A 67,364-nucleotide genomic window follows, 5' to 3' on the forward strand; every position below is an offset into this window, starting at 1 on the left:
AAATGAGAATAAAATCTATTGTAGGTATTGAAAGGAAAAAGATTGTGTCATCATGGATTGTCCTAAACTAGCTACAAACAAGGCTAAGAAGAAAGAGGCTAGTATCCTCGTTGCAAGTGCTTAACTTCTTAAGTGAGAATTTACAAATAGTGTACATGATATAGAGTGTGCATCTAGTGTGCAATGGAATTATGACCCTTTGTTACATGATTCTTGTATGTATGTTGTAGATTCATATGTATGGTACTTTGATAATGGTGCCACTAAGCATTTTACTTCTCTACATTGTCTATTCACTTCTCTTGATTCGTCCCCTGAGGGCAATATTATCATGTGCCAATAACTTCTCTTAATTGTTAAAGGAGTTGGAAAATTTGTGTTGATTTCTATTAGTGGGAGTACTTTCTCATTTACAGATTCTTTGCATGTACCAAAGATCAAGAAGAAATTGTTATCAATTTCTACACTTGCTAAGATTTGCTTGATTGTAAAGTTATTGATAGGACAGATGTATAGTTTGTGATCTCTCTTGTGGTTATATAACTTTTAAAATAGTACACGATGTCACGGATTTTACAAGCTGAATAACTATAATAAATGTATGAAAGATGGCATATGCACTTTCATATGCAAAGCTTTGACATACACATTTTGGTCATATGAATTTTGCTAGTTTGCTATGCCTATAGAAATATGATATAGTATCTTCATTGTCTACTCTTGAGGCACCTAGAAAAGAAATTTGTGAAGGCTACATATATGGTTTAAATGGAATGTACTTCATTTCCCAAAGATATTCAATGAGAGCTATTCACAAACTCTAACTTATATATAGTCATGTTTGTGGTCCAATGTAAACAATATCTATTGGTAAGTACTTATACTTTAAGACTTTTTTAATAGTAGTTTTGATTACTCCAAGCATGCATGGGTATATGGTTTGAAAGCTGTCCAAAGTGTTTTTACGCTTCAAGCAATTTGTCACTGCTAAAAATTTGTCAAGATGTAAAGTGGGAACCACTCTCTATTCTTATTCGAGAGGAGTATAGATCTAAGGAATATTTGGTTTAATTTGAGATAAAATTTGAATGTACAATGCCATATACACCACAATAGTATGATGTTGCTAAGAGAAAGAACAAATCTCTCATGGAGATAGCATAATGCATAATTAAGAGTCAAGCTTTATCACATAGTTTCTAGCTTAAGGCTATTTTATGTGCAACCTATGTGCTTAACAAGTGTCCCACTAAGGCACCTATCACTCCATATAAGGTTTGGCATGGAAAAAAGTCATCTATTTCTTAATTGCATGTTTTTGGTTGCTTGGCTTATGCTTTACTACTAGTGCAACAATGCAAGAAATTGGACAATAAGATTATGTAGTGCATTTTTGTTGGATACAATAATGAAACCAAAGGTTCTAAGTCATACCATCCATAGAATAAGTATATCTTGGTTAGCATGTCATTATATTGTATTTTTGGAAGATGTTGTTTAGCCTTTACTTTCATGTACAAAAGAGACATGCATGCTCATAACTTATCTATGACACTTGTTGCCTCGTTTCACTAATTTAGAGCTGCATCTAACACCAAACAAGGTAGTTTTTAAGCCTATGCAAGTTTCTCATGATAGCACAAACCATCCTATTACTCATGTGGATATGTATGATACACTTCTTGATGAGAGACTAGAGATTTATTAGTCTAAGACTATGAGTATGAGATTCAACGGTCTAGGACTATGAGTATGAGATGATTGCTAAAAATGATACTTGATTCTTATGTGATTTGCCTCCTGGCAAGAAGGCCATTGGTACCAAGGTGGGTTTACAAAGTTAAAAGTGCAAGCCAAATAGTAGTATCGATCACTACAAATCTAGAGTTATGTGAAAAATGGTTATGCTTAGCAAGCAAGATAGTAGTATTGATCACTACAAATCTAGACTTATGTGAAAAATGGTTATGCTTAGCAAAAGGGCATTGACTTTGATAAGACCTTTACTTTCACTTATTGTATAAGAGTTTTATATTAACAACTCATTATGCTTGGAATGTACATCAATTAGACCTTAAAAATACATTTCTTAATGATGATTCATAGGAGGAAATGCATGTTTTTCAACCTCATGATTTTGTGCAAGATGGGCCAAAAAAAAAGTATGCAAATAAAAAAAGGCATTGTATGGTCTAAAGCATGTACTCAAGCTTGGTAAGAGAATATACATGCAAACTTGGCTACATATGGTTTTTATAAATAGTCTAATTGAGAGTTCTTTATATATCAAACATGAGGGTAATCTACCTCTATTCATCATGGTTTATGTAGATGACAAGCTCCTCCTTCTTACGAGACACATTTTACTAGTTTTAATACTTAGTTGTATTCAACTTTAGGCATGTCAAATTTGGGCCTATTTGATCATTATTTAGGCATTTAGCTCAAGCAGTGTGATGGAGGTATTACTTTGTGTCAAACAAAGTATATTATGACATTTATGGTAGAGATTTGGTCTTGAGGATTACTAGCCTATTGCTACTCCTATGGAGGGAGGTTTGAAAATAAGCCTTCATGATGCTAGAGACTGCTTTGATGTATTTCTCTATCAACAAGTTGTTGGATGCTTGATTCATGTATACATTACAAGAATCGGCATTCAATTTGCAGTCTCATAGATGAACAGGTTTATGCATTGCCAATGCACTAAAGCATGGATAGATAGTGAACATATCTTTCACCACTTGAGCCTTTTTCAACACCCTAGGCTATTTTATTCCAAGGAAGGTGATCACCAAATTTACATGCTTTCCTAGTTTTCTAATTGGATTGGTTATTATGACACTCATGCATCCACAAGTGGTTTTTGCTTCATACTTGGTAGCTCATGCATATCGTAGTTGAGTAAGAAAGCATTCCACAGTGGCCACTTCTAATTATGAAGCTAAGTACATGGCAACTTTTGGTCAAGTGTATTTGGCTTAGGTGCCTTTTAGCCAATTTGGAGTTAGATAATCATCTACCACCACTATCTTCACTAACAGCCAAAGCACATTGGTAGTTGCAGAATATCAAGCATTCCACATGCAAACTAAGCACATCGAGATGCATAATCATCGTAGGAAGACACTCTCTATAGGAGAGATCAAGTTGGCATGTGTACCAACATAAGATAACCTTACAAATACTTTCACAAAGGCTTTGCCTCATGAGAAAGTCGAAGTTTTTTGCAAAAATTTGGGTTTATTTTCCCTTGTGGATTAATCTAGCCTACCTGTATTGGGATTTCCCTATACATGAGTACTTGCTCTTGTCCATTGCATCACTTCCATGGTAGATTTGTTTCCATATTTCAATAATGATATGTGCAAACATACTTAGGACCCTTAGGGCACTTTTTTCTCTCTTTAGGTGGTACTTTCCCTCAACCTTATATATCTACCTAATATAGGGCATACTAAGTCTTGTATATAATCTTTATTGAGATATCTCAATACACTTTCAACTCTGCTCTCTCAAGCTTTTTCTTCTCCAAGATGTATACTTGCATTCTTGTAATCCTAAATCCAAAAATGGAGTGTAATCACATAACTAATTTATTTGTGATACCCTTCCATTAACTCTAACAATCCATCATCCACCGTATAAGGTTGCCATTATTGCACTTTGTAAACAAGAAGGCCATCTAGGTTTGTAAACAAGAAGTGAAAATAGATATACATGTCCAAAGTAGTATCTTACTCACAAAATGGACACATTTCTCAAATGGTTAAGCCTAGATGATTTCGTTATACTCCACGATTAGACGAAAATAGGTCCCTCACACATTTGCACACCATTGAGAAAAGTGCTTCAACTTCAAATGCAAGAGTGCAATTACAGAGCTTATTGGTTTGTGAGGTTCACTCAAAAGTTGACTCTAAGAAGCATGTGGTTTCCTATAAGGATGATAGTGCATGTATACTTCTCAATGCCCATACATGAACACACCTTCAACTAACCACCAATAAATTATTATATATTTTTGCTTCAAGAAGGCAAGATGATCCTTACGGAGGTCATGACTGCCACATTATAATAAATCATATCCAATCAATAAAAGGCACATGTATCCAATCACTTGTAAAATTCAATATGTAACACCTTCAACACTTAATATTTGTGTCATCTTGAGATGGTGAACTAGATGTTTTATGTATAACTTTCTTCCTATTTACTTCCTACATATATCCTTCTTATTTGGAGAGAATCGTTTGTTTATAGCCTAATATTGGAAAACTAGTCCTTCACTTTATCGATAGTGATTCTTGTTCGTCCTTGTCTTTTGAATACATGCCAATAAAGATCTCCATCATCCATGGCAACTGGCCTTATTTTTGCTCCTACAATGTGTATTTAAATCTTGGGATGCTACTCGAATGCTTAGATGAGGCCTTATGGCACCATTTGAAGATGTGTTCATTAGTACTAACATGCTTGAACACCTAAGAGGGGGCCTTGTGGTATCACTTGAGGGTGCATTCGTTAGTATTGGAATGGTAGACCTTTTGACAAATAGTTCACTTGAATACCTAATTTGCTTTATTGAGTTCAAGGTACACGATATTCTCAAAACAAGTACCTCATTTGCTTTGGCCTCTAATCCATGCATCCAATTTTTGAACTTTCCTACTACTAATGGAAGAAGGAAAGCAATTAAAAATATTCTTAACTGCTACTTCATCCATACAAAAAGTCTCTTTGTCAAAGTACTTGGCTATATTTCCAAGCACCCTCCTCCTATCCTCTTTCTTGAGTTCACCTATAACCTATTAGAGTCTCCTCTCTTCTACCTTTTGCTAGTATTCTCTTTTTCTCTTTGCTTCATATTGTCTTATGCAAGCATGCTCTCACATTTGACGATTTCCATAGCCCTCTGTGACTATTACTATGTCACGAGTATCAAGAGATGCATGTGTACCAATAGCACCCTTTGAATCTGCTTTGTGCTCAGGTGATGTACTCCTACGAAGGCTCAAAGAAAGCTCCCTCCTTCGGTCAATTACTAGGCATTGCTGACAAAGAGGATTACAGAGAGAAGGATCCTTCTTGTTGGCTTTCCAAGTGAATGCACATATATAGAGAATTGAGCCTTGTTCATTTTACAAATGGCCATAAAACATCTTTAGCAAATTGGCATATGGCAAGTGCAAAGCATAAACAAGGTGATTTCTTGAAATTACACAAAGCCTAAGAGCTTAGTAACACATCGTTATGGAGAATTAAGCCTTGCTCGTTTTACAAATGGGAATGTAACATCTTTAATTTGCAATCCAAGTACACTCCAAAGAAATAGAATATCCTCCAAGGTACTCTAGTTAGCGTCTTAATAACAAACAAAAAAAAGGGACAATCTTGGTGAAAGCTTTAAAAGGATTACCACATTTCAAAAATTCATCTTGCTAATGTAATTTGCTTGTTTAGAGCCATGTCCAAGACCCCTATTTTCTAAGAAGAAACCCTCCAAAAAACTTCATATATTAGAACGTGCATAAAAATGTCAAATTAATGGACAATAAGTGTTACAAAGAATTGTGCCTATATGTTCACATTTTTTAGTTTCATAATTCACAAGGATATGATCATCTGTTTTTTTATTATAAAAAACTCATCTTTATATACTAGAGCCTACATAAAAATGCCAATTTTTGAACAATTAAAGACTAACCAAAATTTGCATATATATGCTTGCACATTTTTTATTTTCATGATTCACAAGTAAAGAATCTGTGTTTATCAATGAGCTCGTTTCTAATGCTACATTTACTTTTAGAAACGTTGCCACATGATGTTCAATCTCTTTCTCGAATTCCTTCTATGAAAGCAACCAAAAATATTGGCATCCTTTATGGGAAAGGTTTCTAATCGCATTGTGTTGGCCTTGACATCCTTCATGGAAAGCAACCCTATTTCATATAGTCTTACCAACTTATAATCGATTCTTTTCCATTCCTTTTTCTTAACAATGTTAAACATATGACACCATCCAAAACTAAATGCAAAAACAAAATTAATGCAACCAAGTTTATACAACAATATAGAACAACCCAATAAGACACCCAAAGCCAATCCTGAAATCGCAAAATTTACATAGATATATGGCTAGAGGATGTTGCATTCAAGGTTTGTAAAACTTATTAAGCAAACATACTTACAATTATGAAGAAAACCACTAAAGATGCCTTATTAATATTGCTAATGGAACACTATAAGTCATCCAAGCCACCAAAACATGCACAAACCAAACTTTTTGGATGCACAATTTTATTCCATTGTGCTAGCCCTATTAGGTGAGCAAACCTAGGTGGCAAATCATACTAAATAATTACAAAATGCAAGAAGAAATCTTACAAATATTTCTTGGGAATGAAAATGCAAAAGTCGAGTTCTTTATATCATTTGGTAACAACACGACATTAAAAAGAGGCCAATTTAAAACTATTTATACTCAAAACATTGACCTTAATATAATAATAACTTATGCATGCTTTGCACCTCTCAACTATGGCTCTCTTTCCTTTATAAAGCACATCAACATCATCCTTGAATGTTCTTAACGAGTACCCATAGCTTTTGCCATTGGACAAACTAATTGGTTCATTCTAAACTTTCTCAACAAGTTGCCACCACCATGAAACCTTCACCTCCACCTAGGTTGCCAATACCAACCGCAACAACAACCTACACCACCATCTAAGGCAAAGTTGCAACACATGGATTGTCCCTACACAAGGTAAAAGACATGTGACAAAAGTGACAACCTCCACACAACCTACTCTAATGCATGAGCAAAAGCTTAGACCATACAGTATTATTCCTTTACATAGGCTACACCAAACCCCTAACAAAGAACACTAGAACACTAGCTTCCATGGAGAGAGAGCACTTGTTTCAACTTGAAACACCTCCAAACACAAGTTTTTTGGAACTCGCAACAGTTTTACTTTGTTCCTTCCACCTAAACCTGAGCTTCCAAACTCATCTACATTCTTGTGATAGGGCATTAGTTACCAGAAGCACATCATTATTTACAGGCCCATTAGTGACGCTCGAACATGCACAACTTGCCCGCTTACCATAGGTCATATCCAGGAGTTCTAGCATGCAGTTCACAAAAATATCACTGAAGTGGCCAAAAGTGATAAACGACATATCATAACTCCTCATTTTGAGTATGGTTAGAAAACTGAGCCCATTGCAAGAGTTCTGTATTACACTATTTGTTGCTTGACATCATGCAGTTTTTTTAAACTCTATATGAGCCTTCTAAGCATGAAACTACTCTGCCAAAAAACACCATTTGTTACTTGACATCATGCAGTTTTTTTAAAAACTCGATATGAGATTTCTATGTATGAAACTACCCCCTGCCAAAAAACAAGTGCTGTCCAGGAATACTAGTCAGAGACCCCACTTCAACAGCAGCAAAGGCTATTCAAGTCTTCAACAGCAACTATCTCACCCTGAAAAGCCTTCCTTGTATAAAGAATCAATGTCATGTACAATTTTTTAGTCTCTCCCCTTCCTGCAGCCGTGCTATATACTTACCCTTCCCTTGGAAGATGGTTGCAGGCAAGAACATCTTACATCTGGCCATTTAATCAATCAAGGTCACTGTAATATACATCAAATATCTACACCTGTACAATAGGGCATGCCCAACTTCAAGCATACACATTTCTAAATAAATCAGCAAGAGCATTATATAGAGGAGCAGCAGCTTTCGGCTGCTTTACAGATCCAAATAGAATCTCAGTGGGATTTATGTAAGGATCCCCATAAAACTGTACATTTGCTCCCATACGTGTACTGATAAAATCTCCTTCAAGTGAACACCCAATAAATGCACCTAAAATCATGTCAATGGACAGAGTATGAGCTGGACATGTTTTGTTGAAAAACAATCATTTTTGAAAGGCAACAAGAGACGGGCATGATTCTGATGCACCTTTGCTGAGACTGTAAGAATAACAAGCAGCAGCCCCCCCATTCCCTGCACGTAAATCTGCTTCAACAGTCCTTCCTACAGGTCCAGCAGCAACACTTACACCAGCCCCTAGAGAAAGATGAGCTCTACCCCCAAAGGCCTTGATGGCACCCTGATTGCGAAGTACCACTATAAAATCTGTAACCTCTCCACCAACCTGGAATTTAGAGAAAAGAAAATGCAAATCACTTCTTATCTATGCTTGAATGCACTAAACTGCATGTAAAGATATTTGGCTTTCTACCTGAAGTCCCCATCCCATTCCACATGCCACTATTGCAGATGGAGCTGACCATGTCCCATCTTCCCGTTTCACTACAACAAGCCCTGAGCCCACCTTATATGTAACCATCATGCCTGCTCTTAGCATGGTAAAAATTGCTAGCCCTTTTGCACCCTTGAGCACCACATCAGGAATGGACCGTTCTGGCGTCAAAGTCCCCACCTGCTACCATGAAATCAGTCAATATTCGTAAGTCTCTGGCAATTGTTATTTAATTTGTAGCTTTCAGAAAACAATCTGCAATATACAACAAATATCAAGAGAACTTGGTGTAGAATCTAAATCTACAATACATTGAACTGGTCACTTTTCACCTAAATTCTTGCAGGAGATTCAGCAGACTGGCTTTGATAAAATTAAGCAAGAAATTGTATCTTGAAATGTTATTGCCATAACAACGTGGCAGAATGGGAAATGCTGTATCTGCCTTGCATTAAAAAGCAATGACATCCCCACAAGTGGTTATGGAAATCCTAAAATGAAAGAATTCAATCACAGAAAGGAGAGAAAGCACGACAACAGTAGGGTACCAAAGGAAACAATGTGCTGGTATGCAATGTGAGGTGCAAGCATGCAGAATTTGGATGGCACTACTATTCCCTCTAGGAGCTCAAGGCTGAAGTCATATTTGACACCCATGTTTTGAAAGAGTCTATTGTCATCAAGCTATTCGCAGCCCACTTATGTCTGGAGATGATGCGGATTCTTTCAGCAGCACAACAGTATGAGACCATATCAATGCTAATTTTGCTGAACTCCACATAGTTTGCAGTCCCACACCGTACATGTTAGAAGTTATGTTGGGACTTCATATGTGCTCCCATTAAAGTCTACACCACTTTTGGTCTTTCCTGTGGAGCATTCAGTCAATTTTCACTTATATACCTGTCCTAGGCTCCAACTATTGCTCAATTAGACAGTAGGATTGACTTGATCGGCTGAGATGTTCACGTTGAGGATGTCCGATGAGGTCATAGGACAGCATCTCTCAACATGCCTACAAGAGGATGGGCTATATAAGCTCATTGTTACATCTTTGGACATCCAGATGGCCAACTGCAGCATTGGTCACAGCCTTGGGTCACGAGTGTGCAAGTGCACTAAGGGCACTTTAGGGTTAGCAGTCAAGTCCTATTTATTGGATTCAAGGCCTATTGTGCACCTTCATTGTGTGATTCACTCCTCATGGATTTCTTGCTTAATGGCCATCATGTTCGTATACTAGGACAATGTGGCCAACTGCAGCATTGGTCACAGCCTTGGGTCATGAGTGTGCAAATGCACTAAGGGCACCTTAGGGTTAGCAGTTGTCCTATTTATTGGATTCAAGGCCCATTGTGCACCTTCATTGTGTGATTCACTCCTCGTGGATTTTGGGCCCAATGGCCATCATGTTCGTATACTAGAATGATGTGGACTGGTGGCATGGGGTGTTATAACCAGCCTTCCTTTTTACAAAAGGGTGGTGGAATCCTGAAATGCACTGATTTACAGCAATTTACAGTGAGCAATTTATTCATAAAATAAACAATAAATAGAAAATTTAACACTTTACCACTTTGGGTAGGATTGCCCTCAAGGAATTGAGATGAGCCGATACTACCATTGGCCCCAAAATGTTGGTGCCCCTTGTAGTATTTCTTTTCACATTAGGCAAAACACATGTTGTACAACTAGGAATTGACCAAGCCAATTCTACAACATCATCTAGAATAAGAAGCTATCCTTTGTAACCAGCAACCACCAAGTTCAATTTGCGCCTTCACCCAAAGTGCATTTTGGCACAAATTGGGTCAAGAACACTTTCATGCAAATCTCCAATTGAGTAACAGCATCAAGCCCCAATTTGCCCCTAGATTACAAGCACATGCAAACACAAATTTGGCCGTGAACACTTGCATGCAAATCCCAAATGTTCAACGGTATCAAGCCTCAAACTGTATTTTCTCTATTGCATGCAAATAAGCCCACCTTAGATCTAGAATCTCATCTACCCTACTATCCACTAACCTTTGCATCGGCAACCTTCCTCAATCACATTTGAGGCTCAAACCTTCGATTTTCTTCGTCAAACTCAGCATGCATCTGACAGTTTCATTCGAGCAACACACAGAGAGAGATCTCGAAATTGGTGCTGCAGAGAAGGTCCTGGAACAGCCACATCTTGCATGGAGATCAACCTTTCCAATCTTGGCACTCAAGTCTCTCTCCAATAAGAGAAGCTCTTGAAAGTCAAAAAAAGAGGAGGCTCTCCTTGGGTGTGGGAGAGGTGAAGGAAGTATCACTTTGCATGCATCCAATAGGAGAAGAGAAAGAGCAAGTGCTGTGGAAGCCTTGCTGAAATCAAGTTCCAAGAGGAGGAGAGAAGGTGCAAATGCTGTGGAAGACCTGCTGAAATCAAGTTCCAAGGAGATGAGAGAAGGTGCAAGTGCTGTGGAAGCTCTGTTGAAATTAAGTTCCAAGAGGAGATCCCTACATATATTGTGTAGGAGAGAAGATGCAAGTGCTGCGGAAGCTCTGCTGAAATCAAGCTCCAAGAGGAGATCCCTACATATATTGTGTAGGAGAGGAGAGACTCAAGAAGAATCAAAAGGTGCCAACTTCCAAGTTGTGCAAGTGTTAGCCGGTTGTATACCGTGCAAGGAACCATGATCTTGTTCCCAAGATCTACAAGTAAGAACTGATTTATGTGTAACGGAGGAGCTTGCTCCTTGCCAATAATATAACTCCACAAGGGGGGGATTGACCCATCTTCCAGTCCCTAGTGTGTTGTCAATCTCTCACAAAAAACTCTCTCTACATATTTCTTTTCTCTCATATGTTTTCTCTCCGTGCTGGCATAATATTTACCATATATCTTTTAAGTATATAAGAAAGTCGAGCGTGTATCTTGTCAAAGTGCAGCGGTGCGGAAGCGTGGGGCTGAGAGAGAGAGAACGCAGAGAGAGAAGAGAGAGAAAGAGACAGTGGAAGATGAAGATCTGCTGTATAAAGTGTGCTGAATACAAAGATATGCAGAGTGCACTGGACTGCGTGTCTCCACCTCGACGATGCAACCTGCTGTTCACCTCAAAGTCCGCTGCAGTCTGCACTATCTCCTGTCTGAAATCTGCGAACAGAGACGGAATCTGCGCGTGTCACCGGTCTGTAATCTGCGAGCAGAGAAGTGTAGGAGACTACTGGGGATGTCGGCTATTTATAGCCAGAATTTGACAAAAAACAGGGCGCAGAAAAATATCATGTCGGCTGCATTAAATGCAGCCGACTGATTGCACTGGTCGGACTGCCACGTGGCAGTCCGACTGTGCAGTCCGACTACCTGTCCGACTGCACACCTGCCCAGCCTGGCTATGATCTCTAACACCCCCTCTCAGAGCCGGGGCAGGGCAGAAGCCTGAGGGATCTGGAATGTCTCCGAAGTAGAGCCTGGGGAAGTGCCTTCGTAAACAAATCCGCAAGATTGTCCTCCGTCTTGCAGTACTCCACAGTGATGGTCTCATCCAGAAGCTTCTCTCTGATGAAGTGGTACTGGATCTCTATGTGCTTCGTCCGGGTATGAAAAACAGGGTTCCGTGCCAAGGCAATGCAACTCTCATTGTCACATTGCAGCAAAGTAGGACGAGTCTGGGGGCACCCAAGCTCCTCCAATAATCTCCGAAGCCACACAGCCTCACATGTGGTGGAGGACGCGGCCCGATACTTCGCCTTAGTAGACGAAAGGGCTACCGTGGGCTGCTTCTTGCTACTCCATGAGATAACACCTACACCCAAGGTAAAACAGTAACCTGTAGTAGACCGCCTGTGGTCCACATCACCGGCCCAATCCGAGTCGCTCCAACCTGCAAGTACAAGATCTGAACCATCTGTCCCTGCGGGGTAATGAATCCCTAAATCAGACGTCCCCCTCAAATACCGAAGTATCCTCTGAGCAGCCTGCCAATGCACCGTCTTAGGTTCACTCATGAACCCTGCCAAGAGCCCAACAGCAAAACAAAGATCAATCCTAGTGTTGAGAAGCCAAATCAAGGACCCAATCAACTGACGATAGCGGGAAGCATCCGCCATAGGAGAAACTAAATGGAAAGTGGCCTTCCAGTTCGGATCCATAGGAGTAGAAAGGGCCCGACAATCCTCCATCTCAAAAGACATCAAGAGCTCCTGTACATATCTCTGTTGAGAGATAAAGATCCCCCTCTGAGACTGATAAATCTCATGGCCCAAAAAGAAATGGAATAGACCCAAGTCCGTCATCTCGAACGTCCGATGTAAAGCTGACTTCGCCTCTTGGACCTGCTGTGCATCATCACCTATGACAATCAAATCATCAACATATAAGACAAAAAGCACACAACCATCCTCAGAAGTGTGAACATAAAGCTGTGGATCGGCCTTGGAACGCCGATATCCCAACTGAGACTGGAGGAACGAATCAATCTTCTCGTTCCATGCACGCGGAGCCTGCTTAAGGCCATACAAGGCCTTCTTCAACCTGTAGACTTTCCGATCTGAAGATCCAAAACCAGGAGGCTGCTCAACATAGATTTCCTCCTTCAAATCACCATTGAGGAAGGCCGACTTCACATCCAACTGGTAAACAGGCCATCTCCTATGGCCAGCCAAGGCAAGAACAGCTCTAATGGTCGCCATACGAGCTGTGGGGGCAAAAGTATCATGACAGTCAATCCCTGGGCGCTGTGCAAAACCTTTAGCAACAAGGCGAGCCTTGTGCTTATCCAAAGAACCATCGCTAAGGTATTTGGTCTTGAAGACCCACTTGACACCAATCACCTTCTTATTCAGGGGGCGGGGCACGAGTGACCAAGTGACATTCCTCTCAATAGCCTCCAACTCGGCTTCCATAGCTTTCTTCCATGGTGCGGAGTGTAAAGCCTCATTCACGGAGGTGGGCTCTCGATCCTGCATAACACGGGTCATCAAACAATAGTTAGAGCAAACAAGCTCCGTAGAATGTGCCTGGTGCCGCCGTGACCGCCGCACTCCTCAGGAACCCCCTCGATTCCTGAATCACGGAGTGTGTCACGGGCCCAGCGAGGAGGAGGCCGAACCTCCCCTCGTCTCTCTCCATCAGCAGAAGACACTGGAATATCCACCGGTGGTAACTCCTCAGGGGTGACCGGTGGAACAGTAGACTCTGTGTCAGAAACAAAACCATAATCAAAAGGCACGGGCTCCAATGGAACTGTACCAGGAGCCCAACTCTCCCCTGGATCTCCAAGAACAGGATGCTCCTCACCCGTTGATATGGCCGAAACCTCCACAAACCGCACATCACGGCTAGTGTACACATCCCGCTTGACGGGATCATACAATCGATAGCCTTGGGACTGGGAGCTGTAGCCAACAAATACCTGTCTTCGGAAAGCTGCTTCAAATTTATCACGGTGAGCCTTGGGAATGTGAACATAGGCATCACACCCAAAGACCCTAAAGTAAGAAACATCTGGCTTCGTCCCAAAGTAAGCCTCAAACGGGGTCATCCCTTCCACGGCCGAAGTAGGGGACCGATTAAGGATGTGGACTGCAGTAGCCACAACCTCGGCCCACAGAACCTGAGGGGTCTGTCGGTGCTCCATCATGGTGCGCGCCATCTCGATCACACTGCAGTTCTTCCATTCAAGAATGCCATTTTCTTGAGGAGTGTTGGTATTGGCAAACTCTGGGTGAATTCCTTTATCTGCACAAAACCGAGCAAACTCATTAGAAACAAATTCACCGCCCTTGTCGGAGCGCAAGGTCTTCAACTTCCGGCCCGATCGGTTCTCCTCAAAGAGAAGCCAATCCTTGAAGTGTGAGAAAGCTTCTGACTTTAATGCCAAAAAAGAGGCCCATGTCATCCTGCTGTAGTCATCTACGATCAGCATGAAGTACGAGCTCCCACGCAAGGACTCATTCCTCATAGGGCCACATAGATCCGTAAATACAAGCTCCATCGATGAAGTAGACCGCCGCGAAGTTGTGTGGGGAATGGCATCCCTATGCTGCTTCCCCCGAATGCAGGAGACACATGGCTGCTGGCTCACCACTATATCCGGCAACCCTCGAACAAGCTGTCCACGTGACGCCCTCCGAAGATAATCATAGTTCAGGTGACCAAACCGAGTATGCCATAACTTTGACTGTGACTGAGAGGTAAGAAGAAGAGTAGAGAGGGCGGTGGAAGACTTCAATTTATAAATGTCGTTCTCCTCATATCCGGATGATAGAACTTTCCTCCATCCACGATCAAGGACTCGCACCGTAGTACTGTCAAACTCCACCAAAAGGCCAAGGGAGCAAATCTTATGAACTGGCAGGAGATAGTACCCTAAGCCGGGTACATGCAGAACCTCTAAGGTATGGGTACCACCTCGTCCATCTGGAATAAGCTGCATCTTACTCCAACCTGCAATAGATACTGAAGAGCTGTCTCCAATGAGAATCTGCCCACGCGAGGGTCGCAACTGGGCAATACCATCTGATGAAGGAGTCATGTGCCGGGAGGCACCACTATCAACGATCCACTCTCGAGCCTGGGGAGCCATCATCGCAGCATCAGAAGCATTCGGTGAAGCATCCTCAATGACAGCTAGATGAAGAAATGCAGCTGATGAGGGTGCAGCCACCGCTCCAGAATCCTTTGTGTCCTTGTTGGTGTCCTTCTTATCTTTGTCAAGGCAATCCTTCTTCCAATGGCCAGTCTTTCCACAAATATGGCATGTGGAGTCTTTGTCCTTGTCCTTCTTGGACTTGTTATCCCCCTTCTTCTTCTTTTGGTCCTTCCCCTTCTTCTGAGAGGCTTAACCTGTCAGCGCCTCCGACTTGGAAGCATTCTGTCCCTTTAACTGTTCCACCCAAGAGTAGACTCTCGCCCCGAAGCAATAAGGGCAGAGTAAAATGTACCGAATCGTGGAGGCAACTAGGACAAAAGTGTGATCGTCATGTCTTTGGAGGAAATCGGCTTCCCCGCATTCTGAACCTGCATCTGAAGCTGCCTTAGCTTATTAATGTACTCCCGCAGCGAAGAAGACTTGTTTACCGACAAAGTCCGCATCTGTACCTCCAAAGAAACCCGCTTCATAAGGGTCATCCGATTGTCAAACAGTAGTAAACAGCAGCAAATCCTCTACCTGGACTCCTTTCCTGCGCGCCAATACTTGCTTCAGCCTTGTTTCAAGGCGCAGCCCTCCTGTCTGCCCTCAAACGCAAAAAACGCAAATTTGTGTCGCGATAGAAACTCCTCTTCAGGTTGATTCTGTCAGAGTGCAGCAGTGCGGAAGCGTAGGACTGAGAGAGAGAGAACGCAGAGAGAAAAGGAAGAGAAAGAGACAGTGTACAATGAAGATCTGCTGTATAAAGAATGCTGAATACAAAGATATACACAGGCGCAGTGCGCTGGACTGCGTGTCTCCACCTCGACGATGCGACCTGCTGTCCACCTCGAAGTCTGCTGCAGTTTGCACTGTCTGCTGTCTGAAATCTGTGAACAGAGACAGAAATCTGCACGGCACCGGTCTGTAATCTGCGACAGAGAAGAGTGGCCAGACTGCTGAAAACGTCAGCAATAAATAGGCGAAAAATCACCTAGAACGGGGCTCAAAAATGGGGCGCAGCCTGGAATAAAATGGCTGCAGGCAGTCGGACTGCCACGTGGCAGTCTGACTGCACAGTCCGACTGTGCAGCTGGTCCGACTGCTGGACCAGCTGTGCTGCTGCCTAAAAAACAGGCTATGAACTCTAACACCCCCTCTCAGAGCCTGGACAGGGCAAAAGCCTGAGGGATCTGGAATGTTGCCGAAGTAGAGCCTGAGGAAGCGCCTTCGTAAACAAATCCGCAAGATTATCCTCCGTCTTGCAATACTCCACAGTGATGGTCTCATCCAGAAGCTTTTCTCGGATGAAGTAGGACTGGATCTCAATGTGCTTCGTCCGGGCATGAAAAACAGGATTTCTTGCCAAGGCAATGCAACTCTCATTGTCACATCGTAGCAATGTAGGACGAGTCTGGGGGCACCCAAGCTCCGCCAACAATCTCCGAAGCCACACAACCTCGCATGTGGTGGAAGATGCAGCCCGATACTCCGCCTCAGTAGACGAAAGGGCTACCGTGGGCTGCTTCTTGCTACTCCATGAAATAACACCTGCACCCAAAGTAAAGCAGTAACCTGTTGTAGACCGCCTGTGGTCCACGTCACCGGCCCAATCCGAGTCGCTCCAACCTGCAAGTACAAGATCTGACCCATCTGTCCCTGCGGGGTAATGAATCCCCAAATCAGACGTCCCCCTTAGATACCGAAGTATCCTCTGAGCAGCCTGCCAATGCACCGTCTTAGGTTCACTCATGAACCCTGCCAAGAGCCCAACAGCAAAACATAGATCAACCCTCGTGTTGAGAAGCCAAATCAAGGACCCTATCAACTGTCGATAGCGGGAAGCATCCGCCAAAGGAGAAGCTGAGTGGGAAGTGGCCTTCCAGTTCGGATCCATAGGAGTAGAGAGGGCCCGACAATCTTCCATCTCAAAAGTCACCAAGAGCTCCTGTACATATCTCTGTTGGGAGAGAAAGATCCCCCTCTGAGACTGATAAATCTCATGGCCTAAAAAGAAATGGAGTAGCCCTAAATCCGTCATCTCGAACGTCCGATGTAAAGCTGACTTTGTCTCCTGGACCTGCTGTGCATCATCACCTGTGACAATCAAATCATCAACATATAATACAAACAGCACACAACCATCCTCGGAAGTGTGAACATACAGCTGCGGATCGGCCTTGGACCGCCGATATCCCAACTGAGTCTGGAGGAACGAATCAATCTTCTCGATCAAAGCTCGCGGGGCCTGCTTGAGACCATACAGGGCCTTCTTCAACCTGTAGACTTTCCCATCTGAAGAACCAAAGCCAGGAGGCTGCTCAACGTAGATCTCCTCCTTCAAATCACCATTCAGGAAGGCCGACTTCACATCCAGCTGATAAACAGGCCATCTCCTATGGCCAGCCAAAGCAAGAACAGCTCTAATGGTTGCCATACGAGCTGTAGGGGCAAAGGTGTCATGACAGTCAATCCCTGGGCGCTGGGCAAAACCCTTAGCAACAAGGAGAGCCTTGTGCTTATCCAAAGTACCATCACTGAGATATTTGGTCTTGAAGACCCACTTGACTCCAATCACCTTCTTCTTCGGGGGGCGTGGCACAAGTGACCAAGTGCCATTCCTCTCAATAGCCTCCAACTCAGCTTCCATAGCTTTCTTTCATGGGGCGGACTGTAAAGCCTCCTTCACGGAGGTGGGCTCTCGATCCTGCATAACTCGGGACATCAAACAATAATTGGAGCAAACAAGCTCCGAAGAATGCGCCTGGTGCCTCCGTGACCGCCGCGGACCATCCTGCGGTCCCCACTCCTCAGAAACCCCCTCGATCCCTGAATCACGAAGTGTGTCACGGGCCCAGCGAGGAGGAGGCCGAACCTCCCCTCGTCGTTCTCCATCAGTAGAAGACTCTGGAATGTCCACCGGTGGTAACTCCTCAGAAGGATCCGGTGGAACAGTAGACTCTGTGTCAGAAACAGAATCATAATCAAACGGCACAGGCTCCAGTGGAACTGTAGAAGGAGCCAAACTCTCCCCTGGATCTCCAAGAACGGGATGCTCCTCACCCGTTGAAGAAGCCGGAACCTCCACAAACCGCACATCACGGCTAGTATATACATCCTGCTTAACGGGATCATACAGTCGGTAGCCTTGGGACTGGGAGCTGTAGCCAACAAATACCTGTTTTCGGGAAGCCGCTTCAAATTTGTCACGGTGAGCCTTGGGAATGTGAACATAGGCATCACACCCAAAGACCCGAAAGTAAGAAACATCTGGCTTCGTCCCAAAATAAGCCTCAAATGGAGTCATCCCTTCCACGGCCGAAGTAGGGGATCGATTAAGGATGTGGACTGCAGTAGCCACAGCCTCGGCCCACAGAACCTGAGGGGTCTGTCGGTGCTCCATCATGGTGCGCGCCATCTCGATCACACTGCGGTTCTTCCGTTCTAGAATACCATTTTCTTGAGGAGTATTGGTATTGGCAAACTCCTGGTGAATTCCTCTATCTGCACAAAACCGAGCAAATTCATTAGACACAAATTCACCTCCCTTGTCGGATCGCAAGGTCTTCAACTTCCGGCCTGATCGGTTCTCCTCAAAGAGGAGCCAATCCTTGAAGTGCGAGAAAGCTTATGACTTTAGTGCCAAAAAGTAGGCCCATGTCATCCTGCTGTAGTCATCCACGATCAGCATGAAGTACGAGCTCCCACGCAGGGACTCATTCCTCATAGGGCCACATAGATCCGTAGATACTAGCTCCATCGGTGAAGTAGACCGCCGCGAAGCTGTGTGGGGAATGGCATCCCGATGCTGCTTCCCCCGTATGCAGGAGACACATGGCTGCTGGCTCACCACTATATCCGGCAACCCTCGAACAAGCTGTCCACGTGACGCCTTCCGAAGATAGTCATAGTTCAGGTGACCAAACCGAGCATGCCATAACTCAGACTGTGACTGTGAGGTAAGAAGAAGAGAAGAGAGGGCAGTGGAAGACTTCAGTTTGTAAATGCCGTTCTCCTCATATCCAGATGATAGAACCTTCCTCGATTCACGATCAAAGACTCGCACAGTAGAACTGTCAAATTCCACTAAAAGACCAAGGGAGCAAATCTTATGAACTGAAAGGAGATGGTACCCTAATCCTGGTACATGCAAAACCTCTGAGGTATGGGTGCCACCTCGTCCATCCGGAATAAGCTGCATCTTACCCCGACCTGCAATAGAAACTGAAGAGCTGTCTCCAATGAGAACCTGCCCACGCAAAGGTCGCAGCTGGGCAACACCATCTGATGAAGGAGTCATGTGCCGTGAGGCATCACTATCAATAATCCACTCTCGAGATTGGGGAGCCGCCATCGCAGCATCAGAAGCATTCGGTGAAGCGTCCTCAATGACAACTAAATATAGAAATGCAGCTAATGAGGGTGCAGCCACCACTCCAAAATCCTTGGTTTCCTTCTTCTTGGTGTCCTTCGAGTCTTTGTCAGGGCAATCCTTCTTCCAATGGCCAGTCTTTCCACAAATATGGCATGTGGAGTCTTTGTCCTTCTCCTTCTCCTTGTCCTTCTTGGACTTGTTATCCCCCTTCTTCTTCTTTTGGTCCTTCCCCTTCTTCTGAGAGGCTTGACCTGTCAACGCCTCCGTCTTGAAAGCATTCTGTCCCTTTAACTGTTCCTCTTGGTCCAAGACCATAGGAACCAACTCTTCCCACAGAAGAGTAGACTCTCACCCCGAAGCAATAAGGGCAGAGTAAAATGTACCAAATCGTGGCGGCAACTGGGACAAGAGTGCAATCGCCATGTCTTCGGAGGAAATTGGCTTCCTCGCATTCTGAACCTGCATCTGTAGCTGCCTTAGCTTGTTAATGTGTTCCCTTAGCGAAGAAGACTTATTGACGGACAAGGTCCGCATCTGTACCTCCAAAGAAACCCTCTTCATCAGGGTCATCCGATTGTACATTTGATCAAGCTCCAGCCATATCTCACGAGCCACCGTCAAGTGCTCGATGTGAGCGATCACGGCTGTAGTGCATGATAGAAAGAGAAAGGATCGAATCCTGGCATTCAGTTTGTCCCAATGAGACTGGGCCCTGGCCAACTCCGCACGAGCATCGGAAGAGAGTTTGGACTCATCTCTTACCGAAGGCCGGTCAATATCTTCCTGTACCAACTCCGCCAAATCATAGGACTCCACAATGGCCAACATCATAACGCGCCAAATGCGGTAGTTGTCGCCGTCGAGCTTCTGATCTGTAGGAAGAGCCGGTAAGACAGGCACCTTCCGGTCCATAATCACCTGGAACTCCAAGTCCATCTCTGTAGACATCTTCACCTGCAATGCCTTCTCAAACGCAAAAGCAGCCCCCTCTGACTGAGTAAACTCAGCCTGCTAAGGCTCTTCCGCGTCCCGAAGCTTCTTCACCCGCCGGAGGTGATGAAAAAGCAAAACCTGCACTTTTAGGTTGTAAACTCAAACTTTCTCCGCGTAAAACAGCAGTAAACAGCAGCAAATCCACCACCTGTACTCCTTTCCTGTGCGCCCACACTCGTTTCAGCCTTGTTCCAAGGCGCAGCCCTCCTGTCTGCCCTTAAACGCAAAAAAACGCAAATTTGTGTCGCGATGGAAACTCCTCTTCAGGTTGATTCTACGCTCAGTCAGCCCTCAAACACTGCTCTGATACCATGTCAGAGTGCAGCGGTGCGGAAGCATAGGACTGAGAGAGAGAGAACGCAGAGAGAAAAGGAAGAGAAAGAGACAGTGTACAATGAAGATCTGCTGTATAAAGAATGCTGAATACAAAGATATACACGGGCGCAGTGCGCTGGACTGCGTGTCTCCACCTCGACGATGCGACCTGCTGTCCACCTCGAAGTCTGCTGCAGTCTGCACTATCTGCTGTCTGAAATTTGTGAACAGAGACAGAAATCTGCACGGCACCGGTCTGTAATCTGCGACAAAGAAGAGTGGCCAGACTGCTGAAAACGTCAGCAATAAATAGGCGAAAAATCAACTAAAACGGGGCTCAAAAATGGGGCGCAGCCTGGAATAAAATGGCTGCAGGCAGTCGGACTGCCACGTGGCAGTCCGACTGCACAGTCCGACTGTGCAGCTGGTCCGATTGCTGGACCAGCTGTGCTGCTGCCTAAAAAACAAGCTATGAACTCTAACAGATTATGCGCTCAGTCAGCCCTCTAACACTGCTCTGACACCATGTCAGAGTGCAGCGGTGCGGAAGCGTAGGACTGAGAGAGAGAGAACGCAGAGAGAGAAGAGAGAGAGAGAGACAGTGGAAGATGAAGATCTGCTGTATAAAGTGTGCTGAATACAAAGATATGCAGATATATACACGGGCGCAGTGCGTTGGACTGCGTGTCTCCACCTCGACGATGCAACCTACTGTTCACCTCGAAGTCCGCTGCAGTTTGCACTGTCTCCTGTCTGAAATCTGCGAACAGAGACGGAATCCGCACGTGTCACCGGTCTGTAATCTGCGAGTAGAGAAGTGTAGGAGACTGCTGGGGATGTCGGCTATTTATAGCCAAAATCTGACAAAAAACAAGGCGCAGAAGAATATCATGTCGGCTGCATTTAACTGACTGCACTGGTCCGACTGCCACGTGGCAGTCCGACTGCCTGTCCGACTACACACCTGCCCAGCCTAGCTATGATCTCTTAACATATCTTGGATCTTATAACAGTGGTATCAGAGAAGGTCTCTTTTCTTTTCTCAAAGTAAAGGCAATCCTTGCAAGAAGAAGGTAAAGATGGCAACTGATGAAGCACCTTCAAGTGAGCAATTACAGGCTCAATTGGGAGAGTATCGTAGCTTGTTGGAGATTCCCGAAGTACATCAATTGATTGACAACTTAAGGGCAAGGGAAGAAGCTACTTATGAAGGACCGAATCCTCTAAAAGATGGTGATACTGGAGGAAACACAATTGCACCAATTGATATTAAAGGTGCAAAGCATCCAATTGCTGAGAAGCTTCCTAGAAGGAAGAATGAGTCTTGGGTCAAGAAGAGTAAAAATACCTCACCTCGAGTGAGGCGGATAAGGAGGGAGTCATCTCCCTTAGCAACCAGCTACTCCCCTGATTACTCAAGTTCCTCATTCTCTTCATCAACTTCTAGTTCCTACTCTCTTGGTTCTAAGTCTCGTGCAATCCGCAAACGGACAAAGAGGGACCATAAGAGAAGCAGGCTTAAGAAGGCTAAGACTTTCAAGTCTGGGGATAAGGACATAAATTTTGACTCTTACTCCGGTAAGAGAGATCCTGCTAAGGCGTTAGCCTTCGTCAGGCGATTGGAAGTTGCTTTTTCTGAAGGTAATCGAGACAAGCTAGTAATACACTAATTTCTTTTGAAATTAGATCAATAACATATTAGGGCTGAGTAAATTCTAACCTACTAAGGAAAAAGAGACGAGCAACAAATCACAAAAGATTCGCTACCATCTATTGAGAAACCATTTCTTCAGTTCATCTTCTTCAGTTAGGGTTTCGCATTGACAGCCCCAAAAAGGGCTGGCGCCCTTATTCTGGGCACTCTACTAATGGGTGCCCACATCAGTGGTGCGCCACCCTGGACTATGCATGCCTATTTATAGGCCACATCTTCACACATTCAGCACACTCACTTTTCATTCTTCACCTCTCTCCTCCTGTCATCAGACACCCCTCTCTCTCTCCAACCTCTCCACTGCCCCCACACCCCTTGCAAGTGGACATCGAGGTTCGTGGTTGGTGGCTTCTTCCTCATCATCTCCATCACCTTGCTTGCATTTTGGAGTCCATCTATTGCCGTCATCCACACATCTTGGCGACAGCTCACACCCCTTGGCAGCCATCCCTATCAGTTGGCATCAGTTTTTCTCCATCATCTCGGCACTCCTTGCTTGCATTTCAACTTTTGGAGGCCTTCTCCCAATCACACATCACTTCTCCACTGTTGGCATCTTCCCCAACAAGCCCTACAACTTGCGTTTTGGGTCTCCATCCATCTAGCGTCATCATCCACAGTTGGCGTTATGTTCTCTAAGCTCTACACATTGCATTTGATCATCCTAGTGGCTTTTGTTTCGAATGGTGACTTCTCCACGGTTGGCATCATCATCTAAAGCTGTTGGAGTCTGTGTTTGGCATCTTGGCTCCTTCTTCCATTATCTAGCATCTGCATTTTGCAGCCCGGGCTCTCCTCCTGGCATTAGAGGATTACACTCCGCTCCCTCGACAGCTGGTGATCACTCTACTCCACTTAGATAGCATCAGAGAACTCCACTCCGCTCCCTCGACAGCTATCCTTTACCTTCAGCATACGTCTTCGACATCCCTATAGCCAAAGGACTGTGTTTCGCTCCCTTCACTGTGCAAATTCTCTATAGGTGCTGCCGCCTGATTCAAATAGGACAGTGCAATATCTTCTGAGCTTTGACTCCACTATATCAGCTTTTCTCCTTATAGCATGATTAAGTGCATCATCATCGTGTTCTTTTGAGTTTCTTTTCTTTCTCAGTGTTTGCCGTACACACTCTGTGTTTCACCCCACAAACCCTACTGTCTCTCCGGTACATCGCTTTTCTCGACACCTTCTTCATGAGAGAGATGCTTACACAATAGTCACCCTGTTGTTTCAGCTCCAAAAAGTGTTGTGGATCAAGTCTCTTTGCTGTCCTTGAAGGTTCACCTACTATCTCTCTGCCCAACACTCAAATCTCCACCCTTAAACTGCCCCAAACAGCCTAGAATGGGAGACTTGGCAGACCCGCTGAATAATACCCTCAAGCTGCAATAAATGCAGTCCGACCACACAAAAAATCCGCTAAATAGTGACGTGGCATCCTAGGCAGTCCAAAGGTAGGCAAGCATTGGCAAGGACTAGAAATCGACTGGAAATGCAAGAAATGCACATAAAACTCGACTAAAAGGAGTGCAAACTCTAGAATGAGCTGCCTCCTCCATCAAAGCACATGATAGACATGTCACAACTCCTAGTGCCCCCATTTGACTCAGACTAAGACTCATAGGCAGGAGATGACCAACCATGAGTGCTAACACCCCCTCTCAAATCCTGGATGGGATTGAAGGCCAAAAAAGATATGGATCTAAGGGTGACAAGAAGAGTGTCAACACTAATAAAGTTCATCAACGTGGACTGCTGATGAAAAAACTCCTCAGGATCCTGAGAATCCCCCTCTGATACACTATGGGCTAGGAAATCCATAGTTGTATCACCAAGATCATCCCCCTCTGAAAGGGATAGGGGATACGAGGGAACCATTGGAGGAGAGAGTGGAGAATGGAAAAGAACCTATGGAATAGATGATGCACAAGTGGGAATGGGTGTAGCAATGGACAAATGCCTCAGAGGACCTTGCATAAGAGAAGGGGAATGAAGCCTGTAAAGCCCCCTCTTTTGTCAACCTATCGCTAAAACAACTCCTGAAGAAGAATCCTCATTAAACATGGCTTGCTCGATGAAGACAACTTGGGTACCGAGTCTATTCAGGCAAAAACGAAGAGAAGTGGAAAGTCTGGAACATGTAGAACTTCCAAAAGGAAGCATGAAAAACGCTCTGGTAATAATGGCAAAATGCCAATACCATGAATAGGCACCGAACAAATGTCATCAACAATAACTAAAACATCAAATGGACGAAGATCTTGTAGCGTATCTCCTCGTGGAGTCACATGACTTAAAGCACTATCAATGAGCCAAGGGTGCTCAGAAGATGAGTCAACTACTGAAGAAGGCTTCTCCAACACATGGATATGAAGGAACACGGACACATGGGTAACAATTATAGAGGTAAAGAGAGTCCCAAATGACGTAGCTCCATCCTTAGCTCTCGGACGAAGGTGAGGGTACTTTTTCCAACACTTCTCCTCAGGATGTGCCACCTTTCCATAGTGTGGACATCGAGGCTTCTTTAAAACTGTGTCAAAGCCTGAAGAATGCTCTTGTGTCTCCTTCTTGGACACGTGGCCTTTGTACTCTCCTTCTTCTTCTTTTCCCATCCCGTACCTATAGTAAAATCTTTTGTGGAGCCAAATCCACTAGCTACCTCTTCCAAATACTCATCATACTCCAAGACAAGTGAGACAAGCTCAAGTCCTTGATTTAAAAAGGCTGGTGTAGAAGACATTGCATTTCGAAGAGGACAACTAATCAAAAGAATCATGGTAACAAGCCAAGGACCATGGGGGTGCGATGGGTGTTAAAGGCAAAAGTTGTGATAAGTTATACCAACTAGGCTTGGGTGGTCAATTGGTGTCAATTTTGACCCTAGGACAATTATTTGGCCAATAAGTGTCGATGTTGACACTAGGGACTCGCATTAATTAATTGATTAATCCAAGTCTAACGGTCCACAGAGGTTCAGGACCACTCCAAGTTGCAAATGGCCTAGCTAATTCAATCATGGATGGGCACATTTAATTTTGAGCAAGGTCGGAAGTATTGAAATTGATTTTCAAAATTATTTAAATGGCTGGATAATGCTGAAAATTAGGTTTACAAGGTTGCCACTTGGTACAATTATCCATGCAAATTGAGAGAATGTTTTTTGGGCTTGGTTTCAGCCATTCAAATCAATTTACAGTTTTTTTTTTTTGGGGGGCGCGCGGGGGGGGGGGGGGGGGGGGGGGAGAGAGAGAGAGAGAGAGGAGCTGTTGATCTGTTTTCAGATCAGAAAACAGCAGAATACTGCAGGCAACAGCCCATCCAGGGGCTTCAATAGGCAGGTGACAGCAGGAGAATCATTATTTGGGGCTGCAGACTACATTAGCAGGCTAGCAACAGCATTTTTTGGCTTCCTCAGCAATGTATGACAGCTTCTAGGGCAGATTTGACAAGCTCCCGGCAGAATTCAGCCATTTCCCATGAGAAATCTCTGAATTTCTCCTCTCTCTGACATTCTCTCACCTATTCTAGACTATTCTTAAGAGATCTCAACTTATCTCGGCCATTTGGAATAGATCTCAGCCAAATTTGATGGACAACAAGAGGACTTCTACTATAATCCCTAATTTACAGCAAAAACTGAGGTTTAGCAACCACCTTGGGACCCGTGCTATCAATAGAAGGCATTGTACACTGAACTTAAAACTTGAAATTTGCGGAATTATCAGGAAATCCAAATGCCATCCCATCCATTGTGAATTTGGGGTAGCATTTGGCCGGCTGGGGTTCAATTCGAGCAGGTCCTAAGCGAAAATCAAGGGACAATTTGCCCAATTTTTATGCTAACTGTTGGAACAAGAGAGGGCTCATTGATCAACCAAGGAGATTGTGGAATCTCAACTTATAACAAATCCATTAGCAATTGAGAGAGAGAGAGAGAGAGAGAGAGAGAGAGAGAGGAGCTGTTGATCTGTTTTCAGATCAGAAAACAGCAGAATACTGCAGGCAACAACCATCTACGGGCTTCAATAGGCAGGTGACAGCAGGAGAATCATTATTTGGGGCTGCAGACTACATCAGCACGCTGGCAACATCATTTTTTGGCTTCCTCAGCAGGGTATGACAGCTTCTAGGGCAGATTTGACAAGCTCCAGGCAGAATTCAGCCGTTTCCCATGAGAAATCTCTGAATTTCTCCTCTCTGAGACATTCTCTCACCTATTCTAGACTATTCTTATGAGATCTCATCTTATCTCAGCCATTTGGAATAGATCTCAGCCAAATTTGATGGACAACAAGAGCTCTTCTACTATAATCCCTAATTTACAACAAAAACTGAGGTTTAGCAACCACCTTGGGACCCGTGCCATCAATAGAAGGCATTCTATATTGAATTTAAAACTTGAAATTTGCGGAATTATCAGGGAATCCAAATGCCATCCCATCCATTGTGAATTTGAGGTAGCATTTGGCTGGTTGGGGTTCAATTAGAGCAAGTCCTAAGCGAAAATCAAGAGACAATTTGCCCAATTTTTATGGTAACTGTTGGAACAAGAGAGGGCTCATTGATCAACCAAGGAGATTGTGGAATCTCAACTTATAACAAATCCATTAGCAATTGAGAGAGAGAGAGAGAGAGAGAGGAGCTGTTGATCTAATTTCAGATCAGAAAACAGCAGAATACTGCAGGCAACAGCCATCTACGGGCTTCAATAGGCAGGTGACAACAGGAGAATCATTATTTGGGGCTGCAGACTACATCAGCACGCTGGCAACAACATTTCTTGGCTTCCTCAACAGTGTATGACAGCTTCTAGGGCAGATTTGACAAGCTCCAGGCAGAATTCAGCCATTTCCCATGAGAAATCTCTGAATTTCTCCTCTCTCTGACATTCTCTCACCTATTCTAGACTATTCTTAAGAGATCTCAACTTATCTCAGCCATTTGGAATAGATCTCAGCCAAATTTGATGGACAACAAGAGGACTTCTACTATAATCCCTAATTTACAGCAAAAACTGAGGTTTAGCAACCACCTCGGGACCCATGCCATCAATAGAAGCCATTCTACATTGAATTTAAAACTTGAAATTTGCGGAATTATCAGGGAATCCAAATGCCATCCCATCCATTGTGAATTTGGGGTAGCATTTGGCCGGCTGGGGTTCAATTAGAGCAGGTCCTAAGCGAAAATCAAGAGACAATTTGCCCAATTTTTATGCTAACTGTTGGAACAAGAGAGGGCTCATTGATCAACCAAGGAGATTGTGGAATCTCAACTTATAACAAATCCATTAGCAATTGAGAGAGAAAGAGAGAGAGGAGCTGTTGATCTGTTTTCAGATCAGAAAACAGCAGAATACTGCAGGCAACACCCATCTAGGGGCTTCAATAGGCAGGTGACAGCAGAAGAATCATTATTTGGGGCTGCAGACTACATCAGCACGCTGGCAAGCGCATTTCTTGGTTTCCTCAGCAGTGTATGACAGCTTCTAGGGCAGATTTGACAAGCTCCAGGCAGAATTCAGCCATTTCCCATGAGAAATCTCTGAATTTCTCCTCTCTCTGACATTCTCTCACCTATTCTAGACTATTCTTATGAGATCTCAACTTATCTCAGCCATTTGGAATAGATCTCAGCCAAATTTGATGGACAACAAGAGGACTTCTACTATAATCCCTAATTTACAGCAAGAATTGAGTTTTAACAGCCACCTCGGGACCCGTGCCATCAATAGAAGGCATTGTACACTGAATTTAAAACTTGACATTTGCGGAATTATCAGGGAATCCAAATGCCATCCCATCCATTGTGAATTTGAGGTAGCATTTGGCTGGTTGGGGTTCAATTAGAGCAGGTCCTAAGCGAAAATCAAGAGACAATTTGCCCAATTTTTATGGTAACTGTTGGAACAAGAGAGGGCTCATTGATCAACCAAGGAGATTGTGGAATCTCAACTTATAACAAATCCATTAGCAATTGAGAGAGAGAGAGAGAGAGAGAGAGAGAGAGGAGCTGTTAATCTGTTTTCAGATCAGAAAACAGCAGAATACTGCAGGCAACAGCCATCTACGGGCTTCAATAGGCAGGTGACAACAGGAGAATCATTATTTGGGGCTGCAGACTACATCAGCACGCTGGCAACAGCATTTTTTGGCTTCCTCAGCAGTGTATGACAGCTTCTAGGGCAGATTTGACAAGCTCCAGGCAGAATTCAGCCATTTCGCATGAGAAATCTCTGAATTTCTCCTCTCTCTGACATTCTCTCACCTATTCTAGACTATTCTTATGAGATCTCAACTTATCTCAGCCATTTGGAATAGATCTCAGCCAAATTTGATGGACAACAAGAGGACTTCTACTATAATCCCTAATTTACAACAAGAATTGAGCTTTAGCAGCCACCTCGGGACCCGTGCCATCAATAGAAGGCATTGTACACTGAATTTAAAACTTGAAATTTGCGGAATTATCAGGGAATCCAAATGCCATCCCATCCATTGTGAATTTGAGGTAGCATTTGGCCGGTTGGGGTTCAATTAGAGCAGGTCCTAAGCGAAAATCAAGAGACAATTTGCCCAATTTTTATGCTAATTGTTGGAACAAGAGAGGGCTCATTGATCAACCAAGGAGATTGTGGAATCTCAACTTATAACAAATCCATTAGCAATTGAAGATAAAGAAATACCAAAACAAGCGCCAATTTTGGGCCCAACAAGGTGTCCAATATCCAAGATTTTTAAGGTAAAGTGTGCATTTCAATTTATTTTTATTTATTCATTGCTGTAATCAAGTGATTTATTAAGGAATTACCGCCCTCTCGAAGAAGGAAGGCTGGTTTCGTGGTTCCATTGTCGGGATACCAATCAATCCCTTGATTCAGTGTGCCCAAGGCACCTGATTGCAAGCCAAAGCTTTGTGCTAGTGCTGATTTCTATGCTCAGCTGAGAAATTACAACAGGATGTCTTCATACAATGAGATGGAATCAAGTAGTGACAATGCCTCTCAATATTGACATTCACATAGAAATGAAGGAAATTCAATGCTTGATCCTGGACAAAGCTCAAACCATGGACAGCAAGCTGAAATTGTTGCTATTGGGTAAGAGGCAGGGCCTTCAAGGCATAGTGAGGCCGATGACCAGCAAAGTGAAGAGGAATTTTATAACCAATTCAAGAATTGGATGAGGACAGCAGCAAATCTCTTTGTTGATTTGAGAGAGGACCCTTAGTTCACTCAATTTTTGAATGCTCCAAAGAAAAACAACAAGGGCAAGAAGAAGAAGTCATTTTCCACACTTTCGGGACTGAAAGGTGCACTGAAAGCAATACCAAAGCCTCCACTAGAAGCTCCCAAAGATGCTAATGAAGCAAAACAATTGATACCTACGAGACAAGGAATGCAAATACAAGGCCAACATGAAAGTGCCAATCCAATGGATTTTGGATAGCTGCGCGCATGCATGCTACAATGGGGTAGCCATGATACTTTGGTGGTAGCACGATTTTCCATGCAATGGTTGGACAAAGACCACATACGAGAATGTATGGCACAAATCTCTGTGTTATGCAACAGCCAATGCATGGTACACAAGGCCCAATGTATTTGAGCATGGCTAGTAATATATAAAATCCTATGTATAGCAGCATTGGTTTGATACCTGGGACACAAAGTAATATGTTTGGTAATGCATCTGTACCCCCGAATGTTTATGGGGCTGAAGGAATGAATACTGGTCACGCAAATGCTCGGTTTGGTGTTGGTTTTAACGTAAATTCAGCAAACGCGCCCCTTTTGCAACAGCCTGTGTATGACTATTTATGGGGCTGAAGGACTGAATACTGGTCACGCAAATGCTCGGTTTGGTGTTGGTTTTAACGTAAATTCAGCAAATGCACCCCTTTTGCAACAACCAGTGTATGACAACTTGACACTGAAAGGGGTAACAAAAGACTATGATGAGGGTGGAAAAGCAGTGAAGTTTGAGTGCTTCAATGGTGCACAAGATAGGCTAAAAGCTTTGACTTTTATTTAACAATTTAATGCAACCTATTCAAGGGGAAACTTCGCCAAATCCTCAAATATTCGAAAGACGGATATTTTCTTGAAGGGGAATGCATTGCAAAATCAACCCACAATTTGTGGGCTATCTAAAGGAATAAATGATTTTTGCATTAAATCCACTACCTCTAGTAGGTTTCAACTCATAGAGATTGTAGCTAGAACAAATGCTAAGCTGCATGGGAAGAATTCGGGCTTCCTAGAGAGTGGGGAGAAGCCAAATAAAAAGTTACTTAAGACTGAGAAAAGGGGCAGATCTAAAAATCAGCCTGAAAAGAGGCCAAAGCAACACAAGAAGAGCTCAAGAACATTGGCACAACGTAGATAATTGATGGTGTTGGGTGTAAAGCCCCTTTGGGTGTAAACTCCCATTCATCCCGTGTGTATAAACTTACGGGTGTGAACACGCCCTTTCACTTGTACCCTAACATATAAATACTTTTTTTTTCTTTGTGTACCATGCAACACACTGGTACACTCACATTCGACTCTCTCAACTCTCAGCTCTATTCCTGCTCATTCCAATCTCGCACTCCATAGCACTTGAGCCCAACAAACTGTATTAGAGCGAGGTTATAGCATTCGTGCTTCCCAAAAGTGTGCCATGTCATGCAATAAACAGCAGTCGACATGTGTGTTAGGTCGCAGGACTAGCAACAGTTGACACAAAAGACAAGGCAAGTCAAGGTCGTGTGCAACGTGACCAAAACCAACAAGCAACCAATCTTTATGACTGATGCAGGTCAGGGTAACAGCAAGCGACCAGGTTCTGATGGACCCAACATCAAACGGGGGCTGACCAACACGACGGTCAGGTAGAACTGCCATGATGGGTCGACAGGGCCAGGCGAAGGCAGACAATAGCATGACTAGACGGACATCATGCACCAGGTCAACGGGCGACCAATAAATAGTGTGTTTTTTTTTATGAAGTGGCTTATTTTTAAGCCCTAGTTCACGTGTGCAAGCATGGTCTTTAGACTAGTGCATTCTTGTGCCCGAAAATTTGGGGGTTTTCCCAATTCTGATGTTGGTCATACATAACAAGACAATCTAACTAGGAAATTGCAGAAATTGCGCACAATTGGCTCCGAATTTTTTGGGGCTTTTCTCAGATCAGTGAAATTTTGCTTAGCTGAGTCAAATTTGTGAACATTGGTGCACATTTTGACCTAAGAATTTTGGGGCTCTTGCAAGATTTTGGTAAATTTTCTAATTTTGTCTGTTTTATGCTCTCCGGTTCATGTATTAATACAATCTGTGCATATTGGTCAGTAAAATTTTGGGGCTTTTGCTGAAATTTGAGAATTTTGGCAAAAATAACGTCTGAAATGTACATTGGCAACATTGCTGGTGCAATCTTGGTGCTGTAAGCAGTGAGATTTATCTCCACTTGTGACATTTTGAAGAAATTGCAGAGAATCTTTCTTTCTTTTGTGTATTAAAAATACCTAGTCACACATGTATGCAATAAATATGTTGGACAGCTCCTATTGAGTTAATGTATTGCTGAATAGTCATGTCGCAGCAGTCTTAGTGATCATTTGTAGATCTAGGATTGTTGCAGATGTACTTTTGGTGATATTGTTGAAGTGGGAGTCACCTAGCAGTGATGTATGCTTTGAGTATATGCTGAAATTTCAGTTATACTTGCTGAATGTTATCCGTTCTACTACTGTATATGTACCTAGATTGAAAGGCATTTTGTTTCTCAAGGATTGTGATGATGCTCTTTTGGAAGTCAAGCCTACAACTATGGCATGGGCTAGACTCAACAAGAAGGCCATTGCATACATTAAAATGGTTGTATTTGATGATGTACTTATAGACATTAAGCATCTTGATACAACGTATGCCATATGGAAAAAGTTGATGGACACTTATGAAAATAAAACTCCACTAAATCAAGTGCATCTCATACGCAAGCTTATAAACATGGAGTTGGATGATTTTAAGCCAGCATTGGAGCATTTGAGTGCTTTCACACGGATTTTCAGCCAGTTGCAGGACTCTGGTTTACAGCCCTTTAATGATAAATTGAAGGCTATTTCTTGTTGATGACTTTACCTGACAGCAGGGAGTCTTTGGTTGTTTCATTGAGCAAAAACCCTACTTTAACCTTCGATGGTATTAGGAGCTCTATTCTCAATGAGGAGATTAGAAGAAAGTCCAATGGAGAAAGCAATGGTTCAACCTATCATCTTAGAGGCATGTCTCGCAACCAAACACTTTCAAAAGAGCATATGAAGATGGCTTGCCCGACCACGCTTCTTGGGGAACTCTCTCCCCCCAAAGACCTGTTTGGTGACCGATTGATCAAGTGAACGGCTGTCATAATAGCCTCTCCCCAAAAACCATGGGGTAATGCAACATGAGACAGCATCGTACGGACCTTATCCTGGATGGTCCTATTCATACGCTCTGCAACTCCATTTTGGGGTGGATTATGAGGGGCAGTGAACTGCCTCTTTATCCCTTTGCTGTCACAAAATGCCTGAAAGGCTTTGGACACATATTCCCCACCATTGTCAAAGCGAAGACACTCAAGTGTCTTATCTATCTGATTTTCAGCCAATGCCAAGAATTTTTTAAACTTGTCAAGTACTTCATCCTTGCTATGAATAGGATAAACCCATACTTTCCGTATAGCATCATCGACAAAGGTAACAAAATATTTTTTCCCCCTAAAGATAATCCTGGCATTTGACATACATCTGAGTGTACTAACTCTAGAGGAGAAGATTTCAAAGAAAGAGACTTTTTGTGAGAAGTCTGTGCATGTTTGCCATAAATACAATGATCACAGTGCTCAAAATCAGCATAACGAAGACAAGGCAAGTAACCCAAACAAGAAAGCACTTTCATTCCTGTTTGACTCATGTGTCCCAACCGGCCATGCCACAAAGAAACACTTGGCTGCTCGGTCACGGCAACAACATGGTCACGCACACTAGATACATGGAGTGGATACAACGTATCACTCTTGCAACCTCTGGCAATAACCCTAGATCCCTTACAGATCTTCCATTTTCCATCACCAAAGGTGGTATGAAAACCATCATCATCTAGTTGCCCTGTGCTGATCTTGAGCTGAGGTACATGTCGTACATGCTGAAGTGTAAAGACAGAGCTATGCTGAAACTGTAACTGCACACTGCCAATACCTACAATCTCACATGCATAGTTGTCCCCAAGATGGACAACACCATGTCAACCCCCTGTATATGTGGAAAACCACTCACGATGAGGGGTGACATGAAAAGAAGCGTCTGAATCAAGAATCCAGGTATGCATGTCATCGTCTGTATATGCAAGTAGAGCATGTGCACCAAAATGTGAAGAGACAAAGAGTACATCACGCCCATTGTCACTGTCATGAGTGACTACATTCACCTCTTTAATTTTTACACTGCTTTTCTTAGGCTGACTGTCCTTCTTCTCTTCCCTGCAATCATCTGTCTTCTTGCCTTTTCCTTTCTCTTTCTTCCATTTGTAGCAGTCACGTTTAAAGTGGCCCTTTTTGCCACAATGATGGCATTCAATATCTTTGCCACGTGATTTACTGCGTCCCTTGCCATCATATTTGCCCTTTTGCTGTGATCTGCCCCTAGTATGAAAAGCACTAGAAGACTTGCTCGATGCATTGTTCTGCCGATTCATCTCTTCCATAAGTAGAGCACTCTCTACATCAGCATACAAAAGGATCACATTAGAATTGCTCATAGCAGTCCTGAATGTATCCCAACTCTCTAGTAGAGTGCAAAGCAAGAAAGTAGCCTTAAATTCCTCATCAATCATAAATTTCAAGGCAACCAGCTAGCTGAAAATGGAGTTAAACTCACTCAAGTGAGTAAATATTGTTGTATCTTCTTTCATACGCAAATCCATAAGTTTTTTCAGCCAATACACTTTACTTGCAACGCTTTTTTGTGCATACAATTATTCCAGTCTAGTCCATATAGCATATGCAAAATCCAAACCTTCAATGTTGAAGAGCAAGGCATCAGAAATCGATAGCTCTATGGTTGAGCATACAAGCTCATTCAACTCATCCCAATCATCCTGATCCATGTCCACAAGCTTTGCCCCTTTAGTTTTGATCGGCTTTGCCTGCTTCTTTTGTAACAGGATATTGTAGCACTGTTTTTGCCACACTGCGAAATTATGTGCGCCTTCAAGCTTCTTTACATGCATCAAATTACTGCTGTCATTGCTGCCAGCCATGGTTTTCAGCTCAAAAGTGACCAAAAAACCAGTAAATGCAGGCCCAAATTGTCACCCAAGTGACCAAGGTACAAACAAGTACCAATCAGCAATAAATGAACACGCAGAAGTACAGATTTCAGATCTGTATTTCAGTTTTCAGAAGCACCAAACCAAGTGCTACAGCATTATCCAACTGATTACAGCTGTTCCAAAAGGCATGTTCATCACTTTACATGAGAAATCCCAAAATTTCAGCTGCAATTTCTGTTGAACGTGTACCCACGGGCATAAAATTTGACACGAACGGTCAAAAGCCCCAAAATTTTGTGCTCAAAAGCGTCAAACACACATCTGCATTTCCTCTGTCATGCATAGGACCGTCCAATTTTGCCAAAATAAAGCAATTTCAGTGAAACCCCCAAATTTTACCAAGTGTTGATGTCCAATTTGCGCGGAATTCAACCTGCATGTACATAAAATGACCAAATGCTGCACAAATTTTTCCCAATTTGCAAAAGCCCCAAATTGCATGGGGTCCAATGTGCCTCAATGTCGAGAAATTGGGTCAATTTCAGCCCAGTTTGTGCATGTACATGAAAAGCCCCAAATGTCGGGGACAAAATGTCACCAATTCCTGCAATTTCTCAGACAAATTTGCTTGTCCTGCATCAAATTTCCCAAATCTAGAAAAAGCCCCAAATTTCTGGGCTAAATGTTGAAAAATTTCACTCGGATGAGCAAAATTTCAACAATTTTGGCGAAATCCCCAATTCAAATGCACACAATGTCTGCAATTCCAATGCAGATGCCTCAATTTTTCATGAACAATGCTCAATCTGGAAAAGCCCCAGCTTTCTGGGCCAAAATTACACAAAGTTGATGTTTTGTGCTTGCATGCACGAACCTCGGTTAGGGAAAGGAGTTTGAGAAAAAAAATTTAAAGAAAAAATTTCGAATGACGGGTCCGTTGACCCATCAGGCCTCCCCGTCGCGCGCTGCTCCGTCACGTGTTGCGCCGCCCCATCAAGTCTCCTTGCCCACTGCTGGTTCCGTCACGAGTTGCGCGCATTGACTGCTGTCCACTATCACCTGTCAATTGCAGTCTTTTTTGTCCACGCTGTCGCAGCCCATCACGCTACTGCCCGTGCAGTCGCCTTGGTCCACGCTAGACCCCAACTAGTCACAGCCCGTCACGCTTCTGTTGGACTGTTGCCCGCCAGCAACACGCCAGCGATTCCTGCTCGCACTGCCTCTTGCTGGCTCCTCAACAGTCCACAAGACTATTATACGAGACTCTACGTGTTGCCTGTACCTCTAAACAGCTTGAGTGAACCATTGGCTCTGATACCAGTTTGAAGGAACCGGTGAGGCACGGAGATAGAGGTAGACAAACCTTATGTGCAGTGAGAGAGACACAGAGAGTGCGAGTGAGCAGAATAGAGAGTGCACACGTTTTTGGTACAAGGACGAGTGTACCACTTTAGGTTTTAGATAGATATATGTATGAAAGTACAATGTGCTAAGGGTGTGTTCACACCCGCGCACATATAAAAGGCACGATGGCCCTTTATTCCCAACAGTTATCTCGTCGTCAACTAGTTGAGGGCCTTCCCCGCCTTAAACTAGCTCGCGATGTCTGTAAAGCTTGTCAGCTCAAAAAGCAGTACCATACCCCATTCCCTCAGCAGTCCACACATCATGCTGAGGAGCCTCTTAGATTGATTCATGTTTATCTTTATGGACCGACATCCATTGCCGCCTTGAATGGCGCACTGTACTTCTTTTTGATAGTGGGTGATCATTCTCGATACATGTGGGTGTACTTCCTCAAGCATAAGTCAGATACTTTCACATATTTTTCTGCTTGGTTGCTGTTGGTTCATAACTAGACTAGACGCCGTGTTGGTTGCATGAGGAGTGATAGCGGTGGTGAGTTTATCTCCCATGAGTTTTTCGAGTTTCTACTGAAGTATGGCATCTCTCGCCAGCTCACCTCCACTAACTCCCCCTCTCAGAATGAAGTTGTAGAGTGTAGAAACCGAATAGTCATGAAAATGGCACGCTCTATGCTGTTCGCAGCAAAGCTTCCTGAGCGCCTTTGGGTCGAGACTGTTAACACTTTGGTGTACATCCTCAACCGGTGCCCAACTGTGGCTCTTCTTCAAAAGACCCCATATGAGGCATTTTTTGGCTCTCAGCCTGTCATTTCTCACTTCAGAGTCTTCAGGTGTCGTACCTATACACACACACCCCTGATGATAAGATAGGAAAGCTCACTCCCCAAGAGGTAGTTTATTCTAGGGGATACATTTTTGTGTCAAGCAAAAGTACGCACTTTAGCTAGTGAAACAACACACTTCCGATCAAACACGGCCAGTGGCCACGCCTCTTGATCCTACTGTTCACTTGTCGAAGGATACCCCAGAACAACCCTTCGATGCACATACCTATCGTTCTGTTGTAGGAAAACTTCTTTGGTTAATTCACACTAGGCCAAATTTAGCTTACTCAGTTAGCATACTCGGTCAGTAATTCGCAGCACCTAGGATGTCACATTGGATTGCATGTCTTCGTGTGTTGCGTTATTTACGGTGTACTTTTTCTTATGGCCTAACATATGGTTTTGGTTTATGTTTGTAGGGGTACACTGATTCTAATTGGATATGAGATCTGGACACCCGACGTTCTCATGGCAGCTACCTCTTTTACCTTGGGCACAGCTCCCATTTCTTGGTCAAGCCGCAAGCAGGAGACGATGGCAACTTCCACGGTCGAGACTAAGTACCGGGCTCTCTTCGATGGCACCACCGAGGCCATCTACTTGAGGAGTTTACTAGCAGCACTTCATTTCCCATGCAACTCTCCCACCCTTGTCTAATGCGACAACCAGAGTATCATTGCCCTTGCGGGCAATCCGATCATTACACCACGGACGCAGCATGTGGGAGTCCACTTCCATTTTTCCAAAAAGCAAGTTGAGGTAGGCACTATCCGCCTAGAGTTTGTGCCTACATCCAACAATTTGCAAATATTTTAACCAAAGCAGTCAATCAACCGGTTCTTCAATACCTATTACCCAGGTTTGGTTTGGGTACACCCTCCCCTACTTCTTCAGCTTGATAGGGAGAGGGTGTTTTCCTCTTGCTTTCCCTTCCAGTTTGAGAGGGGGCAACTTCTACTCTTGCCAGTGATAGTGATGATGCTTACAATTTTTTAGACATTCATTCATTTATTCTATTGTATTGTATTATGAACATTTGTAACTTCATCCGCACTATCAAGATGATATGATTGTAAAAGGGCGCTTGGGCAAGTGAACAATTCCCCTACGAGGGCACTATCCAAGTGGCACCATTGCATTGCATCTTGCATGAGCATGAAATCTTGCATCACCCTTTGCATTACCCCATGCATTGGTATTCTATTCATGTAAACATGCATCTGTGCACATTTATCCCTTTTCGGTCCTTTGGAGTGGTCAACTCTGGATACACCATATTCGTGGCATTTCTCGTGGCAATCTCCAAGGTAGTTTTTCCTTAGCTTGCTTGCATGCTTTGCTTGCTTTATATATTTGCTATATCCACACCTTAGTCTTATTCTTCTTTATCGACACCCAATAATGGTAGGGATAGTATGCATATTTTATGAAGGTCTTGGGTCTTGACCATCCTTTATCATTCTCCCGTTTAGGACATGGATACTCAATAGGACGAAAACTGATTTGAACCCCACACTTAATGCTAAATTTATCAAATTTTAAATTTTTTAAAGCCCTTAAAAACAAAACAAAAAAAGAGCAGTCCATAGCTAATTACATCTGCCTTTGTAAGGCTTAGTAGGCCACTGGGTAGCCAACATGCGCCCTTTGTTAGATGCCCTATCCTCTCTGGAGTGATCATTTGGGCACCCTTGGTCCATTGCTGTCTACATCAATTGGCGCCTGATTTCCAGCCCTCTTCTCGCAATTTAGAGTTTATCCTAGCCAGCCAACTATTGTTGCCACACAGAGCTGCTGTCGTACTGCCTGCCATGTCATCTTCAACCTGTGTTTAGCAGTTTTCTTTCTCCTCCAATTGTCGCGCCCAGCTTTTGCAGGCTGTTGCCAAGCTGTCCTGCCTACGTTTGGCAGTTTTCGCTCTCCTACAAGCTGTCCTACCTGCGTTTTTAGTCTCTCTCTCCTACAACCTACGTTTTTAGTCTCTTTCCTCACTGCTGTCTACATCACATCCAGCTTCTCACTACTGCATTTTCTGGTGTTCGACGAAGGCTGGCTTGTTACGATTCAGGATCCGTTCAGAGTACGACACTCTCTCCAGCTCATTACCCCTGCCTTGATCCTTGAGATACAGGAGTTGGAGGTTCAGTATTTATTCACTGCATAGTGTGTTTGCTGCATGAGCATTGTATATTCAGCAGTTATATCACTTCAGTTATTTTCTATGTTCATTGTCTCTGAGTTACCCTAACTGTAACTGTGTTCTTTAATCAGTCTGTGCTTTGTCGTACCATTGTTATTTGTGTTTCTATGTCCGAGTATTTCTTTACATGAGGATATTTATGTGTCACAACCTCCAAGGTTTGTGATTAAGGGAAAAGAGCACATGGTTTGCAAGTTGCATAAGGCTCTTTATGGTCTCAAACAAGCTCCTCGAGCATGATACTCTAGAATTGATGCATATTTGGCCAGCAAAGGGTTCAAAACTAGTCCAACTACTCCCACTCTCGGCATTAGAATGAGGGGGGGGGGGGACTCACTAATTATTATTCTTTATGTGGATAACATGTTGTTCAATGGACCTAAAGAAGATAAAATTGTAGATTTTAAGGCTGAATTGAAACATGCACTTGCTATGTCAAATATGGGCTGCCTACACTACTATTTGGGGATTCAATTTACCCAAATTTAGCATGGCATCATCATGCCACAGTCACAATATGTAGACACGTTTTTACACAGGTTTAACATGCAAGATTGCAAACCTATATGCACTCCCATGGAGCCAGTCAAGCTTAAAGCTGGGTACTCAATCATATGCCTTATTAGTTCCCAAGGAGGGAAACTTGCATCTACAGACTTACAGCGATTCACATTGGGCTAGTGATTCAAACAATAGACATTGTTTCTTTTTGGGCTATTCATGCATTTCTTGGCTAAGTAAGAAACAACCTACAATGGCTACCTCGTCTTGTGAGGCTAGCAACCTTCACCGCAACAATGGAATATGTATGGATGTATAGATTACTAGCTAATCTACAGATTTCTTTGGAGGGTCCTACACCCATACTTTCTGATAGTGCCATTGTAGTGACACGGAATCCTGTGTTTCTTACTCGCACCAAACATATTGAAGTGCATTACCATTATGTCAAAGAGAGATGTTATGTTGAGCTAAAAATGCATTAGCTTTACTTAAATAGCCCCTAAACATGCTTAATTAAGGAAGAAACCTTGTTTATTTAAAAAGAAAGGCGTTCCTAGAGAGTGTAAGTATCTCATAAGCACCAACCTACTTAAGAGGACTCAAACTTTCTATAAATAGGTATGCTACCCTCCATTCAGCCCTAATCTCATTTTTGCAGGTTTCAGGTGTTTTTTGGCTTGCTGCCCACACCCCGTTTGCAGAGAACATCACAATCCAAGTTGTCCATTGCAGACTTCACTCATTTGGTGCCTGTTTCCAGCCCTCCGTCATTAGTTTGCTACTGTTTCTGGCCAGGAAACTGCTGTTGTTTGTCATCCAACTGTCATACAACTTGCCACATCAGCATACTGCTGCATTTGCAGGCCCCAACTGCCGCCTTGCAAATTTTCTCTCTCCTCCAGCTGTCACCATCATCTCCTCAGCCTGTCACTCTATTTTCTCTCTCCTGCAATCTGCGTTGGCTGTTTTCTCTCTCCTCCCTATTGTGTTTGCAAATCTTCTCTCTCCACAGTCTGTCACTGCTTTTTTCTCTCTCCTCACCTGAGTTTTTAGTTTTTCTCTCTCCTGCACTCCGTCTACATCAAATCCAACCTTCCTTGGCTGTGTTTGTTAGTGTTCGACACTCAAAGACTGCCTTGCTGCAATTCAAGATCCATTCGAAGTACAACACACTCTCTAGCTCACTATCCCTACCTTGATCCTTGAGATACAGGAGTTTGAGGTTCAATATTCATTCACTGCATAGTGTGTTTGCTGCATGAGCATTGTATATTCAATAGTCATATCATTTCATTCATTCTTTGTGTTCATTGTCTCTGAGTTACCCTAACCCTAATTGTGTTCGTCTATCAGTCTATGCTTTATCATACGGTGTTATTTGTATTTCTATGTTAGGATATTTCTTCACACGCTATACAAGAGAATCAATTTGATGCAAGTCCCTACACAGGAGAATGTTGGAGAAATTTTCATCAAAGCACTTGCTCGTGAGAAGTTTGAGGCTTTTCAAAAGCCCTTGAACTTGCTACCCTTTGGTAATTGATCTTCTTGTACTTCTACCACATTGACATTGTAGAGGGGGGTGTTAGAATTTTCCAATTCTATGGGCAATGCGCGATGTTTTAGTTAGTTGGTTTGTAGTGTGCACACAACTACATTAATAAATTGTGTCACCACTTCTAGAGTTAGTTTTAGAGCTAAAATTAACTCTAGTTGAGTTAGGGGTAGGTCTTACGTAAGACCTATTATACTTTCATTCTATCATTCTAGCACTTGCATCTTTTAAGTATGGAATTGCTGCCCACTCTTAATCACTATCTTGTGTTCACACACACACATTCTCTCTCTCTCTCTCTCTCTCTCTCTCTCTCCAACGCTCCAACCCCACCATCATACTCCACAAGAGCTCTAGGAGAGCATGTGGATTTACCAAGTCCCAAAGGACTCCAATTCAATAAATATTGGCAAGGGCTATAGGTTATCTTCACAACATCGATGTCCTTACCAAATAACCAATCAAATAAGTAGTGTATCCTATGAGCTTAACTTACCTCCACAGATCTAAGTTCACCCAATATTCCATGTGAGTCACTTGAAAGAATGATTGAGACAAGATGAACTAATAGTTCCTATTGAGAAAGTCTCACAACTCAAAGACATTGCTCATTATGTTTCCACGTGAGCTCAATTGGTTCTTGACCATAAGACTAAACGATCCCATCAAACTATTTATCCTAAGTACTTTACTACTTGGTCAAGTGGAAGAACTACTCGAGGGTAAAGGCTACCTGGGAGTCGTTCGTTGAGCAGTCATTTTCTCCACTTCGTCCTCAAGGATATTGATAAGGCAAAAAATCATTCATAAGGGCAGAAGTGTTACATCCCCAAACATCTGGATAGATGCTAGTAGCATTGGTCACATGGGTCATGGAGTGTCACAGTGTTCATGAAGTCACTCAGTGCAAGTGTACCAAGGGCACTTCAAGGTTAGAACGATTGAGTCCTATTTACATGACTCAAGGCCCTATTGTGCATGACATTGTGTGATCACTACTTTTGGACTCTTGGCCCGTAAGCCAATGTGTTTGTATACTAGGATGGTGCAGGCGAGCGGTATGGGATGTCAACCCTTGGGATGTAGTCATGACCTAGAGTGCTACTAGCTTTCAAGCTAGAGGGTGAGTCTGTTTGGCTTTATGACTAGGAGAGCTTGTATTATGTCTCACATGTAAGTTGGGTCCTAGGTGGATGTTTCACTAAGGTTGAATTAACATCATTTGAGAGTGGATCCCAACAAACTACCCTTGGATAATTTGATTCTCAACCATTTTCAACATTGTCTTTTCAAGCATCTTTGTTAGCCTTAAATCATGTAATATGGCCTTCAATCAATGCATAAGTTGTGTTTGTATTTTCAGCTAGCCCATGCTTATCACTTTTAACTTTGCACAATCGTCATAGATTTCTTTAGGTAGACCACAATAGTAGGTCTCTATTTGCTCAACCATCGTAACCTTTAAAAAAAAGCTAGCTGACAAACAAAGCTACCCAAAAGTTATTTGGTCTTCTAAATTATCAAAGTAAATTGCTATCCAATTTATGCCAAGAAGTTGTCGCATCCAATCATGCCAAGTTGTTGTCACATCCACTTCAAAAGTGTTTCTAAGCCACTGTGAAAAGAAAATATATTTAAAATGTATATTGATTGTTGGTGCTTTGCCTTGCATAAAAAGGGTTGTACACCACTTAAGTGGCTACCTTATGCACTTTTGAATGCTCAAAAAACATGCCCCTAGAAAGATTACATAACTATTGAATGAAGGTTCCATCTATCTTGCATACCATTGAAGGTTCCAAATTTGACTACTACCCCACCTCCTTTGTAGTCTTTAACTTTATCCAAAGGTGTCTCGTACACTAATGGCTACAAATATGGTAGTCTTAGTGATGCCAATGCTGCCTTAGCATTTAATATATGCCCAATAGGGCCTCCCAAATGTCCAAGTATTCAAGTTTGCATCCTAGCTACATGTAAATATTACATATACATGCCAATGCGCATTTCCAATTGCGATGTCCCATGATAATTCCCCTAACCACCTTGCATAGGTGGCTGAAAATCAGCTACAATTTTGCTTACCAACATTGGAAAGTGCAATGGCATCCATAACCAAAAACATTGATCCACCCCCAAAATAACCTAGATGCATAGATGGTTGAGGAATAATTTGTTGTCAATAAGGAACATGCTGTACATTATTCCCTAATGAATGAACATGTTGTTGAACTAGAGTTCCCTGATGTTTAGCATTGCAGGTGCGATGTATGCAATATTTTTGATCAAGAGATTGCCCATGAGCCTCACTTGGCTGTCTAGAATGTGTGTAGCAACCTTTTTCCCTTTGACATTAGGAATTGATTGCATAAATTTATCAAATGGGATTGCTGTATCAGTGCTCACAAATCATATAAAATGTTGCTTACTGTCCAAAAGCATTTTCAGAATTTAGTGACTCAAGACCATGCGTTGAGTACCTTTCATGAGGGGATTCCTATTCCTAATCCTATGGCCACTTTTCCATGACATATTTTATTATTTGACCCTTTCTGTACATTGTTTTCGGTGAGTAAAATATATGCTTAATTAACTTATAGCAAGCCAAAATGCATGTCTTTCCTCCTCAAAACAAACCACAAGCTTGCCTCCTTTAGAACGATGAGACGTCCCAGCAATGGAACCATGAAGCCACCCTTCAAGCAACCCAAAGGACACTAATCCAAGGCATGCAATCTTCTCCTCTTGATTTATTTATACTCTCCCATACAATGATTCTAACTAGAAACTTCCACTAGGTGTCCAAACACCTATTTTTCCTGACAATGTCTCCTTGATTTGAAACATTTAAAACCTCGCTTGATATTGTTGAAAACAAGTGTCATTGTGTTTTTTACAGAATGTAAGGAGAACATAAAATTTAACAAATGAGAGAGGCTTTAAGATCTATGAAATTCATTATACTCAGATGTTCATTGTCAAATTCAAGTAACAATATGTATTCTTAATCACGATAAGAACTACTAAGAACCCACTTTGAGTAGATCAGGATGGCTTACTTCTGAAAAACTCCGAAGTGTATTTGTTGCTTTGTAAATTTCATGCTCCAAGGTTAAGCCCAAGGGACTGTTTATCCAAGCTCTCATGCAACTTCGATCTGTTACATCATGAGTTGCAAGTTGAGCAGCATTGCTAACCTGCTCTAACAAAATTCCTTGAACTGGTCCCAACCTATCAAAACAACAATCACACACACGCTGTGGTCTTCTTTCTCTGAACTTTACTGGCAAAAGGCTCCTTCCAGCTGTACAACCACCACAAAAAATTCCTCCACAAAACCTGCAATGATGGCGTGAGCAAGTGATAGGATGAAATCGTGCATGACATTGCATGCATGAAGATGCTGAGCTGTCTGGCAACCATTGAGGTGGCTCAGAGGCCAGCACTGTTGCCATGCTCCTCACATGGTCCTCCATTTGATCTGTGAAAGCCTGTGCCAAAGGATCCAATGAATCATCCCAGTCTTCCGTAAAGTCGAGGGCTTCATATACCCTGCCAGTGGATGATTTAGATCTCCCTTTGGACTTACGCCCTCCACATAGAGTTGCTATTACTTCAATTAAAATGCTCCAATGAGTGAACTCTGGTGCAGAACTGCCATGACCCTGCAAAGTGGAATCGTCTGGGAAAAAGTCCCCACCATAGCTAACAATTTCAGAATACCCTCCTGTAGGAGGAACTGATACAGGGATCCATGCCCCTGTTTCTTCAGGTAAAGGAGCATCATATACAAAGAACTTTCTTTGGTCAGTTCCTTCAGCCAAAGCCAAGTGTACAGAACTATGAGCAGGAACCTGTCCATTTTCAGTTTCCAAATCCCTGGCATCTGCTTCATGGTCAAGTCCATTCCTATAACCTCTGCCCAACTCTTGAAAATCACACAAAGCTCCACATACTCGGCATCTTAGAAAACTGACATCTGTTTGTGGCTGGAAAACATACAACAATCTACATTATCATGCTGAGAATCAAACTTTGGAAACTAGATAATTGTAATGATATGCAGGCATCCGCCTGTGGGGCATGAATGAAAATTCATTGTGTGTAACAATTCGCAGACATCGGCATGATAGCTGAAAACTTATTATGCACCGAGTGATTGTGACATGTTTATTCATTGGAAATTTAACTAACTTGAATTAAAATTATGATGAAACATAATCTTCCAGGAAATGCTGACCGTGTTAAAGCAATCCAAACAGATGCTGTCAATCATATGCGCACGTCCGCATATGTGATGTAAATGAGAATCCATTATGTGTGACCATATGCAGAAACCCGCATAGGCATGATAGCCGGAAACATTTTATGCGTTGAGGAGTTGTGGCATGTTTATTCATTGGAAATTTGAATCAGAATTATGATGAGATATAATCGTGCAGGAAATGCTAACCGTGTTTAAGCAATCCACGCAGATGATGTGGCCACACCAGGGCAAAGCAGGACCTCTCCATATTTGAACGGGTTTTACACATACAGCACAGATAGCGGAACAATCTGTGGCCGAATCAGGTATGACCATAGGTAATCTGTTTCTATCACTTGCATCATAAAGGCTCTTCAATTGCACACTTTCGAACAATGCGCTGTCTGCGAGGTCCTCGGCCATGAAAGAAGCGAGGAAGGGCCGGGTTGAGTTTGCACAGGCATGCACGAGTCGTGTCCCGAAGGTATCCTTGAAAGTTTGCAAACACAGAAGACGGACAGACACAGAGAGAGAAGGGAGAAAGCGAACGCAATAATAAGATTATAAGACAGGAAACAGAAAATGAATAAAAGAATAAAATTTTACTATGCAATGAATTTTGAATAGCGAAGACATCCGACGCCCACTAAATAGACGCCTGATTGAATGAATGTGTCGATGGAACACGGCCCGCGTAGAAGGCTCAAGTGGAATGCACCAAGGGGAGGCATCTACAAGGGTCAAGAAGGACAACAAGTTGTCCGCCCAACTTAAGGCTGCTTAGACCTTATAACAAGCTCAATAGGCTGTTAAGTGAAGTCCTGAGAAATGTCAAAGAGATTATGGCAGCAATGTGTGATGAGGCCATACAACAAATCACGGAGGAGATGGCTAAGAAAGTGTAAGAATGGAAGAACGAAATATACGAGGAGATTACAACACACTTCACCTCTTGGAAGGCAGACATTGAAGCCTTTCTTTGAGAAGGAAACAGGGTGATTGAAGAACTTCGACATGAGATCACCAAATAGACCTCTTTAAGGAGAAAGGGGAAATCATCGAAGCAATGCCCAACAAAGTACAAACTAAAATAAATGAGTTGAAGACACACATGATGAAGGAGATCAATACATGAGCAACTATAGTGAAACAAGCACGAGCTGAAGTAGTTGAAAACTCTAAATGGATTCAAGTGGCAAAGAAGATGCCAACAAAGAAGAAGAGCTCGTGAATGTAGCACTTAAAGAGGAGAAGAGAAGGAAAATCATAACTCTACATGCCCGAGTGGTTGGATGAAAAGAGGCAGACATCTCTTCAGAAGATGGTAAGAGTGTGTATAAGTGGAAAAATGGGAGTGGAGGATCCCTCCATTGTGGAAAACACATGGTGTATAAGGAAGAATCTAGAAAAGGGTCGGCCCGACCTCTTATCCTCAAATTTGTTGATTTGGAGTTAGGGCGAGCTTTCATCTCCAAAAGGACAGCTCAAAGAAAGAAAGAGCGAGAGAGTATATTATTGTCTCTTGTGAGGTGCCTCCTCCAATAGACATGGAGGAGTCCTCTTAGTAGTTGATCGAAATTCATATCCATGCACATCACCATCCAGTCTGCCCATGGGAAACCTAGGACTTAGTTGAACATAGGAATCTCAGTTCTACTTCACAGGGAAAGCGTGGACAAGTCACCCCTAACAGCGATCTAACGCCCACCTAACAAAGACCACTTTGTAATCAATCAAAGGCAAGAGTGAGGTTAACACCGCACTTGGTTCAAAGAGAGTGAGAGATAGGGGAGAGTGTAACTTGATTCCCCTACACATAAGGTAAAAACTCAGCTCCTACCCCCTAAAACGGTATTAAACCTGGTAACTAATTCTACCGATATTGGGAGGATCACGATTTAATCAGCTCTATCTAGTGTTGGTGACTTATCGAGTCCACCTAGCCATAGGCATTCGATTGCTAGGATCGAAGCCTCCTACTTTCCTCGATTGGGTTTGCTTTAGTTTTCTAATTAGCAAAAGCAAACTACCACACTATTTGGACATTTAAAAAATAACTTCCTTTTATTAATCAGTCAAACTGGGTTTGTTAAACTCAATCTTTAGCACATAACAAACAATTTGGAAATCAAATACTTCATTTCATAATAACAAGCAGAACCATCACTTCCAAAGTCGTACAAAACTGTCTTTCCACAAAAAGACATTGTCTAGCCTAGGATAGGAGCTTCCAATCTCATAGGATTAGGTTGTATGTGATCGCACTCCATCCAAACTACCACGCTATTTGGACATTTAAAAAATAACTTATTTTTATTACTCAGTCAAACTGGGTTTGTTAAACTCAATCTTTAGCACATAACAAACAATTCGGAAATCAAATACTTCATTTCATAATAACAAACAAAACCATCACTTCCAAAGTCGTACAAAACTCTCTTTCCACAAAAAGACATTGTCTAGCCTAGGATAGGAGCTTCCAATCTCATAGGATTGGGTTGTATGTGATCGCACTCCATCTGCGTCAATAGGGAATTTACTAGCTCAGAGTCCCTCTAAGATTCCTTGAGCCTCAAGAGCCATTCTACATAGCAGAGACACTTATCACTCGGCCCTTTGCCCTCTTAAGTGCTCAAGTGATCAAAAATCAAAAACATCTATCTCCCTTGAGAGAATAGGACCCCCACCTGCAAGCGAGTTTTCCCACACTTTGTAGAGTGTTAGGGAGCATTGGGTTGGGGACCCCAATGTCCCAAACCACCGCAATCCACAACTCATCCAGCTGCTACAAGCACAGAATCATGAGAGACATAATTCATCATTCACAAATCCAAAAACAGACATAACCATAAAATATTTTTAACACACTTATCAATGTATGCGATGCATAGAATCTATCCCCCTCATCAATTCATGTGTTCCTTCCTAAAAAGCAATTGATAATATTAACATGTTTTTGTATGTTTAAGTGCGTTCTAACTAATCGTAATCTATGTAACAGACTTATCCTATGGGCTTTTCTAACATTACTAACTTATCCCTCCTTTTATCATAAAAAGCAAAAAAGTAATAACATAAAATAGAAAAATTAGGAAGTTGTAGATTTAATAGCTTAAAAGTAATCGTTTTCTTATGTACTAAACTTGATTGTCTCCGTTCGGCCATCCATTGTGATTATGGGGTATGACCACAACCTTGGTTTGTTGTGGAATAACCAGTCCTTTGGGTTGAATGGATTTAAGGGTGACTTTCGCTTGTGCTTTAGCTTCATGTTGAGTTCCCTCAGCAGTGACTGCTTCCTCATGTTGGGGAGCTCTCTAAGCATGACCTCCCTCAACATCTCGACATCTCTTGGGAGCCATGGAAGAAGCTTGACGTATTTGAGTAGTGCTTCTGCGTACGTGTGGAGAGAGAGAGAGAGAGACTCAGTTGATTGCAGCAAAGCTTCATCGCGTCAATAGCAAAGAGACTTCTGCATAGGTTTTTCTTTTGACGTGACATTCTAGCCATGTTTATATAGTAATCGAGAGGGGGGGAGGGGGGGGGGGGGTAAAGAGAGAACGCTTGCTATTAGCATTTCCGATGACATCATCGATGATAAAGAGGGGCTCCATTTTTGGAATGTAGCATGGTGTCGTCGAGCAGCGTCACTCCAAGGCTCATGACCAAGGCGATGACCAAGGTATAGACCTTGGCATCTTGGCCTTGGCATACTTGACAACAGGCTATGAAGGCTTCGTTGGTGCCATTGGTTGTGCATGAGAAGCTCCCACTAGCTTGTAGGAAGTGTGTTTCCCAAGCCTTCCTTCCATAAACTGGTATATAATACCTCATCAATTATCTTCATAGTTAGAGCTAGTTTAAAAAATGTGCAATCTTTACCATTTTGTTTTCAACATAGATCAATTTTTGGAATGTATACACACATTGTTTATTAAAATAAACTAAGTGATGGGGACATTACATTCTTCCCTTCTTAGAGAAATCAAGATATATTGGGGGTATTCTTTCATAAGGGTTACCTTTTAGGATAATCCTTCCATTGTACTAGGTGTTCTCATAGGATTCGACTTCTTATAGGTTTCTCCCTTGTATCTAAAATCTTCTCAAGTTGCATTTTAAGAACTCCTTGGGCAGGCACGACTATTTATTCGTCTCATAAGCACATGATCGGGGTTTCGTACATAAGGTTTCAATAGGTTTACATGAAATACATTGTGAATCTTGAGATGGGGTGGCAATTTAAGGTTGTAGGTTTCCTTCCCATTACTTTGATTACTTCATATGGTCCACAGTACCTTGGACTAAGCTTTTTGTATTTCCCTAAGGATAATGAGCTCTTTTCAAGCCTTATCCTTAGAAACACCATGTCACTTTCCTTGAATGTTCTTATGGATCTTTCAAGATCTGCATAGGACTTTTGCCGATCTTGAATAGCTTGAATGTCATGTCAAATCAATTGGATTTGTTGGTCCATCTCTTCAAGCATAGCCTTAGAAGCCTCTACCTTGAGAGTGGGATTTGAGAAGTTTAGATGTGTACGACATTCTTGCCCATACAAGGCTTGAAATGGCAACGTCTTGATTGTTTGTTGAAAGGCAGTGTTATAAGCAATGGTTTGGTTCACCCTGTCAGTTTGTCCATCAGTTTGAGGATGATAAGCAGTATTGAAGCATAGCTACATTTCAATTGCTTGGAATAGGCAAGTCCAAAACTTAGAGGTGAACCTCGAGTCTCGGTCACTAATTATGCTCTTTGGAAATTCATGTAACCTAAATACTTATTTGATAAAGACTTGAGCAATGTTATATGACTTATAGGTTGTTCTGACTGGGATCAAGTGTGCAACTTTTGTCAATCTATCAACCACTACCATGATGGAATCATATCCACCAGTAGCAGGAGGTAATCCAACAACAAAGTCCATACTTATTGACTCCCATTTCATTTGTGGAATGTCCAAGCGTTGTAACTCTCTGGGCATCTTGATCCTTTCTACCTTGACTGTTTGACAAGTCAAGCACTGAGTTACATACTTTAATACATCTCTTTTCAATCCTGGCCAGTGATAGCTCTTACGAACTATGTTGAGTGTCTTGGCATACCCCGAATGTCCTGCATCGGGGCTATCATGTGCTTCACATAAGATCTTTTCCTTCGCTTCTGGTACTTTTGGGACACAAAGATGATCATGGTAATATAGACAACCATTACTAGCACAATAATCCTTAATTTTAGACCTTTCTTTTGTCAGAGCTTCCTCCTTGAAGTACTTTAGCCATGAGTCCTTCATATTCATTATGTTGAGAAATAGCTTGATGCACAAGCTTGAGTACATGGTTATCAGGTATGGATACAGTTCTTAAGCTTTGAACTTCGACAATGTTGTTAAGAAAGGCTTTTGGGCTTAAGGCATCTGCAACAGCATTGTCTTTCCCTGGACGGTATTTGATTTCAAAATCAAACTCTTGCAGTATCTCTATCCATCATCTTTGCCTCATGTTTGGATCAGCTTGGGTGAAGTCCACTTAAGACTTTTATGATCTGTCACTAAAGTGAATTTCCTTCCCAATAGATAGTGTCTCCATAGTTTCGAGGCATGAATCACTGCGAGTAACTCAAGGTCATGAGTGGCATAGTTGGACTCATAGGGCTTCAATTTTCTGGAAGTACAAACCACTGGTCTTCCTTCTTGTACTAGCACCCCACCGATTGCAAGTCCACTTGCATCAGTGATCACCTCAAATGGTTGATTGAAATCAGGGAATTTTAGTATAGGTGCAATGGTTATAGCTTCTTTAAGCTTATCAAAGCTTTCTTGATGCTCAATAATCCAAATGATTACTATATTTTTCGTTAAAAGATTTGTCAAGGGTGCATCAATGAGGGAATAATATTTGATGAAGATTTAGTACCGATTTAGTACCATCTTGTCAGTCCCAAAAATCATCGGATTTCTTTTACTTTCTTAGGTATTGGCCATTCTAAGATATCTTTTACTTTGGTAGGGTCTAATGAGATTCCATTAGCAGAAACAATGTATCCATGATCTTCAATCCTGTTAGTGAGAAATATGCATTTACTCATCTTGGCATAGAGCTGATTTTCACAGAGTGTTAGTAGGGCGATCTTTAAGTGACCTTCATCTTCCTCTATTGATTTTGAATACACTAGTATATCGTCAAAGAATACTAACACAAAATCATCTAGATATGGTCGAAATATGTATTGCATTAGATGGTTGAATGTGGCTAGGTCATTAGTCAATTTGAATGCCATGACCAAAAATTCGTAATGACTATACCTAGAGCTGAAGGCAATCTTTGGGATATCTTGTTCCTTGATTTGGATTTAATAGTATATGGACCTTAGATCAATCTTGGAAAAAACCTCCTCTGTGTAGGCGATTTAAAAGTTCATCTATCTTGGGTATGGGGTACTTGTTCTTGACCATAACCTGGTTTAGTCCTCTGAAGTCAATGCAAAGTCTAAGTGTTCCATCCTTCTTTTTTTAGAAGAGGACAGGCGCTCCCTAAGGTGAATTACTTGGGTGGATAAATCCTTGCTCTATTAGTTGCCTCAGTTGCTCCTTAAGCTCCATAGCTTCAAGAATAGACATTTTGTATGGTCATGTGGTTCGGGTCCAGGAACCAATTCTATTTCATGATCAACCTGATGATTTGCAAGTAGTTGAGTCAGTTCTTCTGGAAAGACGTCCTTGAAGTCATGGATCCAAGAAGGTGAGTGCCTTCATTAGTCTTTTTGACCTTATTCAACTGGATCTAGTAGATTGGTTGACCTTTCTTCAATCCTTTCCTAAATCGGCTTGCCTTGGCTAGTTGGATTCTAGTTCTTCCAGCTTTTCCATAATCCTTTATGGTTTCTCCTTCCAAGTCTTGAAAGATTATTTCCTCTTCAGCATATAGAATCTGGGCTTTATTCTTCTTGAGCCAACAACCCATTCCCAGAATGCAGTTGTAGCATCAATGGTAGGATTCAGAATTCTGCTTCAGTTGTATGGCTATTTAACTTGAATTGAAGTTTCCCTACAATTTCAGTTGAGGCGATTTCCTTCCTGCCAGCCAATTCTACTATCATTTCCCTTGTTCCCCTGGATTCTAGATGCAAATTATTAACTATTTTGGGTGCAAGAAAGGAACAAGTGCTACCACAATCAATCAAGATTATAAACGATGTATCCTTGTAAGTAGCTGGAGATTGAATTATTGAACATTGGTGGTCTACTTCTTTTCTTTCCACGGCATCATGAATGGATCCTCTTTCAATTTCTTCACCTAATGTGCATTCCTCAAGCTATCCAATCATGGTATTTACCTGGGCACCAACTGCTCTTCCACATCCACGGCCTGGGTTGTTGTTGTCATTCCCTCGGCCTCTTCCACCAACCTGGTTTGGGTTACGATTTTGAGGACGGTTAGAACAACTTTCCCTTAGGTGTCTAGTCCTTCCGCACTGGTAGCATTGCCTATTGTCTATTCCATTTGGTCCTTGGGTGATTGAATTAGCTCTACCATGTTGAGATATCAAGCTCCACTCGTGATATGCCAGGGTGACCGTTGTGCATTTATGTCACCGACTTGTTAGTTGCAGATGCGGTTGGTACACCGCCCATGAATAATAGCTAGATGACAGCTATCCTTATCTACTCTAGTTCGTGGCTCAGTTAGTATGCCACCTTAGTTAGTTGAGTTTGGTTTGAGACCCATATATAGGGTTCTTCTATTTCTTTGTATAAGAGTTCTTTTTGGCTTACACAACCAAGAAGAGGAAAACTATTTTCAGCCTCCACCTCTGTGTGTATTCCCCCATTGTGCAAGCAAGAAAGCTACAAGTGAGACTCCTTCCTTCTCTCCCACAATCTTGACATGGTATCAGAGCCTTGTTCGTGGTAAGGAGCTCAAGAAAGCAAGCCAAGTTCGCGGTGTTCTGGTAAGAAGACCAGTGTTGCTTTCATTTTTCTGGTGTGGGAACAAGTCTCTACAAGTAGCACAGCCGGAAAGTGCAGGAGTGCATTGTCTCAGGTTGAGACGCCCTTCGCAGTGAAGCAAGAGGGCAGTATATGCTGCGGGTAAGGGCTTTAGCCCTTGGTGACCCTGTTTTGGAGGCAGAAGTTTTCTGCACGCACTCAAGAAAAGGCCCTGTTTTATGCTGTGCGACCACCACTGTTCTACAGGTCGGTGAAAAGTTACCACAGAAATTGCATCGTATGCTTGTGTGTAGAGACATCGAGAGTTACAAAATCATCCTTGGTTCCTGTTTATGCAAAATCGTCACTAGGAAGTGACTGTGTGGTCAAATACTACTTTCGCTAGTTTTGCAGATTTGCCCTTGTGAGGGTGAAGCTGTGTTTTTTGTAGTGACAGAATTTTTTGCAGTGTTCTGTAATGGCGTCTGATTCTCTTTCATAGATTGTCACTGAAAAGCTTGACAAGAACAAATTCCAAGCATGGAAGTTTAGAATGACGAATTTCCTTATGGGAAAAGGATATTGGGAATTTGTTGCATGAAATGAAGAAGAATCGGTTCTTCCTGATGTTCCCAATCAACAGCAAATGCAGGCATTTAAAGCATGGCATGAGAGAGCCAGGAAAGTTATGTATTGGCTGTCTATCAGCATTTCAGACTCTATGATTGTGCATATTCAGGATGCAAGTATGCCAAAGGAGGCATGGGATACTTTGTCAAAAATGTATAGCACAAATACACAAGCCAGGAAAATGCAGCTCAAGCAAGAGTTGCACAATGTGCAAAGAGAAAGTATGAGCATCAATGACTACCACATGAAGGTGAAGAAGATTGCAAATGCACTTGCTTCCATTGGGTCGCCAGTGGAAGATGATGATTTAGTCTCAGTGACCTTGAATGGTCTAGGAAAGGATTATGCACAGTTCCGAACATCCATTTCCGTCCGTGAAAGATTTCTTGATTTTGAGGAGTTGATTGCTCTTCTAATTTCTGAGGAGCAGAGAAATGGTGGTGCATCTTCTTAAGGAGGAACTTCAAAAGAAGCTGTCTTCTACTCAAATGCTGGAAGAGGTAGAGGCAGAGGTAGAGGAGGCCGATTTGGAGGTCGTGGTAGAAATCAGAATATGCAGCAAACTCAAGAAAACCAGTCCTATGGAGGAGGACGTGGTAACTCTAGAGGCAGGGGGAGCCAAAGAGGTCATGGTGGATGGCAAAGAGGCCAAAATGCAAACAGTAATGTTGAATGCTACTACTGTGGTAAAATGGGTCATATGGCTAAAGACTGCTATAAAAAGCAGAATGACATCATGAATGGAAAATTGCAACAAGGAAATTATGCATCTTCTAGTAGATAGGGTGATGATAGAAATGAGCATTTGTTTATGGTGCAACACATGAACAATTTTGTGACAAGTGCAGAAGAAAGCAACGAAGTGTGGTATGTTGACTCAGGTGCATCAAACCACATGACAGGTAATGCAGAATGGATGGAGGATGCAAGAAAAATGGAAAAACCAGGATTTGTGGAGACTGGTGATGATACTGCACATCCTATTGTGTAGATTGGAAAAATTCATTTGTCTATGCAGGATGGGAAAAAGAAATACGTGTCCGACGTATTTCATGTCCTGAATATCACTAAGAATCTGGTTTCTGTTGGTCAAATGGTTGAGCAGGGCTTGCAGGTCAGATTTAATCCTCATGGATGCTTTGTTGAGGATATGAAAAATAAAGGTCGCTTGATAGCAAAAGGAAAGAAGAAGGACAGAATGTTTACGTTGGATGCAAACATGCCTGAATTGGGACCACTGTTGTTGCAGATATTGATATCTGGCATAAACGCATTGGTCATGTTAATGTACAACGACTTAAATCAATGCAGGCCCAAAATATTGTTGCAGGATTTCCTAAATTCAAGGTTGCAGAAATTCATAAGGTATTTGAAGCCTACCAATTTGGAAAACAGGCAAGGAAACCATTTCCTAGACATGTTCAAGAGAGTAAGAAGCCATTCAAATTAATCCACTCTGATGTGTGGACTACTAAAGCTGCATCTCTTGGAGACTGTCATTATTTTGTCACTTTTATTGATGACTATAGCAGAAAAGTTTGGGTGTATTTTATGAAAAAGAAAAGTGAAGTTTTTGGGCATTTCAAAACTCTTAAAGCTATGGTTGAAAAAGAAACAGGCCTGCAAATGAAATGCCTAAGGTCAGATGGAGGGGGAGAGTACCTCTCAAATGAGTTTGCAAGGTTCCTGCAGGAGCATGGCATAAAGCAGCAATATTCATGCAGTCATACCCCACAACAAAATGGAATTGTAGAAAGGAAAAACAGGCATATTGGAGAGGTATCTTGTGCCAATGCTCAACGAAAAAGACTTGCCAGATTTTTACTGAGCTGAAGCAGTTGCTACAGCAGTCTACATAATGAACATGACTCCCACTGCAGCAATACATGGGATGACTCCAGAGGAGAGGTATACTGGTAGGAAACTAGATATTTCTCATTTGAAAATTTTTGGTTGCATTGCCTATGTTCATGTGCTAGATGAGTTGAGATCCAAGTTGGATCCAAAAGCTGAGAAGTGCATCTTTATTGGTTACTCTTTGCAGTAGAAAGGGTATAGATGCTATAACCCTTCTACTCGTAAGTTTATAGTGAGCAGAGATGTTGTTTTTGATGAGATGAGTAGCTGGTATAAACCAGTAAATGTGATTGATGATGTAGATGCACAAAATGGTAATGATGCACAGAATTCACAGCAGCAGTCACAAAATATTAGTAGACTTGGAGCGTCCTCTAGCAGTGGTTCACATTCTTCTCCATGGACAGGCATATTGAGATCAGGAGAATCTTCTCAAAGCAATGTAGATAGTGGTATGCAGGTATCATGAAAAGGAAAAGAGAATGTAGATCAGCCTATGTTTGATGTGAATGCAGGTCACTCTTATGTGGATGGTGAATCCAATGGCTCAGAACAGAGCATTGATGATGAGTTGGGTATTCCTTCTATTGTTACACCTGGAGTAAGGAAGACCAGGGAGGTTTTGAGAGCTCCTGGGAGTGAACCTACTTTGCGCAGTCTACCAGAGCTAGGTATCCTGTGGATAGGCTGAAATATGATGGATTTATAGCCATTCACTATGCCTATATGGTCAAAGTGATACATGAACCAGAACCCACTTCTTTTGAGCAAGCCATGGGAAAAGAAAAATGGGAGAAAGCCATGGATGAAGAAATGGATGCCTTGGAAGCAAATGCTACATGGGAATTGGTACCTTTGCCTAAAGGTAAAAATGTAATTGGCTGTAAGTGGGTTTATAAGGTGAAGCACAATGCAGATGGTTCTGTGAATAGATACAAGGCAAGATTAGTAGTCAAGGGGTATGCACAAACATATGGCATTGATTATGAAGAAACATTCAGTCTGGTTGCAAGGATGGCAACCGTAAGAGCAGTCATTGCTATGGCTGCATCAAAGGGATGGTCTTTACATTAGATGGATGCAAAGAATGCCTTCTTGCATGGTGATTTACAAGAAGAGGTCTATATGGAGCAGCCACCAGGTTATGTGCATGCTGTTCATCCTGAGTTTGTTTGCAGGTTGAAGAAAGCCTTGTATGGCTTGAAGCATGCACCTAGAGCATGGTCTGACAAGATAGGATAGTATCTTGTCACTATTGGCTTTCAGATTTCCAAGGCAGATTTCTCACTTTATGTGAGAAAAACAGAGAAAGGTATTATGCTACTTGTCATTTATGTTGATGATTTGATTATGACAGGTGACAGTGATGAAGATATTCTTCATGTGAAAATGCTATTGAAGCAGAAGTTTGAGATGAAGGATTTGGGAGAGCTGCATTATTTCTTGGGCATTGAGGTGATTAGATCACCAAGTGGGATACAACTCTTGCAGAGGCAGTATGGATTGGACATACTGTCCAAATATGGGATGATAGGCTGTAAGCCTATTTCAGTTCCTTTGGAGCAGAATGTGAAGCTGAGCGCAGATGCAGGTGAGCTTCTGGAAGACCTACTATGTACAGACGCATAGTAGGAAGTTTGATTTATATGACTATTACCAGGCCAGATTTGAGCTATGCTGTTGGATTGGTAAGTCAGTTTATGCAGGCTCCAAGGAAACCACATTTGGATGCGGCTAGACGCATACTCAGATATGTGAAGTCCACATTGCAGTATGGACTATTTTATGAGACTGGGGTTCAGATACAGTTGCATGGATATATTGATGCTGATTGGGCTGGTAGTATTTCTGATAGACGATCTACCAGTGGATATGTGTTCTCTTTTGGGAGTGCTGTAGTCACTTGGAGTAGCAAGAAACAGCCTATAGTTACCTTGTTGAGTACAGAGGCTGAGTACAGGGGTGCAACGATGGCTGCATATGAGGTAGCTTAGTTGCATAAGCTACTTTATGATATGCATCAGCCTATAGATGGGCCAGTTGTCATTTATTGTGACAACATGAGTAGTATACACTTGGCAAATAACCCAATCTATCATGCTAGAACAAAGCATATTGAGGTGCATTATCACTATGTGCGGGAGAGGGTTTTACTAGGTCTTGTTGATCTAGTTTAGGTAGCTGACATATTTACGAAGGCATTGGGTGCAGAGAAGTTGCGCAAGTTCAAAGACCTGCTTGGTGTGCATGAATTGGGATTGAGCTCGAGGGGGAGTGTTGAGATATCGAGCTCCACTCTTGATATGCCAGGGTGACCGTTGTGCATTTATGTCACCGACTTATTAGTTGCAGATGCGGTTGGTACACCGCCTATGAATAATAGCTAGATGATAGTTATCCTTATCTACTCTAGTTCGTGGCTCAGTTAGTATGGCACCTTAGTTAGTTGAGTTTGGTTTGAGACCCATATATAGGATTCTTCTATTTCTTTGTATAAGAGTTCTTTTTGGCTTACACAACTAAGAAGAGGAAAACTGTTTTCAGCCTCCACCTCTGTGTGTATTCCCCCATTGTGCAAGCAAGAAAGCTACAAGTGAGACTCCTTCCTTCTCTCCCACAATCTTGACATACCATTCCCTCTAGTATTGGCCATGTCAACACGATGGTTTGGGTAGCCCCTTCCATAGTTGTTTATTGGGTGGTTTCTTTGGCCATTTCGAGTGATTTCCTTGGCCATAGGCTTTGATTGTATAAGAGCATCTTCGAGAGTTGTTGATCTCATTGATTTAAGGCGAGTGTCCAAGGGTGGATTTAGTCCTTGGCAGAACCTTGTAATCTTTTGAGACGATGTCATTGGGGGTGCATATTTGCACAGACTCACAAACTTAGAATAGTATGCTTCCAAGGTTAGGTTTAATTGTTGTAAGTTGTAGAATTTATTCATATTGATTGATTCAAAAGATAGGAAAATATAATGTCCTTTCACAGCTTCTTTGATCAGCTCCCAGGTAAAATCTCAGAGCTGAACCCCTAAAACGGTGTTAAACCTGGTAACTAATTCTACCGATATTGGGAGGATCACAATTTAATCAGCTTTATCTAGTGTTAGTGACTTATCAAGTTCACCTAGCCATAGGTGTTCGATTGCTAGGATCAAAGCCTCCTACTTTCCTCGATTGGGTTTGCTTTAGTTTTCTAATTAGCAAAGCAAACTACCACATTGTTTGGACATTTAAAAAACAACTTCCTTTTATTACTCAGTCAAACTGGGTTTGTTAAATTCAATCTTTAGCACATAACAAACAATTTGAAAATCAAATACTTTATTTCATAATAACAAGCAAAACCATCACTTCGTAGAGTGGTACAAAACCATCTTTTCGCAAAAAGATATTGTCTAGCCTAGGATAGGAGCTTCCAATCTCATAGGATTGGACCGTATGTGATTGCACTCCATCTCAACAGGGAATTTATCGGCTTAGAGCTCATCTAAGCTTGAGCCTTAGGAGTCGTTCTACATAGTCGGGGCACTTATCACTAGGCCCTTTGCCCTCTCAAGTGCTTGAGTGATCAAAAACCAAAAACACCTACCTCCCTCAGGAGCATAAGACCCCCACCCATAGGTGAGTTTTTTCACACTTTGCAGAGTGTTAGGGAGTATTGGGTTGGGGACCCCAATATCCCAAACCACCACAATCCACAACTTGTCTATCTGTTACATTCACATAATTATAAGAGACATAATTCATCATTCACAAACCCAAACGTAGACATAATCATAAAACATTTTTAACACACTTGTCAATGTATGGGATGCATAGAATCTATCCCCCTCATTAATTCTCGTGTTCTTCCTAAAAAACAATTGATAATACTAATATGTTTTTGTAAGTTTAAGTATGTTTTAGCTAATCGTAATCTATGTAACAAACTTATCCTATGGGCTTTTCTAACATTACTAACTTATCCCTCCTTTTATCGTAAGATGCAAAAAAAGTAATAACATAAAATAGAAAAATCAGAAAGTTGTAGAGTTAATAGCTTAAAAGTAATCGTTTTCTTATGTATAAAACCTGATTATCTCCATTCACCCATCCATCGTGATTACGGGGTATGAGTGCAACCTTGGTTTGTTGTGGAATAACTCATCTTTCTGGTTGAATGGATTCAAGGGTGACTTCCTCTTGCGCTTTAGCTTCGTGCTGAGGTCTCTTAGAGCAGAAGCATTGACTACTTCCTTGCATTGGGGAGCTCTCTGAGTGTGACCTCCCTCAGCATCTCGGCATCTCTTGGGAGCCATGGAAGAAGCTTGATGGATTTGAGTGGTGATTCTGCATAGATGTGGAGAGAGAGAGGTTCTGTTGATTGCATCAGAGCTTCGTCGTGTCAATAGCAAAGAGACTTCTACATGGGTTGTTCTTTTGATGTGACATTCTATCCATGTTTATACAGTAATATTGGGGGGGGGGGGGGGGGGGTAAATAGAGAATGCTTGCTTTTAGCATTTTTGATGACATAATCGATGATGTCAGAGAGGGGCTCCGTTTTTGGAACGTAGCGTGACGTCATCGGGCGGCGTCACTCCAAGGCTCATGAGCAAGGCGGCGACCAATGCATAGACCTTGGCATCTTGGCCTTGGCATACTTGGCAATGGGCTACGAGGGCTTGGTTGGTGCCATTGGTTGCGTGCAAGAAGCTCCCACTAGCTTGTAAGAAAAGCTTCCCGGGAGGTCATCCATCCCGGCAGTGTCATTATCCAAGTGCACTTAACTACCAAGTGACTATCCACTAGGCTAGTTCTTTTTGTTATTTTATACTATAAACATAGTTTTAATAAGCTTGTCTTGGGAGGGTTTCCCAAGCCTTCCTTCCATGAAGTGGTATTTAATACCTCATCAATTATCTTCATGGTTAGAGATAGTTTTAAAAATGTGTAATTTTTACCATTTTGTTTTCAACATAAATCAATTTTTGGAATGCATACGCACATTGTTTATTAAAATAAACTAAGTAATGGGGACATTACATCTCTAAAAGGCTAATGTGACCTATGAGACTACACCAAAACATACAAAGAAATGTATCTATCATCTTAAAATATAAAAGATATGCCTATAAAATTGGAGAGAGAGAGAGAGAGAGAGAGAGAGAGAGAGAGAGAGAGAGAGAGAGAGAGAGAGAGAGAGAGAGAGAGAGAGAGAGAGAGAGAGAGAGAGAGAGAGATCAAGTTTGTGTAGATAGAGACTACACATGTAATCTAGTTTGGTCTTTATGTGATACTCTGTAGTTGACTTGTATAGTGGTCTAACACAATAGTCTTAGACTACACTTGAGGGACAATAGTAAATAGCTTGACATTCAAGGAAGGCATATAGTAGACATATATTGCAATTTTAACATGGGCTTAATCTAGATTACTAAAACATACCAGTGAGCATTGCATACTATAATATCGTGATCAATACCAATGGATGCATCGATCATAGACATACATGTGCAAACATGGATAAATTAGCATCATTAGGAAAATAAGGTGATATTTCAGTGGAAGAGTAGCCCTTCCAAAACCAACCAAAGCTTTATTGGAGACATCGACATGATGCACTTGTACTGTACTCTAAGATCACAAAAATACTAAAGACAACATGCAAGGGTATGGATTACGTGAGACCTCTCATAAGAGCCAATATTAAAGGTATCCATCAATACATGATAAAGTATGGCAAGAGATGAAAGCACACATGAACACATGCATTAGTGAGTGGGAGCATGGAAAAATATAGTTTAAAAAAGTAAAAATATAGACTAAAATGATAGATAACATGGCAAAATTGGATAGAATGGAAGAATGAAATGGAAACTTTGAGAAAGTACACTAATATGCATAGTAAACAAAGAAAAGGAAATTGTCGTGTTCAAATCTTAGCTAGATGCTTGTAAGAAAGACATAACAATGTATGAGGAAAAACTTGATACGTAGAAGCCATTGCTATTTACATCAGAATTGAAAAAAGAGATGGAATGTCTTAAGAATGACATGTATACATGGGCAAACATAGTTGAAGGAGTAAGAAAGAAGATGGAAATAATGGAACATGTCACTAAAGAAAACGCCTTGTAGTAGGACGAGCTAAAAAAGACACCCCACAAGAAGATGCGATAGTCTTGAGTTAAAAAAAAAGGGAAAGAGAAACATCCATTCTAAATTCATGGTGAGTGGGAAACCTAATGGATAAGAGAGGGTGTATCCTCATGATGATTAAGTTTGAAAACATGGATTAGAAAAAAAATCCTTCCTCGTAGGGCCCTTGAGGGAGGAAACAAAAATCTTGATGAGGATTTAACACCTACTCAACTAGAATATAGAAAAACCAACATGCCTAGGATATTGGAAGCACCACAATGAGATGAAGTATATAGTGCACAGAGGTGGTGGGGTGATTAATATAGAACATTGATCACAATGATGGCACGTAGCCTATGAGACACTTAGAATGTAAGTAGAATTATAATAGAGCATTTTTATGTTTGGATGGTGGGAATTTTGAGAATATTTCCATATGTTTGAGGGCACAGATCGAGAAGTGCATTCCACTCACAAGCTTGAAAGCTTAGTGTCACTAGAGTTCTAGGAGTGTGGCTATAATTGTTTGAGAGGGTCTCAGAGATGTATATGTGACACCCAAAGATAGAGATGCATGATATATGTGAGCTAGAATACATACAAGGATATTACATGATATCTTCTTCGCTATATGCTAATTTGCCCATGCAAACTCGAGCTATGCTTCAGACATGGATCACCATTTGATGCATTATACGTGGATATCATGAGATATAGTAGCTTGGAGATGTACTATTAGAATTTAGCAGGAGATTTAAATGTATGGCTAGATAGAGTGACTTTTGTATACAAGAGGATGTTGTGTCCAAAGAGACCAATTTAGATGAGGTGGGTCTAAAAGGGATGGCCCATGACAAAGAAGTGAGCATCTATCTGATACACTTGCTAGCTCTAGGAAGCATGCATAGGTGAGGCATTTTCAATGGTGTCTCATTTTGGCCAAGATAAGATGCCTTGACACAATGGAACCACAAACAAGGGGCAAGCATTGTGGCTACATGATATACTAGACATGAGCAACTCTAAGATCTTAAGAAGAATGATTAGGATAGCCATAGATTATGCCAAATTGACGTATACAATCTCTTTTGAGTATATGAGGGACATAGTACCATATCTTCCCACGTACCCTAGACATCACTTTGCAAAGGAGACTTAAAATATATATGGTAGCATTGTGCATGTGCTTGATTTGAGTAGATCCCTAGAATATTGCCACAACTCCCCAAAATGATTGGTATGATAATGAATTTATGGATACCCATGCACACCTAAAGAGATAGATTGCTCTAGACACTTGGACACATTGGCAAGCAATAACACTTTTCAAATGCCTTGTTTGAAAGAAGAAGCAAGACTACATGGCAAAAATTGTGGCAATGATATACTAACTATTTTTTGGATGGCATAGTGAAAGAACACGGAGGATGTTTTATGAGAGATAGCCCCCTATATAGATTACATCGCACAATGTTTAGCATCATTATAGGAGACAATTATATGATGTACCAAGATAGACACCCATACTACCTCCACAACCCTATAGGCCAACACAATGATCCTTTACTTGTAAGGTGGTTGGATAGGCAATCTATAGGCTATGGAATGGAACATAGGATGAAGACGAGAGCAGTTCTCACATGCATCTCACATGCATGTGACACATTGGTACCCATATTGGCATGTATGTTCAATAGAGTAATATGAAGGATTCCATGAAGCATGGCCATTCCATACTATAGTTCCACGCTTTAAGAGTGGTGATACTTTGGACTTTGCTAGCTATAGTACCATCATGATTGGTCTCATATTGGCTAAGGTATACGAATCGATACTGGAGCACGAGCTCAATGCATGACTTGAGATGCAAGGCAAGAAATCATAGGGGCAAGATGGATTTAGATGTGGATTGACCACATTGGACTATATCCTCACACTCACGACAATCATTGATGAGGGTCAAACTTGAGACAATGATTTATTATTGCTTTGTGGGTTTACATTATGCATTTGACACAGTACCTCAAGTACTTTTCTTGTAGAGATTGCAAGTGATTGAAATGCTAAAGGGCATATAATAGGGCATTTATGGATTGTATGGGAGAGTAACAACTTGTATGCACAAACCTAGGGGTATGTTTGAGAGGATTGACAACACCATAGGAGTAAAACAATGATGTCTTCTTTCATCTGCACTATTTTGACTATACGTAAATGAGGCGTCCAAGTGTATTGATAAGGGATGTGGAGCTAGAGCTAGCTTGATTGTAGTGTCAATACCAATACTATTACAGGTTGATGATATTGTACCCATTTCAAACTCATTGGATGGCTTACCATATCACTTAGATGAACTATATATCTTTTACAAAGATAGAGATCTCATAGTGAATCTTGGAACAACCAAAGTCATGGCATTCAATACTTCGGTGGCATGGGTGACTGGATCTATGTATCAATTCACATTTGGGGGAGATATAGTGGAGCATGTAAAGGAATATGTGTACTTGGGAGTCACTTTTTGAGGGGCAATGGAGGCCTACTTGACATGAGGCTAAGCAATACTAGGGGGCTTTCAGAGCTAGTGTCTATACATATAGTTTTAGAAACCTCACATTGATATGGTTATCTAAGATACAACTATACTTCTGTATGGAGCTGAAGTTTGGGGTTGCATCCTATACTATAGATGCTTGAGCCCACTTGTTGAGCAGACTATCTTGCAGAGAGTGATGATATCATGCATGACTAGGAGTAAGCCCTCTACTACACACTCTATTATTAGAACATAGTTAGGGGCAACAACTATGATTGTGGAGGTACTCTTTAGAATGGTAACTTTCTTACATAGGATATGAGAGCTCCTATATCACAAGTATCCTAGACTCGCATCGACCTTTCCTACAGAGTTTGCATACGTAGATGAGAGTGAATGTTGGTACTCATAAATGACAACTTGAATGAGCTTATATAGGTTAGAAATTAGCCATAGTCCCACCCTTTGACTACATCTTAGATTGTCCTATACTTCCCCTTAACCAAATTGAGTTGAATTCAGTCATTAGGTTATTTCATGAGAGGTGAAACAAGGAAACTTGGATCCCATTGCTTACCCCTCTAGAATCGAAGATGGAGTTTTACTAGAGCCACTTTCTACATCTCTTTGAGGATGGATTTATTGTAAGACCATAGTATATGGACATGCATCTCTCCAACTATAGGGAGGTGCTATTGGAAAAATATGCACACCTTCCCATCAATATCTGAGGATAGAGATAGATGGACAAATTTCCCAATATAGGATAGGATATGCTAGCAATAGATAGCCTGAGACAAAGGAGCACTACATATTTAGATGTGTAGTTTACTATGACATATGAAGGAGATATCATTATCTGTTCCATGAGGAATTCAAACCTCTCTATCTTGTCATGGAGTATGAGGATGAGAGATGCCTAGGGCTATTCCTCCTAGAGCCCTAGAGCTATTGCATATAACTACTTTGAGATAAGAGATCAGTTCACCTAGAGAGACTTAGGTGGAGAGCAACGAAGAATTTATTTCATAGATTAGGACAAGCATTACTAGTTCAACAAACACAGAGTCATCTCGCTAGATTGTATTTAGCCCATGTTGAGGAGTCACACTAGTTAGGGCCCATACAATTTGTCAAGCACAAAGACCTCAACCACCTGATAGACAACTAGGGGCCCCCTACTTAAGCTATATTAGAGCCATCAACTTGAGGCACATGAGACTCACCTCTTCACACATCAACAAAGGGGTCCTAGATCACATAGTTGGGATTATGTGTTGATCTTGAGATTTAGAGAGTAGCTATTATAGTTATATATCTTGCATACATAGTTTCTAAACTTAGAGACCTTTAGATGTTAGCCTTATAGTAGGATGCATTTTCCTTTCACTTCATGATGCTATGACATTGGACATACATGTACATTGGTCTTGTCTAATAGGTCACCACGCACGCACGCATGGCACGCACGAGCGCGCGCACGCATGGCACACACGCGCGCGCGCGCGCGCGCGCGCGCACACACACACACACACACACACACACACACACACACACACACACACACACACACACACACACACACACACACACACACACACACACACACACACACACACACACACACACACACACACACACACACACACACACACACACACACACACACACACACACACACACACACACACACACACACACACACACACACACACACACATGTGCACGCACACAGAGCCACTTCAAAGTAGCAAAACAAATTGTCATATGCCAAGAAACCAAGTTCTCTCTAGGGAGAAGGCCAACATGTTAAATAAGATCCAATTGCCAATGGAGAAGACCCTTTGAGCTTAGAAATATGACTTTGGCTAATGGACATGAAATCAATCCATGGTGAGAAGATTTCACATGTGTAGAAAAGAAACAATTGCCGATTGAAATATAATACCGAGAAAGAGTCGAGGCAAGGGGTAGGCCACTGTTCAACATTTTCCAAAGAAAAACTTTACATTTGAATGGAGTCTTCTTGAGCTATCATCCATAATAGTCAATTTCCACCATGTCTTGTGTTATGTAGTCCCCAAAAAATATTGGCATTAGTGACCAAACCAATGGTGATATCTAAAGATAAGGTGATATGTCTGGTTAATCGATGCCCCCTCTAGTCTTAGCTAACCTACAAGATTCCAAATTTGCTAAGGATGATTTGAATCATGGGCAAGGAAGGGTTGTCAATCTTGCAACTACATTGAGATCTTGCTCCATAAATCACAATATCCATGAGAGCTCCAAAAAACCTATCTAGCTATGGAGAAGGACATCATCACACTAGAGTTGATAGAGTCGCATCTTCAATAGAAACCAAGCCAATTAAGCTTAGACAGGCCATTCAAATAAAGTTGGGCTGGCTATCTTGTTTCCCTTTCCAAGAGAGTAGTTGAGACACAGCCAACAATTCAAGTTGCACTGAATTAACATATAATCTATCCTCTTCTTGATGCCAATTCACCTATTGAAGGACCACCTTCCATGAGTACACCAAATGGGTCACTAGAACAGAATAAGAAATCAAAAGCTAGGATTCAACGTTCAGTATATGCCACAATAAACCTTAAATTTTAGTATTTCCATGCACAAATTTCTTGATCTTCAAGAAAAAAGTGAATAATAGAGAGCCATGGCTAATGCATTGCTTGAAACAGTCTTGAGACCAATGGAGAGCAACCATCATCCATGCTTTTTAGAGCACAAACATAACTCTAAGAAATCCAAGGAATACCAAGATGCATAGAGTCCTTTTTCCATAGCATAAAATGGATATGCTTGGTAAGGTTGTACCTATGGCCCAAGGTAAGCGTAGGAAAAAATAATTAAATCTCAGTAGCATAATACTTTGTGCCACTTCAAGATGCACATGAAATGGCCAAGCTTGAGATTTTGAAAAAAGAAACTTAGCTTCCAACTTTTGAGGCATCCATTCTATTAAATTTTTGGGTTGAATA

At 42.1% G+C, this 67,364-nt stretch overlaps 1 protein-coding gene across 1 annotated transcript; it reads right to left on the minus strand.

The window, feature by feature from the left end:
• Positions 1–7,460: 7,460 nt before the first annotated feature.
• Positions 7,461–45,924, minus strand: LOC148033352 (uncharacterized). The gene is made up of 5 exons (XM_087681265.1): positions 45,495–45,924; positions 44,101–45,030; positions 8,271–8,471; positions 7,988–8,183; positions 7,461–7,888 (listed from the first exon to the last, which is right to left on the minus strand). The coding sequence occupies exons 1-5, from the start codon at positions 45,708–45,710 to the stop codon at positions 7,704–7,706; spliced, it is 1,728 nt and encodes a 575-aa protein (XP_087537391.1). The 5' UTR covers positions 45,711–45,924; the 3' UTR covers positions 7,461–7,703.
• Between the last annotated feature and the right edge of the window lie 21,440 nt (positions 45,925–67,364).

Source organism: Lygodium microphyllum, chromosome 7 (assembly GCF_053477565.2).
Source record: "Lygodium microphyllum isolate KBCC chromosome 7, Lygodium_microphyllum_v1.1.10, whole genome shotgun sequence".
In the NCBI taxonomy this organism is placed as follows: Eukaryota; Viridiplantae; Streptophyta; class Polypodiopsida; order Schizaeales; family Lygodiaceae; genus Lygodium; species Lygodium microphyllum.

What these genes read in the sequence shown, in the direction of transcription:
- LOC148033352 (XM_087681265.1), bottom strand. Translation starts at nt 45,710, where the DNA reads ATGGCCGAGGACCTCGCAGACAGCGCATTGTTCGAAAGTGTGCAATTG. An exon ending in GCGTGGATTGCTTAAACACG is followed by an intron (nt 45,031 to 45,494) that starts GTTAGCATTTCC and finishes TATGTTTTCCAG; the next exon opens with CCACAAACAGATGTCAGTTT. An exon ending in TTCTTACAGTCTCAGCAAAG is followed by an intron (nt 7,889 to 7,987) that starts GTGCATCAGAAT and finishes ACATGATTTTAG; the next exon opens with GTGCATTTATTGGGTGTTCA.